The following is a 72,089-nucleotide window of genomic DNA, read 5'->3' as shown; positions in this document are numbered from 1 at the left end:
CCATGTGAGGGCAAATGTGAGTTTGATGACTCCCTTTGCATAACTTACAAGGAAACCTAACTTTACCCTTTTTCCCAGGAACCTGACTATCACTGGTTGATGGATCAATGGAAAGTTGATGAGATTTTTCTGACCATACTTCCAAGACCTTTGGAATACCAGGACAATTGACAAGGAAGTGGTCACCCTTACAAAGCCTGCAAGGGTATTTGGGTTTACGATGCATGTCGGAATTTTCCTCAACACAACTAACACTTACAGCCATGGTTGGTTGGTTGACTTCTTTCTTATCTTGCTTCTTCTTCTTCTTCTTCTTCTTCCCTTTCTTCTTCTTCTTAGCCTCCTGGTTACTAGCATCAAGGCTTTTACCAGGCGAAGAGGAAGAAATGGAGGAAGAAAAATTAGGCGAAGAAGGTAAAGGGTCAACAGAAGGTTGGTGATGTTGAGATGGTGAACTCTGTTGAGGTGAAGCATCCGGTTGAGATGGAACAATTGGAGTACTTTGGGCCAACGAAGTTGAAAATAACCATATCGGTAAACCTATTGTAAATCCAGGTAATGACAAAGTAGCCATATAAGGAGGACCAACATTTCCAAAGTAAGGAAAAGTACTAGGATTCTCATTAGGAGGGGTTCCTAGGTTGATAAATTCCGGAACATTTGCCATTATATTCAACTTCAGTGAATTTTATTAACAATTTAAAACTAAAATTAACAATTCACAATTCACACTTAACAACTAAAATTCACAATTCACACCTATGGTCTCTAAAAGTAAAAACAAACAAATTAACACGCGCTATCAAATCTAGGAGTCAAACCATACACAAACAGTAGCCTTCCGGACCGAAAACACTAGTTGGTGATGAAGCCCAACATCGCCGAATTCAGTACAGAAGTGGTGGGTGGAACAGTTACCCCGACAACCTGCTTAATGAATAGACTGGACCAAGTTCCTCCACTTTAACCGTCTCTAGTGGAGTGAACCCCCCAGAAAATCCAAGTGAGTATAGCCGACGTCTGCTCCAGGTACAGTGGGATCTTCCCTCCACCGTCACCTTGGGTAGAATCCTAAGATTACGGCCACTAAGGTTACCAACGGCCACAAGTACACCTGGGGGAACAGTCTAAACTCCGACAGCACGCAAGGGCAGAGTAACAAGCTCAATCCCCTTACCGGCTCCTTGACAATAATCCAAGGTTTACCGATAAGTGACCCCTGGCTCCTCGACAATGGTTAATCCGAGGTTTACCGTTTGTAATACGTACTGTCTGGCGTCGTTCCCAACGAGGGGGGAATGATCCCCTCACTGGTTCGGACACGAGCTCGTGCTTCTCCTTTAAGAGGAGCTTTCCCAGAGTGCAATTGAAACAATTGGATTTATTCTACTCAAGATAAACTATCTGTTTGGTTTTGTAGTCTTGGAGAGTTAAGTACTCACCTACTCCAAGACCCTAGCCTAAGCTATGTTGGTGTTTCAGAGCCCTAGAAATGTAAAAATTACTAGATGAATTTTAATTAAGCGCTGTGTTATTAAGGCTGTTATTACTCAAATGGGTAAATGGAGATGAAACCAATGATGTTATGACCCGACTCAACTGAATGCAATCGAATATGATAATGTAATCTTTTCAATTCGATGAATCCTAACTAAAGTAAGGAGAGAGTTTCCATTCACTTCCGACAATGCAAAAATTGATGCACTAATTTTATCAAGAAAAACTAATGCAAATCAATTCCAAACCATTTTTTTTATTTTTATTTTTTGTGTAAATTCAAATCAAAGAAAGCTGATCTAAATCTACAATAGATTTTTCAGAATGTAAACTAGGCAATTGTAATCTAAGCACAATTCACTCGAAAAGTATGCAAATGTAATCTATGCACATTTTTCAATAATATTCTGAAAATGAGAATTCTAATTGTGAAAATGTGATCTATGCAAAAGAATTCTCAAACACAAGACGATTCTAATGTGATCTAAGAACCAATCAAGTGCAAATTGAGAAAATTGGGTGAGAGTTCCAAAGATCAAAACATAAAAACACTCAAAGGCGATTAACACTCATACACAATTTTTTTTGCAAAAACAGAAGCAAAAAGATGCAAAATTGTGAAAAGACTGAGACAAACCTCCAAGTAATGATCAAAGGAAATCAAATCAAGAATTTCTCAAGAAAGAGACTCAAAACACCCAATTGATGAAAGCTAAGAGCAGGAACAAGCTTAGGTGAAAATTTTTGACAGGGTACTAAAGGATCTGGGCAGAAAACACTAAGAAAAACCAACATCTAAAAGCAATTAAAGCAAAAATGGAGTTTTCCTAAATTTTTACAGGAAGACGCAGGCAACCCGTTAGAACAGGCGCGGGCCCGCTCTGTGCAAACGGCAACAGCGCGTCCAAAGACGCACTGTGCAGTACTCAGAGGGTGCGTCCTTCTGGAAAAGTTAAGAAAAACCAAATCTAACTAAATCTAAAGCTAAGCCACCCAAATACTAATTCTCACAGTCAAAAACCAGAAAATAAAATTGATTTTCTCAGAGAAAAGTTCACACAAAGGAAAAGACTTTCACATTAATGGATTCCCCAGCGGAGTCGCCAATTTGTCACACGGAATCAGTCAAGGGTGCGGACACAACTGACCTTCCTAGAAGTCTAAGACATTCTAATGACAAACAAAACAAACTGGAGCTATCCTTCTCTAAACATACATTATGATATGAGAAATCAAGTGTTTCGTTCTTACCTTTGTCCAAACGCTGTTGTAGAAGTCCAAGCTTTGTTGATCTGGATGAGCTCCTCCTTTTCTCCAAACCCTGCAATCACCAACAGTCAAACAATTAAATAGCACCTGATTATAACATAAAACAAAGCATATTCAAAACATAGACCAAGGAGTACATGAAATAACCCATTAACACAAGCTATTGAGAAAAATAAACCAGTTTGTATTAATAACGAAACAAAGAAACTCTTACAACCTGGCCTTGGTGTTGTGCAAGTTCCCCCCAGGGTCCATCAAGGGTTTTCCTCTACTTTGACAAAGCTCACCCACTTCCAAGTAGAATCAAGCAAAGACAATCTCTCCTCACAAGGTTCTAAATGGGAGTCCTAATTCCTGCAGCATTTACCCAAAGAAAATGTATAGCTTCAACCTCTTCTCCCTCTGGCTCAATGTCTTTATTTATAGTGCTGTAAAGAGGTTATTCAGGTCCACCATCAATGGGATAACCCCCCTCTTTGGGTGGGATAGCTCCCTTATTGATGGGATAAGTTCCTCCTTAATAGGGATACATGAACCAACTGGAGGCGCATCCATTTCATCAAACCGACCTCTAGAAAGTTCTAGAAGTAACCACAAGTAACTTTTTTAAGATGAAACTCGCGCATTTTGCCTTTTACAGAAGGACGCACCTGTCCCTTAACATACAGAGCGTCCATGGACGCAACTTTTGTGAACATTGTGAGCGTCCCCACAGGTAAGGCTGAGAGAACCTGCGTCCCCAGAGATAAATACATTTATACAAGACTTTCTCTCTTTTTTGGAGTTTGACATGGAGAGTAGAGGCATAAGACTTGCCTAAGAGGGTAGCATGACTGTTGATTGAGCCATACTAACTGTAAATAGTCATGGTGACATTTTTTAGTGTAACAGCGCCCATGCCTGAGTCTTCATGGATGGCTGCAACCATACCTTATTATCGTCATGGTCTTCTTAGATGGGTGGCTGCGTCCATACCACAGACCTTCTTCGCATGTCTTTTGGATGGCTGCGCCCATGCCTAGACTGCATGTACTTGATTATCAGAGATATTCAGTCCTTCCTGGTGGTGTTCCAGTTCAGCGAGTTTTGTAAAGCATTTCACCCCTCCCACTCTCTCGGGTCTCACGCTTTAGGGGGCAATCTGTTACGCAGTAATTTGTCACTGTCTCCCTGTCAGTCTCTCTGCTGTGTCTGGGTTTCCAAATAATCAAGCCCATGCCCTCTGAATTGGCCAAATGACCCACTTTGCCAAAGTTTGTTTTACCAACGCGACTGTTAGTAAAATACCTGCACTGACCGGCGGCTTATAGTGTATTTGATGCGCTGCCAGCGCGGAAGCACACGGGATTCCCGCGCTGGTCGAATTTCATGAACAACGCACGCTCTGATTGTACTAAGCCGCGCTGACACGGACTTCCCTGTTATAGTCTTGCGACGTCAGCGCAAAAGTCCAGTTATGTACCCGCGCTGATCCTGTTTGGGCGAATTTGTTCTAACAGCCAACCTTCCAGATGTCTCCAGACCTGGTTGTTGGCCTTGTGAGTATCGCCCTCCCTTCTGTGGCATGTTTGTTCGTCATTTGCCCCATCTTCCTTGGAGTTGAGCTCATCCTCTTATCCTCTATGGAGGCTCCTTTTCTTATTTAAACCTCTACCTTTTCCATGAGCAGCTAGTTTGGATTGTGTGGAGTTTGTAGAGCTTGAACTGCTGCTAGTGTGCATTTTGATAGGTAGTTGGTGTGACAAGTGTGGATTGTTGTAAAGCTTGAGGAAGATTGTATAGTGTGACTTGTGTGAGAGAGAGTTTGTCTTGAGAATCCCTTCTCAAAAGGTGAATGCTTGAAGGACTTGCTGACTGAACCCTCCTGAGAAGGATTCGACGTCAGAACATTTGGTTGTACTCTTCTCTGTATTTATCATTAATAATAGATGACTACTATTATGGTTCCATTCTCATTTGTCTCATGATGGTCAATGTGAATTACATCCTTTCTGACTGATGTATAGTTGCTTTTATTAGATTTCACGCTTGTATTTGTATCTCTCTTCATGTGTGCAGGTATCCATTCACCAGGATCGTGAAGGATTGTGACCAGCCAAAGCGAAGGAGCGAGGACAAGGCTTCTTCATCAAACATAAGTGTTGGAATTCAAGTAGGTCTTCTTTGCCTCTCTTTTAATTGTAATTAGGAACCTGCGTGGTAGCATTGTGTGATTGTTACTAGACCCGCTGTGGGCTAGTAGGGATCGTCTCTGTCCGCAGAGAGGATTTACCTCCGTAACACCTCCTGTTCCAAAGATAATTTGGCTATCCCATGGATCATAACCCTCGTGTGGTGTCCATAATGGGAATGTCACTTTGTTACATCCTTATGAATATGGTAGGCTGGCTCGTAATGAGACTCCCTATCATCCATCTGCAAACAAAATTTTGTTGTTACTACACATTTTTATGATAAAAAGAGGGAGGCTTAGTACTCCTTAAGAGCAGGGATGGTGGAAGAAGTTGAACATGTCAATAGAAAACAATATATATATATATATATATATACCCATAATCTCATTTGTTATAGACAGAGAAGATTATAACCAGGAAGGGTGGAACCAGCATGGTATTAAGATGATCAACCAATATCATGTTCAACAAAAAACAATGCAGTAAAGTAGTATATAAATAATTGTGTCCCTTTTGAAAAGAATCTATCATCAAGGAGCTATCCTATTAAAGATCATAACGTGAATTATATTAACTCGCTTCAATAGAATCCATAATTATTGTTGTCATAAATTAGTGTACTTTATGCCATGGAAGGGAATTAGTAAAATGTGGTTGAGATGAACTAGGAATAATCCCACCAGAGGAAGGAAGGGTTGCTCTCAAAAATACTCCCAAAGTGTTGCTCCTTTGAAGGAACAACAAAAACACTCAAAAAAGTGTTGTTCCTTGTAGGGAATACCAAAGAAAATGCAAGCCAAAAAGCAAAAATGCATATGAAAAGTTATTGTTCCCTGTAGGGAACAGCAAAAAAAATGCATTTGAAAAAGAGTTGTTCCCTATAGGGAACAACGAAAAATACACCCAAAAGTGTTGTTCTTTGAAAGGAACAACAAGAAAATGCATGCAAAAAAGTTTTGTTCCTTAAGAGCAACAACAAAAATGCGAAAATGTTGTTCCTTTGAAAGGAACAACAAAAATGCGAAAATGATGTTCCTTCGGAAAGGAACAACAAAAATGCAGAAGTGTTGGTCATTCGGAAAGGAACAGTAAAAATGCAGAAGTGCAGAAATGTTATTCCGTCGGAAAGGAATAGCAAAAATGCAGAAGTGTTATTCCTTTAGAAAGGAACAACAAAAATGTAGAAGTATTGTTCCTTTGGAAATGAACAACAAAAATGCGAAAGTGCAGAAGTGTTGTTCCTTCAGAAAGGAACAACAAAAATGCGAAAATGTTGTTCCTTCGAAAAGGAACAACAAAAATGCAGAAGGGATATTCCTTCGGAAAGGAACAGTGAAAATGAAGAAGTGCAGAAGTACTATTCCTTTGGAAAAGAACAACAAAAATGTGAAAATGTTGTTCCTTTGGAAAGGAACAACAAAAATGCAGAAGTGTTGTTCCTTTGGAAATGAACAACAAAAATGTAGAAGTGCAAAAGTGTTGTTCCTTTGAAAAAGAACAACAAAAATGTGAAAGCGTTGTTCCTTCAGGAAGGAACAACAAAAATATGAAAGCGCAGAAGTGTTGTTCTTTTGGAAAGGAACAACAAAAATGTAAAAGTGTTGTTCCTTCGGAAAGGAATAGAAAAAATGCAGAAGTGAAAAAGTACTGTTCCTTCAGAAAGGAACAACAAAAATGTAGAATTGTTGTTCCTTCAAAAAGGAATAGCAAAAATGCAAAAGTGCAGAAGTGTTGTTCTTTCAGAAAAGAACAACAAAAATGCAGAAGTGTTATTCATTTCCGAAGGAACAGAAAAAATGCAGAAGTGCAGAACTGTTGTTCCTTCGGAAAGGAACAGCAAAAATACAGAAGTGATGTTCCTTTGGAAAGGAACAACAAAAATGCGAAAGTGTAGAAGTGTTGTTCCTTCGGAAAGGAACAGCAAAAATGCAGAAGTGTTGTTCATTCGGAAAAGAACAGCAAAAATGCACAATCATAAAATGCAAGCACGCAAAAGAATGAATTAGTTGTTCACTACATTGATGTTGAGAATGGGTCACAATTTGAAGGAAGCAACACCTAAAACACAAAAATATAAGAGAAATCAGAAAAGAAACAACATTTTATTTAAAAACAGTATGTAAATAAATAAATTAAGTTACAACAGCTATGATAATATGTAAAAAAATGATCTCTTTGAAAAATGTTTTGGCAACAGTGACAAGACATGAATCGTCAAATGGAAATAAATTCTTCATTTCTTCTATTATGAATCCATTGGGTAATGAGTTGGATGAAATTCCCTTTTTTCATTAAAATTTCTTTCAAGAATCACTCATCCATAAATTGACCTTCTTTTTCTCCTAGGACTTGCAAAAAAAACGAGTGTCTACCTGCAATAAAACATTAAATCATGGAGAAAGAGAGGTGATCGGGCTCCTCTAATCCAAGAATTATGAAAAAACAAGAAGTAGTTACTCTATATAACAAATCCATTGAGAAAATAACAAAGTAAAATTTATTTGTCACCTGCGGAAGAGTAGTGGTCGACCATACTAACGAGCAGTGTTTTAATCACAACTTCTTTGTTTTTCGTCCAAATTGAGTGATTCCAAAGCCATATGAGAGCTAATTCAAATATGTAACTCAAATAGAAACTGGTTTTAAAAATTCAATGATATGATATGTCAATTTTAGTTAGAACAACCTGCATAACAGAGTCATTTTCGATTACCCCACTTAGAACAACAGTGAATGTTTTAAGCGTAGATTCTTCGTTTGATGTCAGATTCGAATGATTAAAATTGGAAATGAAAGTAGATTCATTTACTCTAATAGAAACAGGTTTTGAAGACAATAAGAATTGATAGGTCAAATACTCTAAGAAACAACCGGAAATACAAAGTTTTAAGAGTGCTGATTTACGATAGACAGTCAGTATTTTGATCATAACTTCCACATACAATATCTAAAATGAGTGATTCAAATTGCCTTGTAAGCTAGATTCATAGGAGAATCTATTATGGAAGCATATTTTAAAAATATGGTCATTTAGGCCTCTAAAAACTAACTGTCCCAATTCTGTTCCTAAGATGCCCGCTAGACACCATGTCAATGTTTCGGTTCTAAATTTTTTGTTTCAAATCAAAATTGAGTAATTAAAATTGAATTGGAAAGTAAAAATCAAGGGCTACTTAGGATAGAAACAGGTTTTAAAAATTCAACCATTTATACCTCCAAAAACTGATTGTCCCATGTGTGTTCCTGAAATTTCATCAAGCCCACAAGCCAAAAAAAATATGATATTCAAGCATTTTTTTCAAATTGCTGATAAAAGTGAATATGAGTGTTTGGAGAACTATTATTTACATTATAATTCATCTACATACACAAATGAATTAAAATAAAAATTATCACTGATGTTTATTTCCACAACATGTTGCAACAAAAACAACTATTTTTACAATAAAAAATGTGTTTATTTTATTTCCATTTTTTATTTTATTTTCTACACTACCCTATTTTGATTTGAAAAATGAATATGACTACGTATAAGAGTACTTCCAATGGAGCCATTTTCGAAATAAGTCTTCAAGTATACACATACCCAAATTTGAAAATTGCATGTTAATAAATATTAGGGTATGAGAAGCCAACTTCCCTTGAAAAGATGGTGTCAAAAATTGTTGAAGTATGGAGTGATGCTGCAAACAAGTGATGGATTAAAACCAATCTTCAATATATCCTTTACATTCTTGATTTCCCATAGCCATCATTTCATGAAGTTCTTGAGATTTTAAAACGGCCTGTTGATGCAGACTAGAAGAAACCTCATTTTTTTCCATAACTTCTACAATTTTTGAATTTGAAACATTCTGAATATCAATATGATTTTTCTCCAACGGTGCATGTGAGATAGAATGGGTGGGATGGGTTGGTAAATTTTGTAGTTCAACACTGTAATCATGTTGTACTGGTTTATTATGGTGGGGGTGTGGAATGAGTTGAGTAAGAAATTGTGTACGGAATGGAGCATTTTGATAATATAGTTGATTGGGTTGAGTGGATGATTTTGATAAACAAGCAAGATGTTGTGGAAGAGTTGGTGGAGAATATGGAGAATGTATTTGTGCCACAAGATGAGGGAGAGTAGTCATGCAATCATAAGGTGAACCATGTCAAACTTGTAGATAAGATTGGTGGTGGTTATATTGAGATTAACATGGCTGCCCTAACACATTAGTATTCCATAATGGATTATGCAAATAAGAGAATGGAGAAGAAGTGTTTTGAACCATACCTGTAGGCCATGATTTCCATGCTTTTGATCTTGTTGCGGCTTCCTCATCTCTTTGATATAATACTTCCATCATAGATAAGGAAGAACAACTATCTATGGGATGCTCCTTCCAGTAATGAGGGAAAAACACTTCATCAAATTCTTGATTTTTCTGAACCTGCAAAACATCCAATTGTGAATTTAGAGAGCTAATAAGATCAATTTTAAAATGTTCAAATAAATCATTGATTTCATCTCTTATATCTCTTGTTCTTGTAGCAGATTTGGAAAAGAAAGAACAAACGTCTCTAGAATTCTTACCAGCCTTGGAGATTCCTCTTGAGTACCTTATGCACAATTCACAAACATCATCATATGATAACTGAAAAAGATCACCTTTTCCTATTATATTTAAGAGTTCTAAAAATTCATCTTTGATCGCTTTGAGTATGAGTGTTTTTAAGATCTCTTTTTCCAAATACTTATGCTTTGATTTTTGAAGGTTGTATTGAAATTGATCTACATAGTCCTCCAAGCTTTCATATCCCCCTTGTATCATATCGAAAATATCTTCATTGTACTTGCAATAGCCCTGGTACTTCTTCAAGAATATGTTCTTCATTTCCTCCCATGTTTGGATGCAGTTCCCACCTAGGCTCATGAACCATTGGAGAGCTGCTCCTTTTAGAGTAAGAGGAAACATTTTCAACCTTTGATCATTAGTACAATAATCATATCCTCTACAAAGTATTTCAAACTCAAATAAGAATGTATCTGGATATTCATTTGTTAATCCATGAAAATTTGGTAGAGAAGATGGGGGAATTATGTGCATTTGTGTCACTCCTCCTAGATCTCTGATAGGGAATTCAAAAGCATAAATGTGAGCCATTTCTTACCATAATAGAAGATGTTCTTCATGTGTTTCTTTGATGCTCCTTCTTCAAATGTTCCTATCAATTGGTTAGTGAAATGGGTGGTGCTTATATCACCGCTTGGGTGAAATCATGAGATTTGTTTTTCAAAATTTCTATTTTTTTTTAGTCATTCACACAGAAACTCAAACATTTATTTCTACCCTAAGTTCTTGAACAATTATGCTGGAAAGCGAGCGGGGGAGCAGGGATTTTACATGCTTCGTACGTAGGTTCTTACCTTCTATTTTTAATACCCAATTCTTTCCTAACATGCACTCATCAGATGCACCCTACTCCTTAGAAATGGCTACACTCTCCCCGGTGATGGCACCAAAATGTTGAGTGATAAAAGGTGTCTTTTTAACTCCTAATTATCTTCACATCAATTGTCAACCCAGGGGCGATTTTTTATTTCAAGATTGTACTTAGTCTGAGGCGGCTATTTACTCAAGAGTAATGTTTTGCAGTATAGTGCTTAAAATGCAAAAGTAAATGAATGCTTGAAATAAAATCTAATCAGAACAGTAAGAAACTGAAATGTTTTGAAATAAATCATTCACTCAAACAATCATCAGTCGAGGACTCAGTAATGATAACTCTCTCCCCTGTAAACTGATGCAAATGAAAATCAATCATAGACAAGATCTCCAATCTGAGAACTTAGACAACTATAGTCAATGTTCTTTACAGTTGTTGATCTTTCAATCCACACTAAAGCAATAAACTGGAAATGATAAATCAATAATGTTGCTAACAAAAATGGAATAAACACACTCACTAAAATAATACTTAAAATAAAAACCAAATACTTGCAGGAAAGAAATGAACAGCAAAGCTTAATTAGTAGGAATGAACAACAAAGCTATTTCAATAGAAATGAACCACAATATGTAGTAAACATCAAAGTCTGAATATGAACAGAACGACATTATATTTGAAATGAACAGCATAACAATATAAGTTGAAAAGGATAATAATCTCTGTTATTATGGAAAGGAACGACCACGTGATTCAATCACAGCTATGCAATAAAACAATTTCATAAAATATTAGAACAGCACGTTGTAAAAGCATGAAACTGTAAAGAAATGTGATTCAAGGATATAAGAATTAAATCAAACCATCACATGACTGGAATTGTAAAGTAATGATAAAAATATCCAGTGGATCCACTAGGGCTGAGCCCTTAGCCTCTAGGGATGCACTACTATGATTACTCTAGGAGATGCAAGGGACTGCAATTGTTTTTATATATTAATCATTGCATAAACATTACAATAGTTTTGTTATCTGCTTCAACAATGAGATTCAACAATAACAGTTAAAATTTCTCAATAGTAATTCTCCAATTCCTCCCATCCTACCCTATCTATCTCTAATCTAAAAATCCATCTAATTATCTTTCTAATCTTCCATCATGAATCATGAATCCCCTTCTCTGATCTCTGTTCTGATTTGAATGCATAGAGAAAAGAGAAGTTACAACCGTGATGATTACAAAATGATTCTCATTACAAAATTGGATTGTTCTCAACAAATTGATAAGCAAAATCATATATAGAATATCTTTCCATCAATCATTCAACAAGAACAGGTCGAATTTGGCATTGCAACTGGGATAATTTGGAAAATGGCCACACAACGAATCTGAGAAAAATATCTTCAGATAACCTTATGTTTCTCTCAATACAGATCAAATTTGGGAAAACAGCTTGTTGGAAGACTTATTTGGTCTGTTCTGGACAAAACCCATGTTTCGGATTTTCTAGATTCTTCTCCATTTGCCCAAAATGTTCAATACAAAATTATCACTTCTTATTCCAGCAAATTTTTGAGTTGGCACAATTAATGATCAAATCTTCAATCTAGAAAATATCTTGGAGGCTAAAAATGGTGAGTAATGTTACAACCAATTTATTAATAAACCATCATTGATAAAATCATGCATAATCATCAATTTAGTAAAAATAAAGGAGAAGAAATAATATTTGTCCATAAGAGCATAAATCATTATAAGATAGAATTATATGATAAATTATGATAAATGACATGATAAAGAAGAGTAGAAATGGGTGGAATAGGTGTTCAAAAGTGATAATAATAATGACATATTAACGGCCCAACAATGTTCCATAACTGAAATCATCCAAACATGCCTCTAAGAAGATCAGTGCAGGCAGGCCTTCATTAGGGTGCGCTGCAGTGCAGTTTAGTACACTGCTAGGGTGCTATGTAGTGCACTTGAGGCCCATTTGGCCTACGTTGAGTGAATTTGAGCGAAATTGCATTAGGATTTGGGAATATTCTTATCCATTAGATTCATCTAGAATTTTCCCAAGTTATCTACTCCTTTGAGCTCGAATTTGGATGAGGTAGGGAGTTAAGGAACATCAATCCATTTATCCCTTCCTCCATGGAACTAAATCCTAAGTTTGGGAGGCATTCATTGTCACCATTTATGGCATAACTTCCTTCATTCACCTATAAAAATACCACTCATCTAAGTGATCAGGGGTTATAAATCATTGAATTATAGGGAGATGCTGTTAGTATGATACTTGAGTTGATTTCAAGTATTGTAATGACGTCAAAATGTCTTTCTTGTTATGAGTAGAGGATGGGATTGAACTAGAGGAGTGATGCCGAATCAAGAAAATTGGGTTGTAACTCTTCCTTTGACTAATAAAGTGTTCAAATCTTTTTCCATATGTTTGTATTGTCCATTTATGCTTTCATATGTGTACTATGTACTTGATTCCATATTATGTTTAATCAATAGATCATTAATATATGCTTTGATCGGTTTTTTTCTTTTGTCTGTGTGCAGGTACTCTTCAAGTGAATTAAGTACAGAAAGGAGCGGAAGAATTGGTCAAGGGAAATAAGGAGTAAGCGAAAGATTCAGGTATGATTCCTTACCTCTTATTTAATCTATTGGTCATAGAAAAGGTAGAGAATGCTTTGTACTATTGTTCTAGACTTAGCTACTAGTCTAGGGGTTTAAGCATTTATCCGTAGACACTAAAAATTCCCAAAGAATGGTGATGAAATGGGTGCAGGGGAATGATCTGATGATGATTCATGAATTTTGGGATGAGATGGAGGAATGTATGTGGAAGGATGAGATGGTGAAGGCACATCTTGTGCATGTTGAATAGATGGATCAGTGAATATGTCATTAGCTATGAAAGTACTCCATGAAATGTTCAATTGTTTGAGGTGATGGAGGACAATGATTTTGATGAGGGAGTGGTGAAAAATACTTTTCATTTGATGCTCATATTCTCTCTTTTGGACAATATATGCCATCTTGTCAATGCTCTGGAAGAGAAAATAAGGTATGTTGAGCATCTTGACCCTTGTGAATTGCATGAGTAGCCGGATATGATAGGTATAAAGTCTAGAGAACATACCTTCACAAGTAAGTATTCCATGATGATTTTCATCATGGGAACATATCTCTCCAGGAGTTAAGAGAAAGGAAAAAACCTTTTTTTTTTCATTCTTTTATCTAGATTTGATGTATTTGTGGCGAACTCAAATTATAAGCGCGGACACGAATGAATTCCTCTAGCCCGATAATGGGTCTAGCCACAATAGTTACATTCTATGGTAGATTTCCTTAAGTTAGGACCAACCAAGAGGGACTACCTCTTGATCACTTAACCTGCTTGATGGTGTCCTAGCTTGCTCAACCCAGCAATCTCTCGCTTCCTTCTTCAAGCTCCTTAAACAAGTAAACAACAACAACACACAACATAATAATAGACAAATTGAAATCCAACCTACTTAATGAGTCAAGAAGAATCAAGACATGAATATGTAATATTACAATAACATGTAGGAAATCAATCGATACTTGCATATATTAATATCAAATAGATATTACAACAATTTGTCTTGACGTCATAGTCTTCCTTTAACAAGACCAGGTTCCTACACACTTCTGCTAGCACTTCATGATGGCTTCAAACAACAATAGTTTAAAGACTCTTCCCTTTAGGCTTCACTTCAAACCAAACACACTTCTCCCTCACACAAATAGATGGCTACAACTAGTAATGGCTTGCTTGTCAAAACAAAATAGTATACTCACACTCAGCCAACACCCTAACTATGTCCCTGCAACTAGTTTGTGCTTGGGAAGAAGAGAAGTTTATATAGGAAAGATGGATGGGAGATGGATCCTCTTCTCATGGGAGAAGGACTTATCTCTTGAGGTAGTTCCATCATGATAGGGGAAAGGAGCTCAAACTGTCATCCTTGACCCCATCTAGCCAAACCATTTACCAGACTTCCGATATAGAGCTTCTAGAGACGGAAGCTTCAAGTCTAATTTAAAAAGCTTTCCATAATAGGACTGGCGTGACTGAAACACAGCTCAGTCATACCGATCGGCACGGGGAATAGTGTTAATCTCTTCACATCAGCGTAGGGGATACAAAGGCCATTAGCGCTGCTCTTGAAAATTGGGTAAAACAGAAGTTTCAGGGGAAATGGTGCAAAAGGGAGATGATTTGCTCATGAAGAGGGACACAATGGGAGTTTCTCCATGAAGACAAAGCATGCGGGGTTCACTGTAGAGGTCCTCCAGGATCAACGAATGGGGATTACATGGACATTGGCAAAATTTTGTGTAACAGATGCCCCCTAAAGCATGAAGGCTGAACCAGAGTTAGAGATGAAATTCTTTATAAATCAATGTGGGGAACCAGTCTGCCATTGGAAACCTTGTAAGCAAGTACATATACATATACATAAACCGAGATCTCTATCAAATGATACATGAATCATGGCATGGATGCATCCATCCGAGAATGATCATGTAAATGGATCCAGGTATGGACACAGCCATCTGTCAAAGAGGATCATAACAAAACCAAGGTATGGTCGCAGCAATCCAATAATGAGAAGGATCACATATGATAACTCATGTTTTGGTCACAGCCAGCGATCTAGAAGAGACACGCATATCATCATAACCATGTCACACCACTTCGCAACCTGGACATTTTTGTAATCTGAATCCAGGGTCTTGTGCTCCAACATGACCAAATCAAAGTATAGATCCTAGCATGCGAATAGATGTGTTGACATTGAACAGGCTAGAAAGTTGCTTCATTACCAGTCAATGATGTAAATTGTTAACAAGCACGAGATAAACCACCAATAATGACAATGGCCCTCAGGGTACTATCAGCACAATTCACGGAATATGAATACAGGAACTAAAGTCGAACACTCGTGAAATCACTCGATCGAAAGCCAATGATGTGAACTTGTCGTCGAGTGTGAAGAACCTGCCATTAAGGCATGCAAGCTCTAAGGTACTGAAAGGGAGTCCCTCGATAAACTTCCCGGATAATGAGTTAGTGTCGACAGAAAGTGACTGTGTCGAAGGAGGGCCATAATGAATCCCACATCATCAACGCGAGATGAGAGGATGAAAAATGATTTTGGATAATATAGAGAATCAGAGATAAGTGTAACTGCAGAAGGACAACTCTTGAACATATCAACGACACAACTGGAAGTTTTGACAGCTTTTGGATCCATGGGATTGGTGGTCATGGTGACATAGTAGAGATTTGATGGAAGGAAAAATGAATGGCCCAAACCCAAGAAGGTCAAAAATGTAAAGGAGAATGTCCCAACCCGACACAAAACAAAGAGTGTCATGTTTAATAGTGAGTTGCCGACATGACTTAATAGATTTCCAAAATTTTCCCCCACCATTTCTGGCAAGTACCCCAATTATTTACTATCACAAGTTTGAATGGGATAGCATATTCTTGCACCGTAAGTTCATCCTTAGGATGAATCCAACCTAGTGATTTTAATGAGCCCTAGGAAGGAGAAGCTCGTGTTCATCATGATGACAAATTCGATGTCATTTAATAGTTTAACGAGTCCGACAAAGGTGTAACTCAATATCTTCTTCACATTTAGAGGGTTTGAAAAAGACACGTAAAAGAAACCTACACATGGTCCCTTTTTATACATTTGTGTCTCTCGAGCCCGAAAAGGTAGAAAACAATACTTGAGAGAACCACTTGACCATTTCAGTAAAGGAGTACCTTTTTCGTAAATAGTCCCTCCCACCCCGAAAAAGGGGTAAACTTATACTGGGTGCACAGCGTTTCGCATCCGTTAATGAGTTTGAAACGACAAGGGCTCGACCATCGTTCGTTTCTATTGGGTCAGAAAAGAGCTGAAAGTAGACCCCCCATTTTTATTCTCTTTAACGAGTCAAAAAGGGAAAATACTTGGCGATATTTTCATATGAGTTTAACAAGTCGAGAAAAGAGCTGAAACATGACTCATCACCATCATCGAACGTCCATCACCTGTCGCTGCACAAGCAAGGCAAAGTGTATTATCGAGTCCTTGAAACAAAATAAGTCAAAAATATTTACAAAACTTGATATTTTCATGAAGAAATGAATAAATAGGGGAAAACTAAATTTATTTTTACCTTTGTAGTGAAGGATTTTACCATCTTTTCCCCTAGTTTTTCCAAAGCAGATTATGGGAGATCCGGGAGGCCAATCGACGAGCCATTAGTTCTAGGTAACAGCTGAAGCCCTGAGCTCCATTTTCATGCTATTTATTTATGTTTTGAACCATTCTTTTGGATTTTTAGGGAGGTTTTTGAGAAAACATTTCGCCCTTGGTCAGCGCAATCTCCAGGCACGGGATTATGCCAGCCGAGGGTTATTTGTACGTCCATCCATGCTGACCGGTGTGACTGTTTCTAAAACAAACGCACTAATGCTGTGGATAGTCCAAAAACAAATTTTCTCAATAACTGACTGTTAAAATTTGATTTTTATGTACCAAAATTTATGATTGACTCAAATAAATGGCTTTTGCAGGAGAGAAATCACAAAAAATGGTGGATTGGAAGGAAAGAGAACATGAAGATGTGGACACCCAAGCAATGAATGATCCAAATTTCCTGGAGGATTTGAGGGCTTGCAGGCTCCTCAAATTTTTTCTTACACCAGGGATGCGGACTCAACCGGAATTGCTTCAGCATTTGATAAGCCTTTGGGACATCAACCATGAGACTTTTGTCATTGGGGACCAGGAGCTGGAGCTGACAACTTTAGACATGTACTTCATCATTGGGTTGTCACGTAGAGGTGAGCCAGTGAATTTGTATGGATCATGTCCAGTCAGGGCAAGCATATCTTCCCTGTTTGGCATGCATTGTCCTGAGGCGTTGAAATCCAAAAGTGGGAAGATTGAGATTTCTAGTGTACGATATTTGACACTGTGGATGCTTCTATTAACCATGAACAGAGTGGCAAGGTCCCAGGTGGAACATGAGACTAATAAGTCGAAGTTCCTTTATGCTATAGATTTCATAGCTCCCACGATCTTCAACTGAGCAGGGGCTATGAAGATGAATATCAAGTGCCAGTTGTCCAAGGTAAAGGCGGGAAATCTAAAGAAATTTGGCTTCGGATTAGTACTTTTTACCTTCTTCCTAGAATGAGTGCCACTGTTCCAGTATCAGTTGACTGAGGTTGATCCTCTTATGCCATGTGATCTGCAGATGGCCCACTGGAGTCATTCGATGCCTAGGATCACTAGGGGTCAGCAGATGTCCTACCGACCAACATTATTTTCATGGTTACGACGACATAAAATCATCGTAGAGGAATGGACATATAGAAGCACTGATTTCCATGGAGACCTAGATATTCCCTTTCCAGATGGGGAGGACTTCGATGACGAAGGTATAAAACCAAACCAAATTTTGATTTTGATGTTTTTTAATTGTTTTTAATATATGCATGCTTATAACATCTCTCTTGTGTATGCAGATGTTGGATGAGAGCAACTATCCTCATCTTATTGACGTTGTCACCCCTTATTAGGAAGGGAGCGATAAAGAGGAGGATATTGCGAGGAACCTCAAGGGGTTGAATCATGGTATCCCTGAGTATGCTCGGATAGGAGACATGCCTTGGTGGTACAAGAGGCACACAGTGGGAGTCTCAGATTGGATCCGCCGATTACTGTCACGTAGTATGAGCTGTTTCGTGCTATCATGACCACCATTCCAAGTAGCTCCTAGGTCCAGTACTTACAAATCATTTGAGGCCTGCATGCCACGGATGTACGAGGCCTATGAGCCACCAATGTTATTAGAGACATACATATTATTTTTTTGGGGTTTTGATGTATCAAACATTTTCACATATGTATATATGTTATATTTTCCTCTCTATTATTATACAAATGGTTTTTCTTATATTTTACATGTTTCATAAATGTCTATCCAACACGTAATTAACTAATGCATCTGTTAATGTATTCATGCATCTAGGAATATGATGATAGGTGATATAATCAAAAATTCTTTCCAACAAACAGATACAGAGATACATTCATAATATTTGAGGGTTCCTAGTAGAATATTGTCCGTTGAGTTGAAGGACGACAAGCTGTGAATCTAGGTTGACAACCAATTCTCTGATTCCCAGAGCGATGGCTTCTAATAACAGTGCAATGACCGCACTTTATTCAGCAATGTTGTTGTTTGTATGACCTAGCAAGATACCTTGAAGATAAATCAACTCATCGTTAGGGTTGTAGATAGCCCATGCCACAGATGATAGGTTCCAGGTACTTAAGCAAGAACCATCTGTGAAACCGACATGAGGAGCTGCAAACATCTACAAAGCACGAAAAGCATAGTAAACAAAAAAGTTTTTTGAAAACTTCCACACAAAACTACACTGTACAGAAATGAATCACACACTAATGTACATAAGTAACCATGCAAGATGACCTAAGCATAGTACTTTTTGAGGTAAAGCCTATTTCGAGGCTTACTAAGAGGATTCCCTTCATAATTAATAAGTTCATAGGCCCCTTTCTGCAAAACACGTTTTACAATATAGGGCCCATGCCACATAGGTTCAAAATTTCCTGTCCCTAGCTTATCATTAGCTTGGTCATATAGCAGGACCAAATCACCCTCAGAGAAAGCGTGAGGGAAGACCAACTGGTCGAAATGGGTTTTGACCTGTTTCTTTTGTGCTTCGATTACTAAGGCAGTGAGATGGCGAGTCTCATCTAGTCGCTCCAAATATAAGAGGCGTTCCTCTTGAGGTGATGTTTTAGGGAGAAGCTCAACAACTAACTTAAGTGAAGGAGTCTCACATTTGATCGAAAATGTTGCTTCCAGGCCATAGACCAACTGGAATGGTGTGAAACTAATGGCGTCTTTGGTTGAAGTTTGGTAGGCCCACAGAACTTAAAAAAGCATGAGATGCCATTTTGATTTGTGCATCCCAATAGTACGCTGATGCATGGTGACCAAAATTTTGTTCATGGCTTCAACTTGGCCGTTGACCTAAGGGTAATATGGGGTCGAGCCATCATGGCACAAACCCAATGCATATGTCAGTTCTGTCATCATGTAATCTCTGAAGTGGGAGCCATGATCTGTGACAATGGCTTGGGGTACGCCAAACTTGGAAATAACATGGTTAAAAAGGAATTGAGCTATCGTCTTACCATCTACCGAATATGTAGGCATCACTTCGGCCCATTTGGTGAATTAATCCACAGCAACGATAATGTAGCCATGCCCCCTAGCCAAATGAAGGTTACATTTCATATAATCGATGCCCCATTTGGAAAAGGGACCAATGGTAATGACGAGGTGTAGGTGAGCAGGTGGGGCACGCATCTTACGTTGGTAGATTTGGCATTTGTGGCACTTGTGGATAGAAAAAATGCAGTCTTTGAAGATGGACAACCAAAAATAACCAGCGCGAAGGATTTTCTGAGCTGTAGCATAACCAGACATATGAACATTGCATGCCCCGGAGTGGCAATCATTGAGAACTCTTTTAGCTTCCTCAATCATGAGGCATCGGCGAAGAACAGAATCGACACTGACTTGGTATAAAGTATCACCAATAATGCGGTAGGGTTGAGAATGATGTTGAATTCTTCGACGATCATCTTTGGTCAACGGGTACCAAAACGTGGAGGTTTGGAGATACACTATGATATCGCATGGTGGTTCCTCAAGAGACATGATTTCCATGATACCTTCATCAACGAGGAACGTCTTGGCTAAGGGATTGGATGATTCCAAAGTACCAAGCTAGGGGGATTAAGAATACATATCGAGAGAGGTCTACGAGATATGTGAATCCAAAAATGCAGAGTTCGCAGCCGAAAAAAAAATCACGTAATTGATTTCAGCGAGACTAAGTGGCATGACGTCACCCCAAGCATCAACTAGATCTGGCACAAGTATGACCCGGGGATCAGATTTGACCAAGATCACGTTGTTGGAGGCAACATTAGGAGGTGGGAGTGGAAAAATCCCCATTAAGGAAAAATCATTGAAAAGACCTGCCCCCACACTCTCAAAGGGAGCACTAGACTGCTTGACATAGGGAATGTTGCCATCAGATGAGGAAGAGGAAAAGAAAGACAGTTGATCAACGCTGACAATCCTCCCTTGATAAGGAAAACAAATCACATGAAACAAAGAGGAGGCCACAACATGCATGGCATGAGTCCAACTTCGGCCGAGTAGAAGATTATTATTGAGATTGGCGTCAACAATCTCTACTTTGACTTGTATTGTCTTGCCTTCCAAGGCAATGGCAAGGTTCGGTAAAACCCAAATGGTCAAGAATTGCGCCCATCGAAAGCTCCCAATGTGTTCGAAGACTGGTTCAGTGTAAGGGAACCAATAACCTTCCAGCACGCAGTTGACATGATGCAGGTAGAAGCACCTTCATCTATGATGGTGCGGTGGATGGTCTTTTCATTAATGATTACCTGAATAAGAAAGGCAATCTGATGAGGGAGTATCAAAACATGGTTCTCTAGATCGAAATAGATCAAATTAGAATCAGTGGGATCGATGCCCTCGATAACTGACATCAAAGATTTCCGCTATGATGGGCAGATATGGAATACCTCAAGAGCCAACATAGTTGATGGTGCCTGAGCCAAATCTTCAACAATATTGTAATGTTGAGCAGCTCGGGCGTTGGGTTATACAAGGATTTCCTTAGCACACCTCGAGAGGGTGGCCATGGAGTGGAATCAGGGTTAGGGTACTCGATTTCCGGAGGGCCAAAACTTGGGCTAGAAGAAGAGGAAGGAACTTATTTTTATTTCCCTGCTGTGGGAGCTGGAGTTTGATAACCCTTCAACCAAGTAGCCACATTAATGGGTGTGCTCACCATGAACACTTGAGATCTCGAGGAATCAGATCGTGGTTGGTCTACAATTTGAGTCTGCTGAGACAAAATGGGCTCTTTGAGGACAGTAGGCCCCTTGAGCAATCGACAAACTTTGGATCATCGTGGATAATCCTTAGTATAGTGATCCTCCTCACAAATGAGGCAAGGATACTTAGATTTCTATTGCGATGATTCGCTGACAGATAATTTGGGAGGACCTTGTTTCAGGGCATCGGATTTAGCCTTGCCTTTGCCTTTATTTTTTCCTTTTGAAGATCTATCCTCTGTGATAGACTGGACAACGTGGACCTCTAAGGTTCTACCAGGGCCTGGAGGGTTTTGAGATGCACTGTTGGGAGTAGTATTCGAGACCGACTTCTATTTGGAAGAAGTTTTAGTAGGGTCCTGTGATACTGAACCAATAACTCCATCAACGGGAGGGACAGCGGGTGACTTTAATGTCGCAGGATCGGATGATGGCAGCAGAGCATTGGGTAATAATTCATATAAGGTGCTAGACTAAGAGTAGACCAGGTTCAAGTACTGGGCATGAGCGATGGCTTACTCTTTAGTGATGCATCCACCCATGCCTATATCATGAGCAATTAGATCTATGAATGATTTGGTAAACCATTTGGTGAGAAACTGATCAATTATTTCGAACTTGAGCAATCGACGTCTTCGTCTCCATTCATGGATATGATTAGAGATGTGCATCGCAGTGTCTTGCTTAAGAGATGTGAGTAGATAGGTGCCTGTTTCATAATGAACAGGTAGTTGAAAATGCATGAGGAAGGTCATGGCTAACAAATTGAAGTCATGAAAAGTACTTCGAGGTAGCTCAATGTACCATTTTGTTGCAGCACCCGTAAGGGTTCGTTGGAAAAGACGAAGACGAATGGAATCATCCACATATGAATTCGACGAGCACTAGAGGTGATATGTCATCACGTGGGCCTGAGGATCTTCCTTAGCTTTCCCATCAAACTTGGGGCAATCACTTGGTATCTTCGATGGCACTGGAGGCTAGTACGGTGAATGAAGAATCGGGTCATTTGTGAGACGTGATACAATCGGCAACCCAAGTGTAGCCAAAAAGGGTAATTAAGTGTTAAAAGGAATGGGAGTTCGATAAGTGGGCCCATAAGGAGGAGCCCATCCCTGCTAGTAAGGATTTTGACCCCACAGTGGGGAATTTTGGCCATATGGCATCTAGGACTACCCCCATTGTGGGTTACCTTAACCAAAGGGAGGATTCAGACCAGGAATACCTTGAAGCTGTCCATGCACAGGTTGTTGATAGGCAACATATGGATTAAAAGGTTGATGAGCCTATTGACCTTGGACATGTGAGTATGGGACCTATTGTCCTGGAACATAGGGTTCTTGGGCTTGTTTTCCCTGAACAAGAGGGTTCTGGACCTAGATTCCTTGGTCATAAGGTTGATACTCTTGTTGCCCTTGGATGTAAGGGTTCTATACTTGGTGCCCTTGGCCGATAGGATTCTGCACCTGTTGGCCTTAGACAAGACGATTCTGCACCTATTGTTGTAGTATTTCACCTTGAACTTGTCCTTGCAAGGGTTTCCCTTGTTGATAGGTATATAAGGGTTGTTGCTACCCAGGTTGATTTTGTTGGCCTTGCGGCTGCAAAATTTGTCCCTGGATTTGTAAATATTGACCCTACGAGGATATGGGTTGAGAGGTATGCAGAGCATATTGCATCTGCTACTGCACGGTTTGCTACAACTATTGGAAGGACTGACCTTGCAGTTCTTGCAGGTGACCCTGCTACAGTATAGTCTGCCCTTTTTGTTGTGCAGAGAGCCCTTGTTGTAACAAAGGTTGCCTTTGTTGTTGCAAAACTTGTCCTTGTTGTTGCAAGGGTACTTGAACAGTGCCCAAGAAATTACCGAACTAAATCTGGCTATAGCTAGGTTGGATGTACTGCCCAGACATGATGGTGTAAGGTTGATTAACCAATCCTTGAAAATCGTATGGAACGTAAGGTTTTTGGTATTTGACATGAGCCCCATAAGGTTGTTAATCCTAAAAATTGATCGATCGAGACAGAATACCAGGATTCTGAACCTGTTGGTACTAAGTGTTATCGCTCTGATAATTATTTTGAAGTAAAAAGAAAGAAAAACCAAAGGTAACCACAAACCACTTTTGGAGACCATGAACTAGCCTTCCTAATGCTCAGAGAGGGCTCCCTCTTTAACATTTAACTTTGTTTTAGTTAAGATGTTTTTAGGCTAACTATGATTGTTCAATTTATTTTGCTTGAGATTGGGTGGTGGGATCTCTTAGACAGATGGATAAATTGATGTCTTTTAGACCATTGGGCTATGGAGTCAACTAATAAGGAAGAAAAACTGGATTAACTCACTAAAGGGGATGTTCCAAGGGCAAGATAGTAGAGTGTATTTCAGATGTTTGAGACAGAGGGGTGAAAAGGTTTCACTCGGGGTGAGAGAGCAGTTAAGGGTTCTCAAACCCAGATAATGAATGAGGAAGGAAAGGTAAATCAAGATCAAAGGGAAGTTAAGAATCCTTTAACCTGGATTATTATTGTTCAATCTAAACCAAAGAGAAATTAAGAATTATTTAATTTAAATATTAGAATAAAACATTGAAATGAATAACTGTTAAGACAGAGTGTAATTAAACAAGTTCTGAAATATTATTCCAGTTATAACATTTATATTGAGAAACACATATAAGATTATGAATAAATTTAAGAAAAATGACAACAATACATGAAACTACTTGTCTGAAATTCGCTACACATGAATCCTTGGAAAAATCTGATCTTTTTTTATCAATCCAACTTGTTGGCTCATTGACTAATACAATAACCTTTTGGGTCTTCTTGATCAAAAAGTCTATAGAAATGTCTAATAGAATCCACACTACATGCTTCAAATTGTGAAGTATTTATACAAAAATTTATTAAAAAACATCTCAAACTAATTTCATATTTATAGGAAATAATAATATATTCTTGCAAGAAGATAGAGACAGCTATTGAACTGTTTCATGTTGTCCCTTTTATTTTGGTACCGCTAGCTTTTATGCTTTGATTTTTAGCCCTTTATGTTGCTTTATTGTTTGATCTTTCACGTTGGAAGCTTCATTTACTTTAAGCTTTCATCTGATACACTTTGACTCTGATGATCTGTATTCATCCTTTTACCATGTTGTTTTACTTTCATTGTACATTAACCTTTTATTGCATATTTTTATAGTAAATCAATTAATTTCTCCCATGTTTCAGCATCAGGTAATTGCATTTTTGGCATCTTTCTATACACTTCATCTTCCTCGGTGTATCTGGAAAAAGTAGGCTTAGTGATAAACAAGTGTTTTACCTCATTCTCGAGGTAAAACAAGTTTTCAAATGCCTGGTTGAGTACTTTTCTTGTTGGCAATGCTTTTATTGATGATGCATTTACCTGATCTTTTGCTACCTCTCTGACTTTCTTATTGTAATACTCCTATGTTATGAGCTTGTCATTTATACTAAGGGATTGGGTAATCCATTTTCTCTCAAAATTTGGAACTTAGCCATAAATCTGTCAATGGCTATCTGCATATTCTCACACTTATCCTCTAAATTTTTCATTAAGTTTTTCTTGGAGAGGATGTTTCTGACCTCCAAAATTGTCTTTGTTTTGTCTTCTATTTCCAGTTCCTGAAGTTCATACTTATTCTTGCTATTAAGGAATTGGATAATTCTGGTAGCGTCTTTTGGTATTTGTCCTAATTCTTCTCTTACTTTCTGGATGGCCTATGTAGCCAGCTTTATAAAATCTATTTTCTCAAAAATTGCCTGAATAGATGGCCAAATATCATTGACAGAGTCAATGATATTGGCCCATAGTTTTTCCTTAGCCTTCCCAAGGGGTTCTTTCAGTGTCAAGTCCTTTTCCAAGGCTTTCAATATTTCACTCAACCTGGTAGCCTTTTGCACTTCTTCTTTGTGCATGATTTTGGCAATCTTGTAATAAGTTTCCAAGCTTGTCACCTTTTCTTTGAGCTTATTCATCTCTGTTGTCTATATGGACATTTCTTCCATAGTTTTAACCAACTTTGTTGCTTCATCCCCTGATGGTACACCTACTGCTGATGTTGATTCTATGGAAACTGCTTGTGCTATGGCCATTGGCGCTGTGGGAGCCAATGAGGCTGTCAATGTGGAAGGAATAGCAGTGGTGACTGTTGGGATGACATTCACTGAGGTAGTGCCAAGATCAATTTTCTTTGATTGAATTAAGTTATCCAATTCCTTTTCTGTCTTCCTCAACTGATCATTTAGTTTGAGGACGAAGTCCATCAACTCTTAATGCCTTGTTTGGTTTTCCAAGACTTCCTTTTTCTGGGTGTGTTGTAGCTGAGGTATCTTCAACTGCTTCTTAAGCGTTGTAATGCCATCATTCTTCTTTTCTATTAGTTGTTCAGTAGCCTTGATGGCTTTGGCCTGTGAGGATGCCTTTTCCAATTGATATTGGGTTGAGATGTTATTCAATGAATTCTGCAACTGATGGGCAGCTATGGCTTTTCCTGTAAGGGTGGAGTAAATCATTTCTAAAACCTATTTGTGAAATTCAATTTGGTCAATGGGATGAATATCCCTTGCCAATACCTCAAAATAAATCTTCTTGAAATCTACTGATATTCTTCGTTGTTGTACAGTTGGCTTTATGAAGGACATTTTCATCTTTCCTTCCTTGATGTCAAAAGCTGACATCAACCTAGTTTGATTAGTGGGTGTAAGTTTGAGAGGTTGTGCATAGGATTGTGCCTTTAATTTCTCATTTCTCATTTTGATTTCCTTGAACCTGACCTTAATGTCCCAATATTTATCAAGAGGCTTATTAAATGAGGAGACTTCTACAATAAGCTGCCTTTCTAACATTTGAGTTTGTGAAGTAGATGGCTCCAATGTTTCTCCAGATGGAGTTGTGCCCTTGCTCATGTCTAACTCAATATTAGTTATTTCTACTGATCCTTTCGTGTCTTCCTATTCTGAAATAGGATTGAGCCTAGGCCTTTTGCTCTGGCTCGCTTCATACTGCACATTGGAAGTGTACATACCTAAACTGGAGGCTCCCTCTCTATTCCTTTTGGGATTCTTTTCCTCATTCTGAGGAGTCTGCAAAATAGTAGGGGTACTCATGGTTCCTTCTTGCTCTGGTACTTGTAGGAATGAGCTTTCATCAATTTGTCTCTCTAAATCAAACAAGGTGTTTTCAACATCTACCTTTGTACTATCCATGTCTATGAGAGTGTTTTCCAACCACTTAGATTGATTAGCATATCTCTCTATTTCTAGTATGGGGTGATGAATGTAAGGTCCCAATTTGACCTTTCATCTTAGTTTGGTTATAAACCCTTGAGGGTCATACCTCCAGATGAAAATATTCTGAAACTTCATTTGTTGCAGAATTTGATCTGCTTCCTCCCCTACTTCCCTAGAATTGCAAATAAAAGGGCCTAATTGATTTTTGACCTTGAACTGAGTTCTTTTCTTTGCTGAGACAAAGTTGACATTATCAAAGTTCATTATCTACCTATAATACTCTAGAGAAAATAACCTCATGGGGAGGTATTTGGGCAGTTTGTATGGGACAAGCTGGCAACCATAGATTCTTATTTCAGTGTGATTTTGGTAAAGGTACCAATCTACCACCTTACTTTTCTTGGACAATTGGAGCACATTTTTGATTTCTTGGCTTATCCTGGGTGGAGGGCTTCCTACCAGCATGGTCATAACTGGATGGAAAAAAGAGTCAATGAAGTCTTTGTAGGTGTATTGTGATGAATACCTATGGAATAATGGTGTCCAAAATATGACAGACCTAGACTAGCCTCTAGTATCCAACTTCTGGATGGTGAAGGGAAATCTATCTGACTGATAATACAAAAACATGTGGTAAAGTACAAATGAGTACTTGAATACTCTCTCGTTGTGCATTATGGTAAATTGTGCATGCATCCTTTTAGCTATGAACTGGGCATAATTGTACAAAGTAGCAGGAGGCTTTCCTGGGTTGAAAATGGACATGAAGGCCAGGATGAGCTCATCAACAAATTCATCTATGGTATAGCCGAGAATACATGAGATCATGGTTACAATTTTCTTGCTCCTTTCAAAGAAAATGGTAGGAACATATGGAGGGGCACCTTTAGGAATGTGTTTCTCTTCTAAAATGAAAGTTTGGAATATTTAGGCCAGTCTATATGAACTTAATTTGGTGTACTAGTCTAACAAATCCCCAATGGAAAATGGGGTCAGGTTTGGACATGGTTGGACTTGCAAAATTTCATTGATTGATTCAGCTGTGATAGTAAACAAGACTTTTTTGTCAAGGGACATTATAGCTCTCTGGCTAGGAATGTAACAGGCATGGCACATATGGACAATCTCAGGAAAGATATGTACTTGTGGAAACTGGTATTTGGGAAAATTGGAGTCCCAAAGGCCAATGTCATCAGTATGGTTTAGATATCTGTCCTTACTCAAACAATGAATTTTGAGCAGGAGTGTATAGGCACTTGTGTCTTTGATTTGAAAATCCCTGTCCGCCAAGGGGAGGTGGTCAAGGTCCAAATGGGGGGATGTGACTAGTTTGACATTGATGGCGATTGGGGCAGACATAATTCAGTTCTTGCGCATTTGAATTTGACCTTACAGGTTTATATCAGAGGTTTGAAGGAAATTCGAAAGCTTTCAGAAGGGTTTGGGCACACACTTTAATTTTTAAAGTAATTCTAATTAATTTTACTTAATTAAAACACTTTAAAGACTGAACTTTTTTCAAATAGAAAGGGTGTTTGGTAATTTCTCTTCAAATACCTAGAATTTGGGTGAATTAACTTCAAATTTTGTGTTCCTGGCAAATGCAGAAGGTTGAATGGGCTCTAGTACAGACTGAGAGCTTGATTGGGGTCTCTGAAACTTCTTCAGGAGTGAAATTGAGGTCAATTGGTGATTTCAGCATTTGCAGGTGTTGTAATGGTTTGCAGAGGTTTACAAAGAAATTGAGTGAAAAAAGGCGAAATAGGGCTTCTCGACCTTTTTATTGAACAACAGTCACTTTTTGGTGGGTAAATTACAAATGAACAGTGGGTGGTTTTTCGAGTTGGGCAGGGAGGTGGTTTCCGAAACCATCGCATCGCTTTTATGGAGGAGGCGGTATTTTAGCGAGGCCAACCAATCTATCTTAGTGCTTGACACGTAGTAGATGGGGGCCTGGGAAAAACCACTTTATCAGGCAGATAAAGTTCAGACATCGGGTGAACCCGATATGGCTATGGACAGTTGGATTTGGGCGCTGACGATCGAATGTCAATCAGATGATAAGTGTGCACGGATGAAATGGGCAAAAGTTTCAAGGGGGGCTAGGGCTTCAATCCTTGGTGGTTTGGGAGTATTTAGGACTTAATCATGGGATTAATTCATCGGGTGGGGTTTAGTGAAGGGATTATCTTAAATTTATCGAGAAGTGGTGAGTTAAGAGGGTTTTGTTAGGGATATGGGATAAAAGTATAGTTTATAGCTAAACTAAGGATTGGGGTATTACATAAGGGATTTATTTATATATGAGAAAAGGTATATAGGGAGCTATTTTATTATGTTAAGAACTAATATGAAATGAAATAAGCGAAGTGAACATACCACTAAGCATAATGTAATATTTATGCGTTTTATTCACATACACTTTTATACTTAGGATAAAATCTTTTTATGGGTATTTTGAATGAAATGGAATTTTAACTTGGGGTTGTTTACTTTTCATAGGAAAATGGAGTTTAACCTTAGGAAAGGGGTTTTATTAAGGTAATGAAGGGAAATGACTTTTATGAAGGGAATTCTAACACTTGATGCCCATAAGTCATTAAGCCGAGGGTCTAGTCCCACCAAAAGTCAGAGAAATTCTCTCAGCCTTTATGACTTGAAGGATTTTTAAGACTAGAACTTACTTGTGAAGGGGTAAATTTTTAAGTAAAGAGATGAAATGAATGAGGGGGTGTTAATTAAATCAACTTGTAACCATTGTTTTTGCTTTCTTAACTACTCATTCACATTGAAACATATAATTAAGCATGATAAATGTGCTTTTGTCCAATCAACTTTATACTTTAGCAACCTTTCTTCTACTTACCCATTAGTTACCCTAACATTTTTTTCTTCACTTATTTGGGTGCATTTAGCCTAGTAGACCCTTATCATTTTCTTTTATTTTATAAAACAAACTATCTACTTCTAACCTTATATCATCTCAGGGCTCATATTAAACTGATGAGCTCCTTTTATTTTCTCTACCTATCTAATGATCTGCCAAGATTAAGCTATTTGGTTAGATTTTATTCTCTAACTATAAACATAAAATTCAAAGCATGAAATAGTCAAGATTAATCAGTTTGACTACCATGGGTTGTGGCATGTATGACAAGCTGCACACAACCGTTATTTAAGACAATGAAGTAGTAAATAGTTGTGGCGTTTAGACTTACACACTTACATGATCTGTTTTTGTTTTTGGGATTCATATATTTTCATTTTTTGATCTTTTCCTATTCTTTTTGTCCTTTGATATTTCTTTTAGGACATACTCTCTTTACATTTTTAAATCTTTAATATGTAAAACATTTGCATAAAGCAAAGGTATGTACAATACTACGAGGCTTAACCTTAGCCAACTCAAAATTATGAATCCTATCACTATAGGACTCTAACACTGGACATTGCTTGATCCAGTAGGGTTAGCAGGGTTGTAAATAATACTAGAAGAGGGTTGGTTTATACCAAGCACGTGAGCTTCTGAGCTGCTCACATTAGTGGAAAATGACACCATAGAGACATTCAGATTCTACCCCCTAGGCGGTGGCAGAATCTGTCCACTGACTAATGGGATAGAAGAACTGGCAGAGACAATCTTTGAAACTGTTGGTTGTGACTGATGCGTAAATGGGATTGATGGTACAATAGTGTTTGGGACGGTGGGTTTCACTAGGAAAAAAGTAACAATTGGTTGGTTGGTCGTGTTCGTGATGAACGGACCTGACATAGGTCTAACACCTAATGCCCAAACAGAGTTACGGTAGAGTGATGAGGTACTTGGCGTGCCCGAAACTAAGTGCCCTAAAGAAACGTAGCTAGGTGGGAAGCTAGTGGGAATACCTTCTGAATAAGGGAAACCCTTGGGATGGAACTGCAGCTGCAATTCTTCTCCCTTAATAGTGTGGGGAGTTGATACTTCAGACTCATCTCGAGAAGTGACTGGAGCATCACCTTAAGGCTCCATGTCTAGAAACAAACAATGACGAATAGTCGAATGTGTACTATGGGATAGTTCCAAAGGAACACCCGATTTATCATACAGACTGTAAGGGAGTTGTGGTGATATCTCAATAGCGTCAAACAGGGGGTTCGAAGGATAGACAACTAGTCCAATCTGACCGTCAGTGGTCGGTGAGTTCTCTGGAGTTCAAATAGGATTATCCAGAGATTCTAGGTCAAGACCAGTAGATGACCCTGAATCGAAAGTAGGTGGAGGATGATATGATAATGGTTGAATACTAAAAACAATTCTGAGTTCAACATTTTGGTCCTCAAATGGATCTAATAACTTAGGAAGTGGCTCCTCGGACAATCTTTTATATGGAGGAGAGGAAGAGGAAATGGGTGAACCAGATGGTTCAGCCATGATGACCTTGTCTTAGCTAATAGAAAAAATAACTTCAAGGCTTTAAAAATGTCCTTTTAGGGAACTCACAATTTGGTCAAAAAATCTAACCAGAATTTTTGGATCGTGGGAAATAAATTATTTAAGATGCATAAAAGCCTAATGTTCTTTCATTTTTAAAGAGTCGAGAAAGAGATAAAGATTACTCTATCACTTTCGATTGGTAACGAGCTCGAAAGGAGAAGTGCTCGAATGATATTTTAAGTTTAATGAGTCAAAAATATCAAATGACTACTCTGGATGATCTAGGTAAATAGGATTACCAGGAACCGTGAACTGCAAAATACCTCCAGGTGAACCAAGAAGTATGACCAGGCAATCTCTCTAAATGTTGTGTTCGGTGTATCATGTTCACAAGGCGGATGACTCGACTTCCTAAGGATAAACAGATTGCAACCTAGTGGGGTCTCCCGTTATATATGCGATGGTATGGGGAGCACAAATCCGTGCTAGTGCTATCTAATGCCGAAGCTAATGACATCTGCTAGGTTTACAGACGCTGGAACACGTCTCTAGCCTAGACCTTCTAGATGTGATCATTAATGTCAAATGTGCCTTAAGTAAATTGAATTCATTTTAGAGTTGATCTTGAGTTAAGTTTCAGTTTTTCAGGTGTTAGCGATGCAACTCAAAAAACCAAAAATGCAACTAAATGGGACAAGACCCTTTCAATTCGATGAAATGCTTACACTAGAGAGGGAAGAAACTACTCAATCAAATGCAAACAATCAAGAAACTGAAAAGGAAATGATTTTCCACTACTTCACTTTTTGAAAAAAATAAAATAATGAAAAATGCATTCCAATTCCTAAATTTCCTAACAAGCACTTATCTACTAGTCCTTTTGAAATGAAAAAAATTCTCTTCCTTTTCAAATGCTGATGAAATTCTAGTTTCTAGGAGATGTGAATTATAATGAAGCAACAAGCTAGAATTTCATATTTTCTCATAAAACAAAAAAACAAACTTTCGCATACAATCTTTCAATGAGAAAATTTTCGAGACTATGATCTCTTCAAGAAGATGAAAACATGAAAAGAGAATTTCATTTAGATCAATTAAGCACTGACTTTGCCAAACACAAGATTGACAATGTAATATATGTCGAAAAAAGGCATTCAAACTAGTAGATAAAACTTTTTCAAACTTGTGCAAAAGAGGTTAAAGTCGTACAAGGGACCAAAAAACAAATGCAAAGAGCAAACACACCCACAACCAAACTCGATGAGTCCACAAACTGTTGAATGGACGACTAGCTAGATGTCCTAGTGTCGTTGGCCACTCAATGACTCGATCAGTCAAATAGCAAGATGGAAAGCCTACAAGCAAGAAAATCCAAACGAAAAGTAGCTTTCTAATCAGGGAGAAAAATAATAAGAAAGCTCATAGGGTCAAAAACACAAGAGCAGAACACACTGGCCAAGATTGGGGTTTAGCCCTAATCTTCACTTACAGGAATTGGCACAACTGCCTAAATGACAACAAGTGCCAGAGGCAGGTCGGCGTGACTGTTCCTCTATAACTCACGCTGATCGACGTGACTGTCAGCTGATTAAATGCATTGTCTGTGGAAACTAAGAAAAAATAAAAAAAACTTTCAAAAGATGGACCAGATCTACTACTAGGATTTTTAGACTCTAAGCAAGATAAAAGCAACAGAACAAAAGGGAAAACATGAAACTAGCAAATTTCTCACGAAATCATGAAATCCAAAACAAAAAAAAAAAGATGGGATCTAACCAGTGGAGTCACCAATTTGTGGTAAAGTAAAATTATAAGCGTGGACATGAACGAATTCCTCTAGCCTGATAATGGGTCTAGCCACAACAGTTACATTATATGGAAGATTGCCTTAAGTTAGTGTTGGAAATACTGAGAGGGGGGGTGAATCAGTATTTCTTACAATTTTAATTTTTCTAGTGATTGCCAAAAGCATATATAGATATGTATATGTATACACAGAACACAGAAATCAACGGCTGGAATTAATGCTTTTATTGAAACTCAAGACGGTGCAATGAAATAAATACAATATAAGTATATATCTGATTGTGAATAGTTGCCAAGCTCCAACTTGGACTTCAGTGAGGCTAAAACCTCTAGAGCACCAACTCTGTTTTGCAGTGGTTCTGCACATAGGAGCACCTACCCCTAATGACTTTTGCCTTGTTCAATTCTGAGGCTCCAACCTCTTGGGCCCCAACCCAAACTGGTATAAACTGGTATGCTGCTACACTCTATTCAGCTGACGTTCTCTCACTCCTACTCTCCTGCCTCTGTTTCTTCTATAGCCTCTTCTGCTTCTGCTGCCTCTGCTGCTTCTGCTACCTCACACTTTGGTTCTTCACCATCACAACAACACCTACAGTTCTCTGTTTTTACTGTTTTATTCATATCCATACTTTTGTCCATTTGTTTCCGCTTACACCGCCACTTAGGATTCCTCCTCAGTTGTTGTGGCTTCCTCTGCACTGTGCAAGTTTTCTGACTTCCTAAGGACACGTAGATTCATTAGAGAGGTCCAAATAATCCATGGAGAACACATCTTCCTGGTTACAATTGTAACAGTGCTCCTTTGACAATGATTGCAGGCATACACATAGTTTTCCAGTTTAAGGGAGATGTTATGCTCCAATCACAAACTCCATCGCCCTGATACACCCCATGTAATTGACGCTCAGCCTTCTAATTCATCAGAACAGTTATCATGGGCCTTTCGGCCTAAAAACCCCGCGCAACCCAAAAAAAAATTGATTACACAGGAAATATGTGCGAAACAGTCAAAAAGACTGAAGGGGTAGACTTCAAGCAATATTACACCCGCATCTAAATTGTATCGGGTCCGCAACGTTCATTGCAATCGACGCTTGGGTGTGGCAAGGCTTCATAAAATATGCAATTGCGACAGATGCGATAATGCATTGAACCATGTTTTATATGCCTTTCGGGTCCGCAGCTCCACAACATTATCGCAATCGGCAATCACGGCTTCTGGAGGTCTTTTATAAGTCGAGCTCTTGACATTGCCGATGGCCGATGGCCGATTCACCACTGGACGCAATATTATATTAAGCCAAGTTGTGATGTCGCATCATGTCCGCAACGTTCATCGCTATCGGCAATCGCAAGGGGGTTGCTTACCACTGTATGACTTCCGCTCCAAATTCTCGATGTGATAATCGCTATTGGCAATCACAATGGTCCACTTGACATATTGTATGACTTCCCCCCCGAAGTCCTAATGCAATATTGTGTGCCAGACCCGATACAACTCAACACTCCAGTTCATAAGAATTCAAGTCCAGTTTCCGTCTCCGATAGTGTATTATCGGGGATGCATAGTTTGCCCGCCAATAGTGTTAAGGCCGCTCCCGATAGTGTAAAAGCATGCATATATATGATTTTGTCCGCTTGATGCATATGCTATGGTGTATTCTGCCTGCTATATATATATAAGTTCCTTTGGTTGATTTGTCTGCTCCTCTTGGCTCTGTCTATTCCTCTTGGCTCTGTCTGCTCCGATGGCTCTATGTGCTCCTCTTCTTTGGCTCTGTGTGCTCCTCTCATCTCCATCTGCTCCTCTGGTGGCTCTGTTCTACTTGCTTTGTTGCTCCGATGGCTGTTTGCATCCTCTGGTGGCTCTGTCTCCTCCTCTTGGCTTTGTCTACTCCTTGAATATTGCCATATTGACATCAATGACAATCTGTGTCCAACAATCTCCCCCTTTGTTATTGATGGCAATATTCTTCTGCTGTCTCCCCCTTTGACATAAATAGCAAAGGAATGCATACGGACTCCCCCTGTCAAACTGCTCCCCCTGTCCAGCTACATCTTTATGAATGAACTTGAGTGATGATAAAGAAATAACCCCCATCCTTTGACACAGATGTTCGAATGCTTCTCGAGGAAGAGGTTTTGTGAAAATATCAGCTATCTGCTCCTTAGTACTAATATATTCCAGGACGATGTTTTGTTCAGCTACTTGCTCATGGAAGAAATGATACTTGATTAGTATGTGTTTGGTTCTTGAGTGCATCACTGGATTTTTGCTGAGACTGATAGCACTTGTGTTGTCACAATAGACGGTAATTGGTTGATTTGTACATATGTCGAGATCTTTTAGAGCTTCCTTCATCCATAGTATCTAAGAACAACAGTCTGCTACAGCAATATACTCAGCTTCGACTGTGGATAATGATATGGATGACTATTTTTTGCTAAGCCAGGATACCAAACAGTCTCCTAGGAAGAATACATTTCCACTAGTACTTTTCCGATCATCTATAATTCTAGCCCAATCAGCAGCGGTTTATGCAGTTACAGTCAGTGTTGATTTCTTTGGGTACCAAAGACTGAAATCATAAGTTCCCTTTAGATATTTGAGAATTCTTTTTATAGCTAACAAATGGGATTGTTTGGGAGTAGATTGAAATCTTCCCGCCATTCCTACTGCTTGCATTATGTCTGGTCGTGTAGCTGTTAAATATAGAAGGGCTCCAATCATTGACTTTAATGAGTTGCATCTACTAGAGGGGAGTCATCATCTTTGCTCAGTTTTCAGTTTGTGGTCATAGGTGTGCTCATGGGTGCACAGTCCTCCATTCCATATTTTTTGAGCATGTCTTTTAGATATTTGGTTTGAGATATACACAATCCTACTCTGGTTTGAGATATTTGAAGTCCAAGGAAGTGGGACAACTCTCCTGTCATTGACATCTCAAACTCTTTTGACATGTTTTGAGAAAATTCATGGCTCATTTCATCATTATTACTAGCAAAAATCAGATCATCGACATAAACAAGAGCAACTAGTAACTTACCTTGATCTATCTTTATGTATAGATTGCTTCCAGCCACTCCCTTTTTGAAGCCTTGTTGTTGTAGATAGTGATCCAGTCTTGCATACCAAGCTCTAGGAGCTTGTTTCAACCCATATAAAGCCTTTTTCAACTTTTAAACTAAGTCTTTTCCTGTTGTTAGATCAAAACCTTTTGGGTGCTCTATGTAGACTTCCTCCTTGAGTTCCCATTTAGAAATGTTGATTTCATCTCCATTTGATAGATTTTGAATCCTTTTGAGCAAGCGAATGCCAAGAACATCCTGATAGCTTCCATATGGGCCACTAGTGCAAATGTCTCTTCAAAGTCAATTCCTTCAATTTGTGAATAGCCTTTGCAGACAAGTCTTGCCTTCTTTCTGATAACCTCTCCTTCCTCATTCATTTTATTTTTGAACACCCATTTGGTTCCTATTATGTTTTTGTCCTTTGCACGAGGTACCATCTCCCATGTCTTGTTCTTATCAATTTGGGACATTTCTTCTTCCATGGATTTTACCCAATGAGGATCCTTACTTGCTTCTACAAATGTTTCTGGTTCAATCATAGATAGGAGGGAAATGACCTTCCTCTAGGGTGTGATTGTTATCCTTCTACGGGTCTGCACACCTTCATCTTTATCGCCAATGATCTATTCTTCTGGATGATATCTTTGGACATACTTCATCTTTGAAGGAGTATTAGGTGGTTCTCTTTCCTCTTCTTCTTCTTCTTCCTCACCTATTTCCTCTTCTTTAGGTTCTTCTTCTTCAATGAGAGAGTCATCTTCATGTTCTTCAATTTCTTGTTCTGGAAGATCTTCATCAACCTTTACATCAATTCTTTCCACTATTTTCTTCAGTCGATAATTGTAGCACTTGTAATCCTTGCTTCATGTAGAGTATCCAAGAAATATCCCTTCATCAACCCGAGAATCAAACTTTCCAGGTGAGCCATCATTTATTTTTATGAAGCACTTGCTTCCAAGATCTTGAAGTACTTCACTGAAGCAGGTCTTCCTTTCCATAGCTCATAAGGAGTTTTTTCACAATGTGGTCTTAATTGAGTTCGATTCAGTGTATAGACAATTGTCCCTACTGCTTCTCTCTAGAATTTAGGTTGTAAGTCTGCTGCTAATAGCATAGTTCTTTCCATTTCTTGGACTGTTCGGTTTCTTCTTTCAACTACCCCATTTTGCTGAGGTGTTCTGGCAGCCGAGAATTCCCTTTTAATTCCATGAATATTATAGAACTCACTAAACTCGTTTGATGTGAATTCTCCTCCTCTGTCTGTTCTGAGGCACTTAATTTTTGAATCTTTTTCATTTTCTACAAGGGCTTTTAGATTCTTAAAACACTCAAAAGTTTCAGATTTATACTTTATGAAATATATCCACATCATTCTAGTGTAATCATCAACAAATAACACAAAGTACCTTTCTCCTTGGAGTGCTTGATTTCTAGTTGGCCCACACACATCAGCATGGATGATCTCCAAGGGCTTCGATGTACATTGTTCCTTTGTTTTGTGGCTAGTTCTAGTCTGCTTTCCATGTTGACATGGACCACATACTCCTTGATTTGGTTTGAACAACCTTGGGATGTCTCGTATAGCTTTGCTCTTGCTGATATTGATTAGATTTTCGAAGCTTGTATGTCCAAGTCACTTGTGCCACAGCCAACTCTCATCTGTCTGACTCAAGTAGCATTTATTTTCTTGAATCTTGTTCAGAATGTAAATGTTGTCTGATGTTCTCACCCCATTTGCCACAAGTTCCCTTGAGGAAGAGTTCCTTATTTCACAGTCTTTGGTGCTGAAAACAACATTATGTCCTGGATCACAGATTTGGCTGACACTCAGGAGGTTTTGTTTGAGTCCGTCAACTAGCAGAGCATCTTGAGCTTTTCCTTTTCCATTGATTAGAGTAACTGTTCCTTTTCCTGCAATTTTTCCAGATCTGCTTCCAAAGGACACATTCCCTTCCTTTTTGCTCAGTGAGACAAACTTCCTTCTATCTCCTGTCATGTGTCTAGAGCACCCACAATCCACAAACCAATGGTTTCCATTATTTTGAGCATATAGAGCCAGGCCGCATTTATCCATGCTGGAGTTCTTGCTACTTGTCTTTCTTCCTTTGAGTGGGTAGTCTTGTTCATAGTTTCCATTATTATAGCGGAAAGAGCAAATCAGATCAAATTTGGTCAAGGGATCAAACGAATTGAAGGTTTTGATTTGTCCCTGCCTTTTGGGGGCATATGAGTTGATTATTCGGTCCTTTAGCTTTGTCTTTTCACTTCTGCGAGCCATACAATGTTTGGCTTGATGACTGAAGTTTTTACAGTGAAAGCAGTGTCCAAGAAAGATGGTTTTGTACTTGTTGAAGCAACCACGGTTTGAGTCGATTTCCTTCCTGGGAATTACTCCTCCCTCATTCTTTGGATTTGCAATGGGCCCTTGGTGGAGTATAGGTTTGTATTTGCTATAGTGTCCATGATTTGACTCCACATTCTTCTTTGGAGTAATTCTCTCTTCATTCTTGGGATCTGGGATACACTTTTGATAACATACTTTTTCATATTTTGGATTGCAGGAAAGTGCATCGGCATAGCTTTTCACACTATTCTTAGTGCTTGATGATTCTCCTTTGAAACCTATTCCAGACTTGTCATGTTGAGGTTTTTTATTTTTCAGAATAGTCTCAAGTATTTGAGAGCTTTTACAGCCCTTTTTAATTTTCTCCAACTCCTTTCTCAGAGACACTATTTCGGCCTTGCGTTCTTCACAAGTCTCTTCTTTTTCTTTAAGCTTTGATTCCAAGAGATCTTCTCTCCTTATTTCCTCGTTTTCCACTTTGAGAGAAATGATTTTGTTCCGTAGTTTCTCATTTTCTTCAATGGCGCTTATTAACAGTTCATCTACATTTCCTTCTAGCCCTGAGTCATCATCATCTGCGAGTGCCATGAATAATGCTTATTGGCTTTCATCATGATCACTTTCCTCATCTGATTTCTTTTTTATGACCATAAACTCATCCTCATCAGACTCATCTTTCTTGGAGAAGAAGTTTTGCATATTGAACCCTTTCTTTTTGTGTGCCATTCTTTTTGAGTTTCCTTCATCATCACTGTCATGTTTATGAGGACATTTTGCTGCATAATGACCTATTTCACCACATTTAAAATAGATAAGAGGATACTTGCATTTAAGCTTAGATCCTCTCTTTAGCTTTCATACAAATTGAGCCAATTCGGATTCCACATCTGACTCATCACTACAGTCATTCCTTTCTTTCCCCTTCTTTGACTCTGAGGTCTTGAATGCTGCATCTTTAGAGCTTGGGCCACCTTTCCTCATTTCATAGGCAGTGAGAATTCCATGGAGTTCATCCATTTTGAGGGTATCTAGATCCTTTTCTTCTTCTATAGTGCTTATTTTGGATTCAAATCTGTCTGGAAGAGACCTTAATACCTTTTGAACAATGGTACTTTCTTCAATTTTTTCGTCCAATCGTTTCAGGGAATTTACCACTTCAGCTACTCGGAGGAGGTATGCCGCAATATCTTCTTCATCTTCCATCCTCAAACTTTCAAATTGTCTTCTGTGAGTTTGAAGCTTTGCCTTTTTTAATTTTGAGTCTCCATCATACAAGCCAACTAGCTTCTCCCACATTTCTTTGGCAAACGTACAGTGCATGATTTTTGTAAACTCGGAATTAGTGATTCCACTAGTGATGGAGTTCATGGCCTTTTCATTTGCAATGTAGGCTTTCATCTCATCTGGGTCTGTTGGAAGATTGTAAGTCGTTTTGTATTCATTTTGAACAAAATGCCAGACTTCAAGTCCAAGGGACATTAAGTAGTAGGTCATTCTTTTCTTCTAGAAACCAAAGTTAGTGCCATCGAACAAAGGAGGTCTTCCTGATGCTTCGTGATTTCTCATCATGGCTGCATATCCTTCTTCAAGCTTTGTCTACTCCTCTTGGCTCCATTTACTCCTCTTGGCTCCGTTTGCTCTGATGGCTCTGTGTGCTCCTCTTCTTTGGCTCTGTCTACTCCTCTCGTCTCCATCTACTCCTCTGGTGACTCTGTCTCCTCCTCTTAGCTCTGTCTACTCCTTGAATATTTCAATATTCACATCAATGACAATATGTGTCCAACAGGTAGGACCAATCAATAGGGCCTACCTCTTGGTTGCTTATCCTGCTTGATGATGTTCTCGCTTGCTCGTCCCAACAATATCTCGCTTCCTTCTTCAAGCTCCTGAACAAGTAAACAACAATCACACACAAACATAATAATAGAAAAATTTCAATCCAACCTACTTAATGAGTCAAGAAGCATCAATACATGAATATGTAATATTACAAAACATGTAGGAAATAAATTGATAGTTGCATGTATTAATATCAAAGAGAGATTACAACCATTCATCTTGACATCGCAATCTTCCTCTGAAAAGACCAAGTTCCCACACACTTTTGCTATCACTTCATGATGGCTTCAAACAACAATAGTTTAAAGACTCTTCCCTTTAGGCTTCACTCCAAACCAAACACACTTCTCCCTCACACAACTAGATGGCTACAACTAGTAATGGCTTACTTGTTAAAACAAAATAGTATACTCACAAACAAAATAGTATACTCACACTCAGCCGACACTCTAACTATGTTCTTGCAACTAGTTTTTTCTTGGGAAGAATAGAGGTTTATATATGAAAGATGGATGGGAGATGGATCCTCTTCTCATGGGGGAAGGACTTATCCCTTGAGGTAGTTCCATCATTATAGGGAAAAGGAGCCCAGACTGTCATCCTCGACCCCATTCGGCCAAACCATTTACCAAACTTCTGTTACGAAGCTTCTAGAGATGGAAGATTGAGCTCTAATTTAAAAAACTTTCCATAACAGGATCGGCTTGACTAGAACATAGCTCAGTCACACCGATCGGCGCGGGTAGTGCTAATCTTTGCACATCAGCGTGAGAGATACAAAGGCCATTAGCGTTGGTTTTGTAAATTGGGAAAAACAAAAGTTTTAGGGGAAATGGTGCAAAAAGGAAATGATCTGGTCATGAAGAGGGACATAATGGGAATTTCTCAATGAAGACAAAGCATGCGGGGTTCACTGTAGAGGTCCTCCAGGATCAAGGAACAGGGAGTACAAGGTTAGTGGCAAAATTCTGTGTAACAGTATGGCTCATAGTAATGCTCCTCCAATTCTTTTTTCTTGAACCATTTTTCCCCAACATCTAGGATTCCAGTAGTAGCTGATATGATGATAGTGGACACAGTGAAAGTGACACCAACAAGGGTTATCTGGTTATCATGGAGATTGAAGATGAATAGTCTACTCAACATAGGATGATGTTGGAGCTTTTGTATTTTCTCACAGAATTAAAAACAGCCTAGATGCTTAAAACATGTCAAAACCATGGTGGATGCCATGAGTTCCTTGGTATGTCTTGGCTCAAGTCTAAGGATTCTCCCTCCTTTGTTTGGCTTCCTCTTCTTTATTTCTTCCTCCTCACGGGAATTTACGTTTTCTTCTTTTGACATAGTGTCTTGGTGTCTAAAACCCTAGGGAGATGAAATAATAGTGGAATATAGGTATAGAGAGATAGGAATGGTATGAGGAAATTCAAAGAGATGAGGAAAGGGGTTTATGGTTTAAGGGAAGTGACAGGGAGTTGGAATGTGATGGGATTTAGGATAAGGAATTTTACTACAGGTATGGTAGTATGGCTGCCTATGAATTCGCTTCCTAGGACTATATGGTTTAAGGCAGAATAAATTTTGGATAGGGATTTAGCAATACAGGGGTAGGGATAAGTTTTACTGTGATATGGGAAGGATAGTAGGGTCTTTGGAACATATTCGGAGGTGTGGGAATGAAACTATGGTTTGCAGGTTTTGAAAACTCCAAATTTCACACAAGGAACTTAATAGCATGAATTTATGACTTGTGAAATGTAAGGAGGGTATATTTTAGTGCTACTTACTTCTTGGAGAATGAAGACAACCAATCTTGAAGCTTTTGAAGCAATGTCACCTTGTTTGGAGGCTGGTGAGTGATTTCAGGGAAACGCACAGTGCATAACATAGGCACACCCTCCACAACACAAGCACGCAGTGTAACACACAACCACATAGCGTAACACATAGGTGCACCCTCCACAACACAAGCGTGCAACATAACATTGAAACGCGTAGTACACAACACAGGTGCGCAACATAACACTAAAACGTGCCCTTCACAACACAGGCGCGTAGCGTAGCCTCTATTTTTCCAATTTCACCTTCCAAACTTGAAATTTTTTCCTTTGTTGAGGTTGCTCAACAATGACAAGAGAAAATGAGGATTGAATTAATGCCTTGAGGGTTTAAATACTTTGAGGAATTTGATTTTGTTGATTTAAAACCTATTTTGCTGACGTTTTAAATCACTTTTCAAACATTGCACTAATACCCTTTACCTTGTCCTTTTTGACATTTGTTGTTCAATTGGCATATGGAACTAAGTTAGCAGCTTGGAAAATAGATACTTATTACATATAATTGATGTAAAATTACATAAATAAATAAAAAAATTACATCTCTATTTTTTGGAATGAAACTCATACTTGAAATCAAAATTACAACTTTGGCAAGCATCTTCACATGTTTGCAAATCCTCTTTAAATAAAAATGGATATTATTTTGTTTCACTCTCATAATTTTTTGGCCTTATGCATTGAAATGGTGCTTTATTGGACCTTGGAAAAATGAAACCTAGAGACCTAATGAAAACCATGAGTGAGAAGACTTCATGGTGACCTAACTAACATAGAGACATGATGAAATAATCTTTCATAATTGATTTATTCTCAATAAGACATGAAGGTGGTCCAACAAGTATAGATTTTTGAGGGAGAGTGAGGTTTTTAACTAGGGCTACCATCAATGAGTAAATTTTTGAATGAGGACCTAGGTGGAATGACAAAAATTTATGAGCGAGACCCTAATATGAATATGAAAAGAGGAGTTTTTATCACTAATGGTAGCATTCAAATACTAACACTAACACATTGCAAGAATATAACATTGAAATTAGACCAGCTAAAATTGTTAAAGGTCAAGGTTTTTGCAAAACATTAGCAGGAGCATCCAACTTTCCAGCACCAAAATATTTGGGCGAAGATATACAAATATGTGAGGTAAGCCTCAATGATACTGAATCTAAATATACTGATATAATATTTAATTTGAAAATGGATATGCCCCTATGCAGCTTAGCTACAAAAGAAAAAGAGCTTTGAGATTAAAAGCTAAGCAATATGAAATCTTCAATGATGTTTTGTCCAAGAAGAATTATGATTATGTTTTACTTAGGTTCCTTGAAACATTTGAGGCATAAAATGTTTTGCAAGAACTCCATGATGGACTAGCTGGTGGACATTTTGGAGGAGACACAACAACACATAAAATCCTGCATGTTGGCTATTATTAGCCAACCTTATTCAAATATGCACACGAATATGTAAGGAAGTGGAAAATTTGTCAAACAACTCCTGGAAGACAAAGGAAAACTGCATTTCCATTACAGTCAGTTTACATTGAACAACCATTTGAGCAATGGGGACTAGACATAATAGATGAGATCGTTCCTCACTCTTCAAAGCAACATAGATATATCCTTACAGCAAATAATTACTTCACCAAGTGGGTGGAAGCAATTCCACTAAAAGTAACCAATTCTAAAAACATTATTGGATTTATTGGTCAAATTATTATCACCAGATTTGGTCTACCAACTGCCCTCATTTTTGACAATTCATCTTATTTCATAGGCAACGGGCTTTAAACCTAAATATTTTGCCAAATATTATCCTCAGGGAAATGGTTTATATAAATGAACAAATAAAAATATTATAAGGATCATCAAACGAATTATTAATCAGAGTCAAAGAAACTGGCATAAATATTTAAGATTTGCTCTATGGGCAGATCGAATAACACAGAAGGCCTCAATAGTCATTTCTCCTTTTAATATGGTCTATGGGAAAGAAGTTGTCCTTCCTATAAATGTAACTATTCCCTCTCTGGCCCAACTTCAAATTATTTAAGAAACTCCTTCTTCTTCTATGCAATTAAGGCAATCACAAATCCTCAAACTCGAAGAAGAAAGAGAGAAAGAAAAAATCATACATGCACATCATCAACAATTAGTTAAATCTTCCTTTGAAGAAAATTATGTAAGTCCTAAATCATTTCAACTTTGAGAACTTGTATTGAAGTGGGATAAAGCACAAGAGGAAAAAGGCAAGCATACCAAATTCCAAAGAATGTGGCTTGGCCCATTTCATATTGTAGAACAAATTGGCCCATCAACATTTCTATTGCAAGATTTATTAGGCAAGAGAGATTCTCTGCCTATGAATGGACAGAGTTTGAAGAAATAATTTTCAAAGAAGATAACCTCTTCTATCCCTTATACACTATCACCTTTACTTTTCCTAGGAAAATAAAAGTTAAATAATATTTACTTTTGGCCTTACAATAAAAAATCTCTTTAAATATTTTGATTTTTCTCTTGTATAAGTAGATATTGTTAAGGAAATAATTATAACATTTGAAAATAAGCTAGGTTCTATCTCTCAGAAATCTTCTTTTTTCCACGAAAATTATTTATTCCTTGTGAAACCCCAACTTTATAAAGTTACCTTTGTTATATTATCAGTCAAGAAAAGTATCTTTAACAAAGTAAAGACTCTTTGCAGATAAGCACCTTTAACTCTATAATTGTCATCCAGAAACTATGAAGGAGGCAATGATTCTCCCCATCCAAAAAAGGTTTCTCTTTTTAGAGTGTAATTCTAAAATATACTAAAACTTAAAAGATAAGAAGTCTCATTAAGAGCTGGCTTACCATGTTCATAGGGAAATAACAGGCTAACATTACCAATACTGCATATCAAAACAGGGTAATGGCTTGAGATTATTTTAATCAAAAGACAAGGGGTCTCATCAAAAGCCAGCTTGTTCAGTTGAATTACAACCAGTGAATGACATTGTCACTATTTGGCCACCAAACCAAGACAATGAATTTTATGTAAAAAAATAAAATAGAAGAAAAATAAAGTGTTTGAAAAAGAATGAGAAGAGAATAAGTATATGAGTCTGAATCTATCTCTAAAGACTGCACACTTATCTAGATGGGATACTGAATCATTGATGATTAAAAGGTAACCCTGTTGAGGCTATGGATGCATGTTGGTAGCAGATGCTCTACCCGTGACAAATGAGTTCATCTAAAAGCTAATCTGCAAGAGCCCCCTAATTTATCATTAAACCAAGTAAAGATTGATATAGACAAAGATATTTTCATTTTGAAGAGGATATTAAGTGAATGATAAATTACGTGCATTTGTTTTCTTATTCAGAGAAACGTTATTTATCCTAAATTTTATGTGATTCATGTTTTCTGAAATATCTTCATTTTGGAAGTTTTAGAAGTTTCAAAATAATCAGTGATAACTGGTTCTCCCAGTGAATCTCCAATTGTTTTACTCTTCAACAACCCCCCCCCCCACATTTATTAATTTAATAGTTAATATTGTATTAATAAATGGGGACCCTTTTAAAAATTCTCCAAAAAACATAGCGAATAAGAGCTTTCCTTTTGTAAAAGAATTTCGAATAAAACTTTGGATAAACTAAGATATTAAACCAAGTCATTTCTTGATAACACATTCCTGCTTTATCACAAATCGTAAGATTTGATAATAACAAGGGTTAGTCACAAGGCAGAATCCGCAAGATGCGATAAGAGAAATCCCCGAAAAAGACCCAGAGATAGAACTTAGATTCTATAATACCTAAGACTTAAACTATTCTTCAAAAGTCTTTATCACAATCACATCACGGTTCTTAAAAGAGAGAAAACATACAAACTACAATAAAATGTGAAATGTGATGTAATCCAAACCCAATGGAATATTAAAAGTATTATAAAACTATATGGGGTCCAACATATCATAATACCACTCATCGCATATCGCAAAATATTAAAGCAACTTTGAATCGTTCTATTCATAATCTCTGATATTGCGATTTGTGATCTTCCTAAGATTTTCATTTTGTGATTTGCGAGATTTTTGCTTTGCAATTTGCAATATTCTAATTCATCACAATTGCGAAAAATTCCTATTACACGAACATTCAAACCAAACGGAAATATCTGTTTGAAACATGTGATGCGACATTTTGAAAAGACATCAAGAAAATCTTGTGTAAGCCTTAATGCGTATTTAATGTGCTTATCGTATTTTCACTTGCATTTACCACTCTATGTTTTCATCCTGTTCTCTCCATTTGCCTAAATTTCAGTAAATTTTTGAAGAACGCTGCACTCACAGAAGTGGTCAAGAAAGGAAAAAAGACCATAGAGGATACTGTGACTGAGTAGTTAGAAATGCTACCACTATTCTCTGATACCACTTGTAACAAATATGGCAGGACTAAAACTTGGGGGGCGATATACAATTTACTAGAGGGAGAAAACCCAAGGCCCCTGGAAGTTAAGGCAACAACACATGCCACGACTTCATCTGATGCTTCCTACTTTGAAGCAGCATGCTCTTTTCTACACAAGATTGCCACAAGACTGAAAATATTACCATATATAGATATGGTAAGATGGATTATTGATGAAGTAGATCTTTTGGACATAACTTTTAGAAGCTCCAAGCAAGATGTTATGGGATCATTCAAGTCAGAAAATTTGAGCCAAATCTACCATCTGCCTCAGCCACAGAAGATCTATGACAAAGAGTTTATCAAGAATTTCACAAAGAGGAATGAAGATCCAATGGATGTTATTCAAAATTCGAGGTTTGGCTCCAACAAGTTTAGACGGAAGTAAACTAGTATGTACCCCATCGCACCTTTGTTAGCCCCATACAATTTTGCAACTACAATGTTGTGTAGGCTATTCGGAAAAGCTGATACCACCAAATTTTCCATTGAATGGGCTCCCTTGATTGATGCAATTGTAAATGCTACCTTTTTGAACTGGAGTACTATTTTGTCGAATAATTTAGCCATGGCCATTAGAGAACACAAGCAGAATAGAACTGTTTCCACTCGGGTTATCCCTCCCTTTTTCATGAGTTCCTACACCATGGACGCTATATGTTTTTGCTCATATTTTCCAAGCACGGGCTAGAAATGGAATTTTTCCTACACACATCCATGTTTATCATAAAATACCATGGGAATCATAGTTGAGCTCTAATTTTTATAAGATTTTTCATGGAGTCATGTTGCCTATTTATCAGACCATTTTTAATAAGAAAGCCCCCAGGCTTTAGGAGGAAGAAAAGATAGACGTCTTGCTGGTGGAAAGATGGTTTGCTGAGTAATGTTTCGATTATATCAGAGTTTTTAGGAGTATTATTGCTCCCCATGTTCTCCCATACTATGTTCTGGATAAACAGCTAGCTTGAGAGATTTCTTATCAGACAGTGGGTGATGGGATAACCAAAACCCTTAAGGAGTAGAAGAAGGCCATCTGGCCAACCTTCCCATTACAGTGTGGGGCTTTCACATTCCATAATCTTAGGCATGCATCTAAAGAAATATAGAACGTCACAACTCTAAACATAGCTACCATGCCAGTAGACAGTATGGCCCCCAACCAGATTGCTAAGAATTTCACCGGCATGGTCAAAATCAGGCAATTCACTCATGAAGAAGATTTGTCTGATGATCTCTTTGAGCAAGCTGAGAAATTTTCACAAGTTTTCATTTAGTGTCACTAAATCTAGACCTAGAGATCCTCAAAGAATTCTACATATACAAAAATAAAAGGCTTGAGAAGGTCCCTTTGGACCTGTTACAAGTTGAAGAAGTAAGAGAACCTACTCCCAGCGTAAGCCTGGAGGAGAGTTCTAAGCACAATTTTGATGAAGAATCAGAGGATAAGTCATCTCAAGTTTCAGAAGACTCTGAACATGAATCTAAGAATAAAGAAGGAAGCCCTGAGGTAGACCCTGAAAAGGATGCTGAAGAAAATCTTGAAGAAATGATCGAGAAGGTCTCAACTGAACAAGACATGGAGACTAGTCCCTTGCAAATTGAAACAGAAAAGACCCCAGTCATTAATCTAGAATAGGAGTGGGAGAAATTTAATAAAAATCTCCAAATAGAGACTGTTCTTGAAGGAAATTCTAGATTCCAGACTCCACAACACATTCAACAAGTTGTAAATCCAGAAGCAATAATATAAGAAGTTGTAACTACCCAAGACATTGAAGTCATCTCGGGATACCCAACTTGTGAAATCATTTTGAAGGTTGAAGAAATACCACAATTGGACATATTCTACAGTCCTACACATAATGTTGTAGTAAAAAGGCAAAGAAATAAAATAAAATTGGATGTATCAACAACAACAATTCTTGAAACTGAGCCAATGAAGATAGTATGTAGAGACACCCCCATTGATCCATCAAACAACCTTACAAAGTTATTGCAATTTGCAGGAGCTGTGAGCCTCAAACCTGCACCTTCCTATACACCCTCTCAGCCTTCTTTTTCCACTTACTTCATCTACCCAGCTGTTAAATCATTGCATTATAGTATAAAAAGAGCTTTTTACATGGTTTTCTGACTATGCTTATGACTATTGTTTGGTTTAGTTTTTTGTTCATGCAGCTGCGGAAACTTGTCAGTTTCCGCAGCCAGCATAGGTTTCCGCAGCTAGCACAGGATTCCGCAGCTATTTTGTTAAAAGCTGTGCTACAGGTGTCCCATGAAGAAACGAGCCACATGGGCAAGCTCCAGGTGACGGATACATGGAACGTGTCCCTTCAAATCAGCCAAATCATCCATGGAAGGTCACGGTCAACGAGGGTCAAAGGTAAAGCCAACGAAGGAGTCCAGCGGTGGCACATCTCTGTTTTGAGCACGTGAACGTTACGTGGCACAGTCCTCAACTCACGAAGACACTGGCACACCTGGAGATCATTCCCGTAGCCTGAATCCAACAGCTACCACTCCGAAGATTTAATAAACATGATGACAGTTACGCTAGATCTTGGCTGAAGGGATCTACGTGTCTTTGGCAACACAGTCAATAGCGTAGGAGTTAGTTAGTTAGTTTCAGCATTTTGTCATTATAAATAACGCGTCGATGGACGCTGTACAGGAGCTTTTGGATATGTAATTTCCGAACTGTTGTTGTTATCACCCCACTGTTTTATATATGTTGCTGCTTTAATACATGAAAAGACTTTTCTAAGTTCATTCGTGTGATTACTCGTTGACTGGCTGAAGTGGCAGAGGGCCCCTGCGCGCTGAAGCCTTGTAAAGTTTTCATTTGGTTTTATTATGTTTTTGCTTTCATAATCTTTAGCTTGTACATAACACGCTGTTTGATGTTTCTTAACTCACTGCTGTTTATATTTTCACCTCTGTTTTCTTATAGATGTCAACTGATCAGTGCTTTTCTGTAGGTTTTCTTAGACAGCCCGGGCAAATTTTCATCTTTTTGATAACTATTGACATATGATATCATCTTGTCCTTCCTGCTAACTTTCATTTTCTGAAGTTTAATTCTAGCACTGTCTTTTTAAGTTGTGATTTGCTTATTTATTTTTCTGTTATTTGGATATCATACTACTCATCAGTTTATGGTTTATTTCTATAGTCAAGTGACTCTATTAGAAAGAAATCAGAATATGACTAAATGTAGTGTGATTTAGTTATCATGTTACTTAAACTTATTCATGATTGCTTCCCACAAGGTAGATTGAGCTGAAGGGTAAAGGATCAGAAGAGTTGAAGTAGTGTGATTAGTTTCCTTTCTGCAATTTAATTTCTTGCAATTTAGTTATCATATTTCTTAAACTTATTCATGGTTGCTTCCCACAAGGTAGATTGAGCTGAAGGGTAAAGGACCAGAAGAGTTAAAGTAGTGTGACTAGTTTCTTTTATGCAATTTAATTTCTTGCCATTTAGATCTCATATTGCTTGACTTGTTCATGATTGCTTCCCACAAGGTAGATTGAGCTGAAGGGTAAAGGATCTGAAGATTTTAAGTAGTGTGAATTAGTTTCTTTGCTTTGAGTTGTTTTAAGTTCATTTTTTACTTTCTTTTCATTTCAGTAGCAAGGATACTGGGCCATTGTCATTAGTTCACTGTTTGATGCATTTACTTCCTCTTAAAAATTGATTTTAGTTTAGTTGTTTTAAAGCTTTCTTCTTGAGCACTTTCAAGTTTGAGAAATCACTGTAGAAACCACCATCATCACTCATACTCCATACTTCACTTTCATTTTCGCCATCATACATTAGGGAAAGATAAATCCAAAAACAAACTAAAAAAAAAAACTCAAAAACGACAAAAGATTAAGGAAATGGTTATCTAGTACATATAGTACACTTCGCTTCGTCAGTTTACGAATCCCGGATTGACATTCTAAATAGCAATTTAGATCACACTAAATTGACCAAACATTTTGGCGCCATTGCCGGGGAAGTGAAATTAGGTAGCCAATTTCTAAAAAAAAACAAGAAAATTTCAAGGAAGGAAAATTGATAACCTCTCAAAGTATGCTCTCCTCTTGCACTTAGTGTGATCTGGAGGATCAGAAAATAGAAAGTTATTGGTTTAATAGTTTCTTGATTATGCTCTCTTCTTGCACCTAGAGTGACCTGGAAGATCAGAAAGAGAATTATTAGCCCGACTTGAAGAAAAATAAAAAATGACATGCATAGAGCAAGAGATTCTAGGGGAAGGTTTTTAGCTAGAGCCAAGAGTTCAATTTTTACAACTCCATTTACTTCAAGGAATAGACAAGAGACACCTCCATCATCTCCAACTTACACTCCTAGCCCTAGGATTCCTGGAATTCAAGAGGCAGTAGTTGACTCTCCCACACCATCCATTGAATCTGAATTAGGAAGAGATCCTTTCCTTCCTTCTACAGAGAGACAAATTGTAATTGAAGAAGTAGAATCACCTGAAGAAGAAGAGGGAGAAATTCCTTCTCGTTCGCCCTTAATAGAGGAACCAGAGGACTTTGAAGTCTCCGGGGAAACTACCATGACAGAGGAAGGAACAACCGGATTCGGTAGAGGTAGAGGTAGAGGAGGAGGAGGAGGAAATAATGGAGGAGGTAGAGGTAACATTGGGGGAAATAAGGATGGAGATAACTCATTCGGGTTTCCTATAGTCGATGAGGACTCTCGAGCCACAATGAAGAACATATCACCACCTGTTCTCCCAAACTTTCATGGGTTAAGAAATGAGGACCCTGAAACATTTCTATTTGAGTTTGAGGTTGTGTGTCAAACTTATAATTATCTGGAAGACTCTCAAAAACTCAAACTGTTTCCTTCGACATTGAAAGGAGCAGCTTTGAAATGGTTCATGGGATTACTCACTCAATCCATTAGGACTTGGAATGATATGAAACAAACATTTTTGGATAGGTACCTGGACTATTGTATGCCCACCAATCACAAGGATGAGGTATTCAAAATGGTGCAAAGAGAAGATGAAAACTTGGAGGATTTCTTGAAATATTTCAATACAACCTGAAAAGAGCAAAAATGAGTAACTTAGATGAGGAGACCTTGAAAGCCCTTCTATTAAAAGCCATTAGAGATGAATGGATAGATATTTTGAACATGATGGGAAAAGGAGACATATCTCAACTTCCACTTCATGATATAGCAGAGCTATGTGTCCATCTCTCAAGGGGGAAATCTAAAACTCAAAAAGGGCCTAGAGATCCTTCTCTCATCAGAGCAAACAAATCTGCAACTGGATCAGTAAGTAGGGTTGAGATTGGCAACATGCTTGATGAATTCAAAACTGACATCTTAGGGAGTCTTAGTGAGCAACTAGACACTCTTAAGATCCACAATAAACAGAAAGCAGAAGCTGAAGCTTTAGCCATTTTTTGCCCAAAGTGTAGAAAGAAACATGCTCTAAGGGAATGTCCCTTGGATGTAAAAGTTGTAGAAATATGTGTAATTTGTTCAGAGAACCATGAGACCAAGGATTGTCCTTCAATTCCTGGGCTCAAAGCTGTCTTTCAAGAAGATCCAAATACAATCGAGTCTCTCTGTTTTGTTGCAGGGAGACCTTGGCAGGGGCAGTAAAATCAAGGGTTTAACAACTCTATGAACTTTCAACTCCCACCGAATTGGAATCCTTGGCAACAACCTTGGTCCCAACCTCAAAATCCTTTTCAATCATGGGTACAAGGTATGCAAAATCCTTATGGGAGATTTGCTCAATTTTATCAATATCCTCCATCTTTTCAAAACCAACAAGCACCACAACTTCCAAATCAAAACCCACAACTATCATTGCCATTTCCACAACAACAACAACCTTCTCAACAGAATCCAAATTCTCAACTCTTGCTTCCATTCCAACAAAAGTCAAATCAACTTCCTTCTCAGCCATTGCCAAACCCCAATAATAAAAACCCTCAAAATGCTTATATGATGGAAGGTCAACAATTTCCTGCCTATATGATTGTTCCTCTCAATGATGTACAACTCAGATCAGGTAGAGTCCTAGATAAGCCTTCTATAGATGCTCAAAAGCAAAGCATTTCTGAGGAAGATTCTCTTGAAGCCAATAAGGGTTCTGAAGCATCTCTTCAAAACCCAAGCACTCAAAAAGGAAAAGAAAAAGAGTTAACCCCCACAACTCCTATAGTTGAGCAACCTGCATCTTCATCCACACCTCCTTTTCCTGAAAGATTACAAATTGACAAAGGAGTGGAAAAACAAATCTTGTTGCCTGACTATGATTTTCTAGATGAATTGAAGAATGTCTGTATCAAGATTCCCTTGTTACAAGCCATTAAAGAGATTCCTATTCTAGCGAAAACAATAAAGGAGTTGAGTCTTAAAAGACCAGGAAGGAAACCAAGAGATACAAGAAGAATCCACCTGGTAGGAAAAATTGCAGATATCATGATGGGAAAAATTACTATGCAGAAGTATGTAGATCCCGGTAGTCCAATTGTCAAAACACATATCAATGGGGTAGAAATTCCAAATACTTTGATTGATTTGGGGGCTGCTATCAACATCATGAGTAGACAGACTATGGAACAGCTAAAACTTCCTAATCTTCTTTTTACACCTACTTTATTGCAACTTGCAGATCGATCAATTATCAAACCAGATGGTGTATTAGAAGACATTTCAGTCTCCCTAGACTCTTGGGAATATCCAGTAGATTTCATGATTTTAACTCCCAAGAGTAATTTAGGAGGACATCCTCTCATTTTAGGAAGACCTTGGCTAGCCACAGCTGATGCTTTTATCAGTTGTAGGTCTGGGGATATGTATATTTCTGATGGTAATTCGACAAAGAAATTCAATCTGTATCCTCCAGCAAAAGCAATTACAGAAATAGGAGATAATGAGTGGGTTGATGATGAAGATACTATACAACCTGTCTTTACCATTTCTAAGATCAGTGAAGATAGTCAAATTCTGAACACATTAGAAAACTTTGAAACATCTTCAGAATATGACCACACACAATTTCAGTTGGATTCTGACATTGAGTATCTATCATCTAGACAAATGTCTCTTTTCTCTATGGAAGAGTTTGGTAGTTCCGCCATTGAGATCTTTCCAGGAAAAACATTGAATATCAACAAAAACTTGGAAAAATCACAACAGGAAGAGCTAACCAAAATCTTGCAAAAACATTCTACTGCATTTGCATGGGAGTATACCGATATGAAAGGTATTGACCCTAAGACTTGCATTCATCACATCTACATTGAGGAAAACAGTAGACCAATCAGACAACCTCAAAGAAGGATGAATCCAAACCTTAGGGAGATAGTGAAAGAAGAGCTCCAAAAGTTACTTAATGTGAACTTCATTTATCCCATATCAGATAGCCGATGGGTTTCTCCTTTGGTTATAGTACCTAAAAAGAATGGTAAATGGAGGGTTTGCATTGATTACAGGGAATTGAACAAAGCAACTTTGAAGGATCACTTTCCTTTACCCTTTATTGATCAGGTATTAGATACTTTAGCAGGCAAAAAGTATTTCTCATTTTTGGATGGTTTTAGTGGTTACAATCAGATTCAGGTAGCACCTGAAGATCAGGACAAGACCACATTTACCTGTCCATGGGGAACTTTTGCTTACCGAGTACTTCCTTTTGGATTATGTAATGCACCTGCAACATTTCAAAGGGCAGTACTAGGAATTTTTTCTGATCTAATTCATGATTGTGTAGAGTTTTATATGGATGATTTCATAGTTTATGGTAATTCATTTGAAGAGGCATTAGAGAATTTGGAAAAAGTCCTTATAAGATGTAAAGAAACAAACCTTTCATTAAGTCATGAGAAATGCTTTATGATGTTTACTGAAGGGATTGTTTTAGGACATCATATTTCAGGGGATGGGATTAAAGTTGATAGATCAAAAGTTGAAGTCATCTCCAAGTTGCCTATTCCAAATTGGCAAAAAGATGTTAGAAGTTTTCTTGGATTTACTGGATATTATAGAAGATTTATTGAAAACTTCACCAAAATAGCATCTCCACTCTTCAAATTACTTACAAAAGACTGTGAATTCAAATGGGATCCTGATTTTCAATCTGCATTTGAAACTTTGAAAACAAGAATATCTGAAGCACCCATTTTGAGAGGGCCAAATTGGAAACTTCCTTTCCATATTTCTACAGATGCTTCATATACAGCTCTAGGAGCTGTGTTGGGTCAAAAGGATTTAGTTCCTTATGCCATTTACTACACCAGTAAAAATTTGACTCCCACTGAGTTAAACTATACTATGACTGAGAAAGAGTTCTTAGCTGTTGTTCATGCAATCAACAAGTTTAGACATTATATAACAGGCTATGAAACTTTTGTCCATACTGATCATTCTGCAATTAGATATCTCATGAACAAACCTGTTACTAATGGCAGAGTTACAAGATGGATTTTACTTTTACAAGAATTCAATATTATTGTGTTAGATAGACCAGGGAAACAAAATACAGTAGTTGATTTCTTGTCTAGAATCCAAAATACTAACGAAGATTCTCCTGTAGAGGATAAGTTTCCAGATGAATATTTGTTTGCAGTAACTACTAAGACTCCTTGGTATGCAGATATTGCTAACTATTTGGTTACAGGGAAGCTACCTCCACACTTATTTCCTAATGAGAAAAGGAAAATTATTTAGGAGAGTTCAAATTATTCATGGATTTCTAATGAATTGTTTAAGAGAGGGCTAGATTGTGTGATCAGAAGATGTGTTCGGGAAGATGAAATGCCTGACATCCTCAAGGCATGTCATGATGAACCATGCGGTGGCCACTTTGCTGACAAGAGGACGGCCTATAAAATCCTTTCTTTAGGATATTATTGGCCTTCTCTCTTCAAAGATGCAAAACAATATGTCAGGAGGTGTGACAGCTGCCAAAGAGTTGGGAGACCGACTCTTTCAAATGAAATGCCATTACAACCATAGGTACTCATCGAACCCTTTGAAAAATGGGCTTTAGATTTCATTGGACCCATTAATCCACCATCTAGACAAAAGAAGTATATATTGGTTTGCACTGATTATGTCACTAAATGGGTAGAAGCCAAAGCTTTGCCTTCTACCACTAAAAATTCAGTTATTGAATTTCTTTTTGAGGATATTTTTACTCGTTTTGGTGTCCCAAGAGAAATTGTGACAAATCAGGGAAGTCAATTTACATCTAACTTGATGGAGAAGTTGATGGAAGAATACAAAATCAAGCACAGAAAATCTACTCCTTACCATCCGCAAGCAAATGGCCAAGTGGAATCTACAAACAAAGTTCTTGAGAGCATCATCACCAAAAATGTTCATCTCCACAGAAGAGATTGGGCAGAAAGGCTTCCTGAAGCCTTATGGGCCTACAGAACTACATGGAGGAACACAACAGGACATTCTCCCTATGAACTTGTTTATGGGAAAGAAGTCCTGCTCCCCATTGAGTTTCAAGTCAAAACTTTCAATATGGCAGTTCAGCTGGGGATGAATCTATCAGAAGCCCAAAAGCACAGAATGGAGCAGCTGAATGAGCTAGATGAGATCAGACAAGATGCAATTTTAAGGACTGATCTAGTTCAACATCAAAAAGCTAAGTGGCATGACAGATATATCAAAGAGAGAAAGTTTCAAGAGGGAGATTGGGCTTTACTGTTTGATTCCAAGTTTAAAGACTTCAAAGGAAAATTTCAGACTCATTGGCTTGGGCCATATGAGATTGACAAAGTCTTTAACAATGGAGCAGTAAGAATCAAGATCATTGATGAATTTCAGACTCCTCTTATTGTGAATGGCCACCGATTGAAAATTTATCATAAGCCACTTTCAAAAGAGGAGTTTGTCAAAATGTTCCAAGAGAATTCTGCAATAAGGCTGGTGGAGAAGAATCCTTCTCCCCCATCAGCCTAATCTTTGTTTCCTTCAGTTTTTGAAAAAAAAAAAAATGTGTATAAGCCTGAAAACCAATCACAGATTGGCGGTCTTATGCAGAAAATGTAGAGTGAAAATCAGGGACACCTGACACTCTATATTTTACAAAAAAAATCTCCTCTCCCTCTCTTTCCATCTTCACTTCATCTCACCTGTCATTTTACTTCACCTCCATCTCATTTTCATCTCCATTTCACTCCATTCCACTTCACTTCCACTTCATTCCACTCATTCCATTTCATTTCATCAATAAAAGTCCCTTTCAGGACTATTCTCATTCAGTTAGTTCTTCTCTAACTATCTTTGTGCAGTTAAAGGGGTGTTGTCTTAGTTTCCGCAGCTGGGAACCGTTTCCGCAGCCAGACGCAGTTTCCGCAGCCAGAAACGATTTCCGTAGCCAGCATCACTCTGTTTTCAAAAATACAGTCAACTGTAAGTGCCATAATCATGAAATGCATGTGTAATTGAGCTAAATACATGGGGCATTTCCAAGATATCAAAGAAGAGCAACTGGTTAGAAGCCTTGAGCAAGAATTGACAAAGTTTCCAAAGGTATGATCAAAAACCTTTATCAAATAACAATTCAAGTCATAATTACGTATAGTTATTAAACCATAACGGGTTCTCCTATGTGAAATGATTTGATACGTTAACCCCACTATCACTCTTATTCCACGATATCACTCCATACACCTCGCATTCATTTCCCTAACGGTCTCATGATTACTCCGAGTTGAAACTCAAGTATAACTGCACTTCCATTTATTACCCGTACTCTTGAGACGTGACCTATTGTGTTATGGCTCTTCCTAGCCGTAATTTCGGCAGCCGTCTGTTGAGACGTGTAAAATCTCATACACAGTCATCCGACTTGAAAGAATCCTGCCGTTACTCCACTCACACTCCACTTATACCATACTCCTCGCATGCATCCACATTTCATTTCATGAACTCGTTTATCGCTGCTCACCCACTGTTCCTCCTATAATTCGGGTATTTCCATTCACTGTTCTCCATTTCCGACTGCAGTCACTACAGTTTGCTCTAAACCCTGATTGCAGTCACTACAGTCAGCCTAAACCCTGACTGCAGTCATTACAGTCTATCCTAAACCCTGTGGCAGAATTATTTTTCCTTAACCCTCACACGCAGAAGAACTTTCAGTGGAATTTAAAACAGAGGATGGTAAAATTGCTGAGAGCTGAGCCAGAAGGACCGAAATACTTGGAGGGTTATCCTCAAGTTAAGGAATTGCTGAAGAAATCCAGATGGCTAAGATTCATCCAGAAGTTTAAAGTCCATAACAAGGAGGTGACCAAAGCGTTTGCGAGGTCTTTTAACGGACAAACAGTGGAGGTTGGAGACTTGAAATTCACAGTGACCGAGGCCACAGTAGCAGCTGCCACGGGCCTACCTCAAGAAGGTGAAAGGTGGTTTAAAAATAGAAGTGTGGACGATCAAATCTGGAGAACCATGCTACAAAATCAAGGTATGGATACCACTGTATTTACAAGAGGCATCCCTGTTCATGTACTAAAAGAGGAATGGTCTAGTCTACTGTTAGTCATCCAGAAATTTATCACGTGTGAAGGTCGTTTTGGCTCTATGTATATGTATCATGTCAAACTGATGATGAATTTCATAGACGGTCACACTCTTAATTTGCCTCATTTTCTGCTATCAAGTTTGAAAAAGATGAGTTCTACAGTTCAAAAACATGTAGGCAATATTGAACCTCATCTCTACCATCATGGGCTCATAAAAATTCTTATTGAGGACCAGTTAAAGAAAAATAAAGATACTTGGGAGCAATTTTTGACAAGAAACTACTTCCAAGAGCCGTCTGAGGCCTCTGGAAGCAGTCCATCAAAGATTCCAAAGAAAAGTAGGAGGAAACAAAAGAACATTACAGTCCAAGACTCCCTTACAATAGAAACTCAAGAAACTGTCCAAAAGGAAGAAGAAGATAGAGCTAAAAGTAAGAAACAGAAGAAGGAAAAAGGCAAAAGAACCATCCAAGAAGTCTATCCATCCCCTGAGCAATCCATAGAAGAGGATTATCAGCCTCTGTCAGAAAGATTAATAGATCTTCAAGCTGCTGCCATAACCAAGAAAAAGCAAAAAGGAAAACAGAGTGCACAAGAGAAGAGTACTAGTTCATACTTAAGAAGGAGCACTAGGCTAAAAGGGAAGGGGAATAAAACCAAAGAAAAACAGTCTCACTTTATTGATTTAGGTGAAGAGACGCTTGAGAAATCCCTAGCTCAGCCAAGCATTGAATGAAGTCCTCCACGTGAGGAAAGCCCTTTTCGGCCGGAAAGAGAGAACAGTCCTCCTCCACCAGATTTTGAGTTTAGGCCGAGAAAGACACCTGAGGTAGATTCTAACCAGCAAGAGGTATACAACTACCTGGAAACCTTAGAACAATCAGCTGCAGGACCGAGTACCTCTCTGCCACTTGATGCACAAGTTCAGTCTTTGAAACAGGAAGTGTTTGAGTTAGAAGTCCTAAATAGGCATATCATACAGGAAAATGAAGCACTCAAAGAGCAGAGTAAAGTAGACAAGATTTTCCATGATAATACTATGCTCCATTTAGGACTGTGGCAAAAGAAAAACAGAAAATTGAAGAAGAAGTGCAAAAAGTTAAGCAGAGCATTGATTAACCTCAAGTTCAAATGTCTAGTCAGGAAGCCAAGGATGATGTTAGCATCAAAGAAGAAGAAAAGAGGGCTAGATGTCCTTGCAGAAGCATCAGAACATATGGATTAGAGGGAAATAACTCAATTTTGGTTGCATGAGGACATGCAACACCTTCACAGTGGGGGTATGTTGAGCTTCAAACCTGTACCTTCCTATACACCCTCTCAGCCTTCTTTTTCCACTTACTTCATCTACCCAGCTGTTAAATCATTGCATTATAGTCTAAAAAGAGCTTTTTACATGGTTTTCTGACTATGCTTATGACTGTTGTTTGGTTTAGTTTTTTTTTCATGCAGTTGCGGAAACTTGTCAGTTTCCGCAGCCAGCACAGCTTTCCGCAGCTAGCACAGGATTCTGCAGCTATTTTGTTAAAAGCTGTGCTACAGGTGTCCCATGAAGAAACGAGCCACATGGGCAAGCTCCAGGTGACGGATACATGGAACGTGTCCCTTCAAATCAGCCAAATCATCCATGGAAGGTCACGGTCAACGAGGGTCAAAGGTAAAGCCAACCAAGGAGTTCAGCGGTGGCACGTCTCTGTTTTGAGCACGTGAACGTTACGTGGCACAGTCCTCAGCTCACGAAGACACCGGCACACCTGGAGATCATTCCCGTAACCTGAATCCAACAGCTACCACTCCGGAGATTTAATAAACATGATGACAGTTACGCTAGATCTCGGCTGAAGGGATCTACGTGTCTTTGGCAACACAGTCAATAGCGTAGGAGTTAGTTAGTTAGTTTCAGCATTTTGTCATTATAAATAACGCGTCGATGGACGTTGTACAGGAGCTTTTTGATATGTAATTTCCGAACTGTTGTTGTTATCACCCCACTGTTTTATATATGTTGCTGCTTTAATACATGAGAAGACTTTTCTGAGTTCATTCGTGTGATTACTCGTTGACTGGCTGAAGTGGCAGAGGGCCCCTGCGCGCTGAAGCCTTGTAAAGTTTTCATTTGGTTTTATTATGTTTTTGCTTTCATAATCTTTAGCTTGTACATAACACGCTGTTTGATGTTTCTTAACTCACTGCTGTTTATATTTTCACCTCTGTTTTCTTATAGCTGTCAACTGATCAGTTCTTTTCTGCAGGTTTTCTCAGACAGCCCGGGCAAATTTTCATCTTTTTGATAATTATTGACATATGAGATCATCTTGTCCTTCCTGCTAACTTTCATTTTCTGAAGTTTAATTCCAGCACTATCTTTTTAAGTTGTGATTTGCTTATTTATTTTTCTGTTATTTGGATATCATACTGCTCATCAGTTTATGGTTTCTTTCTATAGTCAAGTGACTCTATTAGCAAGAAATCAGAATATGACTAACTGTAGTGTGATTTAGTTATCATGTTACTTAAACTTATTCATGATTGCTTCCCACAAGGTAGATTGAGCTGAAGGGTAAAGGATCAGAAGAGTTGAAGTAGTGTGATTAGTTTCCTTTCTGCAATTTAATTTCTTGCAATTTAGTTATCATATTGCTTAAACTTATTCATGGTTGCTTCCCACAAGGTAGATTGAGCTGAAGGGTAAAGGACCAGAAGAGTTAAAGTAGTGTGACTAGTTTCTTTTATGCAATTTAATTTCTTGCCATTTAGATATCATATTGCTTGACTTGTTCATGATTGCTTCCCACAAGGTAGATTGAGCTGAAGGGTAAAGGATCTGAAGAGTTTAAGTAGTGTGAATTAGTTGCTTTGCTTTGAGTTGTTTTAAGTTCAGTTTTTACTTTCTTTTCATTTCAGCAGCAAGGATACTGGGCCATTGTCATTAGTTCACTGTTTGATGCATTTACTTCCTCTTAAGAATTGATTTCAGTTTAGTTGTTTTAAATCTTTCTTCTTGAGCACTTTCAAGTTTGAGAAATCACTGTAGAAACCACCATCATCACTCATACTCCATACCTCACTTTCATTTTCGCCATCATACATTAGGGAAAGATAAATCCAAAAACAAACTAAAAAAAAAACTCAAAAACGACAAAAGATTAAGGAAATGGTTATCTAGTACATATAGTACACTTCGCTTCGTCAGTTTACGAATCCCGGATTGACATTCTAAATAGCAATTTAGATCACACTAAATTGACCAAACAGGAGCTTATGCAACTACAACAATAGATAATGCAGCAAAGGTTCGACTATTACTGAAGGAAAAATAGGAAAGAGTTCAAATTCTTGAACAACAACTCAAGAAGAAAGAAAAAGCACTAATAAGCAAGCGGAAATACAAATGGCACAACTTCAACAAAATTTTGAGCAAATGGCAGTACAACATCAGACAGACATGGTAGTAAAGAACACATAGATTCACCAAATTCAAGCTATATTGGACAAATTCTAAGACAGTCCTCAAACATATGAATTTATGGAAGAGGAACTTGAATTAAATTATCCTTTGGTATAGTAGCAAGAGATATTCTGTCAAATAGTTTCATTAATCAAACCTTTTTTTTGAATCAAGTGACAAATTAAACAATCAAGTGATTGATCAAAGATTAGAATATGAAGAGCTAAACAAAAGAATAACAAAATTCATTTCTTGGAAAGAATATGAAGAAGGCGGGAAGTCCGATCTACCAAAGATTGAATATTCTCATAAAGACCTATTATTTATAGATTGGGACATGCAGTTAAAACAAACAGAGAGATCAGTAGCAAGAGCAGTGAGCACAGAAAACAAAAGCATTGAGGTTTTCAATGAAAACCTCCACACTGCTAATCTTATCAGAGAATGCAGTCCAGAAGCTCTGCCAGACATTAAAAAGTTGGAAGAGCGGTGGAAAGAAACTACCCAAACAAATGCAGAAGCAATCAAGCAACTCTCTAAGCTTGATTGGGAAACATACTAGTGGTTTCTAGTGAAACCATACAGTTGTTGGATGACTCTACTTTGTTTAACCAATTCTGCTCAAAAGATGGTGCCACCTCTCACTGACTTTTTTTTCATGGGGCAATTGAGATGTAGATTGGCCAACCTTCCCAGTTTAAGCCAATGATAAACATTTGCAAGCTCAAGGAACAAATGGCTAAATAGGACCATTCAATTTGGAGAAGCCTGTCATCATTTATTTTTATTTTTAGTTTTTATTCTCACTTATTTTGAGCAAGGTTGCTTGAAACCTCCTCATATTTTTATGTAATAATCTAATTTTGAAATCTATGTATAATATTTAAACCAGCACAACAAACAACATCATTGAGGTTGTCAATGAAAACCTCCACACTGCCAATCTTATCAAAGAATGTAGTCTAGAAGCTCTCCCAGACATTAAACAATTGGAAGAATGATGGAAAGAAACCGGCCAAACAAATTCAAAAGAAATCAAGCAACTGTCTAAGCTCGATTGGGAAACATACTGGTGGTTTCTGGTGAAATTGCACAGTCATTGGATGGCTCTACATTGTTTAACTAATTCTTCTCAAAAGATGGTGCCACCTCTCACTAATGTTGTGCTCACGGGGAAATTGAGATCCAGAATTGGCCAACCTCCCCAGGTTAAGCCAATGATAGACATTTGTGAGCTCAAGGAACAAATGGATAAATAAGATCATTCAATTTGGAGAAGTATGTCATCATTTATTTTTATTTTTAGTTTTTATTTTCACTTATTCCGAGGAAGGTTGTTTTAAATCTCCTCATCTTTTTATGTAATAATGTATTTTTGAAACATATTTATAGTATTTAAACCCCTCTCATGCATTTAGAGAAGGGTCTAGGATTTTATCAAAAACACTTTGCAAGACATTACACTTCTATATTTTTGTGAAGGTTTTGATTAAATAATTGGAATAAGATCTATTTTTCTTGAATATCGAAGCATACTCTACTGAAATTACACTTCTATACTCTTAAAGTGTATTTTATTGGATGAAAATGGATCAATATTGTTGATCTCATGAGCAACACTTTTCATATATGGTACTTTTATCTTATGATTATGTTTCATTTATGAATTAGCAGTAGTCTTTCTCTAATTGTCCTATGTATGAAAATTTGAGTTATAGTTTTACATTATTGCACTTTTGTATGATGTTTCATCTTTGATTTCTCATTGAATACATGAATAATTACCATATGCGATAAAGTTTTCTCAATTGTTTTTCCTAATTATTTATCCAAAACAATTATCATTCACAATTTCATTTCCTTTAGAATAAGATAGATGGATTTATTTGTTCTTTAGATCAGATCATTTTTAGTTAAATCATTCTTCGTTATATCTTATATCATTTCAACATCATTATCAAATCAATCCTTTTTGGGAAACTAGTCCCATTATCCCCAGTCAGAGCCACTACACCAAATGGAAAAGGAGCTTCTTTAAAGGTTCGGACTAGGTGATTATCCCCCATGTTGTAACAGTGAATTTGAGGCTTCAACAGAGTATAAAAGTAAACTCCATAATCTGATAATTCAATACATCTATAGACATATGCTGTAGTTGTCAATCTTAAGCATAATATTGAAACTTCATTGTGTAGACATTCAAAAATATTTAGAGTTACATAAGAGTACATCCTGGACATATGCAAATCATGGCACATCACAGGTCATGGATCAAATACATGAATGAAATAGACTTATCTTAGTATTTTAAGATTGTTGGCTACTAAAAGAGGGAATTCCACTCTCCACCCAACCATAGGCTAGCTAAACCACATCTTTCTTATAGTTGACAATCCCTGAATTAGATCTAAAGTATAAAGGGTTTCTTGTTTAAGGATTTCACATTGAAGGCTTAGCTAGATTCCCATGGGATGGAGTTCACTGTCTTGGTGGTTTAACAATTTCCTCTGGTAGTAAGAACCACAGTTACTCACCTATTTTTCTAAAATCAAACATCGGGATTCACCCAAAACCCAAATGGATTATTTCTCAATCTAATAGATTGAATCCATTTTCCAGGTGTTTTAAAACCTATATTTTCTTACCAAACACCAAAAAAATTTGTAGTCCACTTTCTAGGTGGTTTAAAGACTCTCCAAAAAGAACCACGGTGAATAAGATCTCCCTATCCAAGTACTTTAACAACTATATAACAAGCACCACAGTGATTCACTTACCTCTCTCAGCTTTGCCACAATACCTCACCCAAGGTTTGGATGGGGTGTTTATCAATCCAAGAAATTAAATCCATTGTTTAGGTTTTTCAACAACTATTTTTTCATACCAATCACGACATGGGTTTATAGGTGGTTTAGTAGCTCTCCAACAAACACTAAAGTGGCTTATATTTCATTGTCTAAGCGGTTTAACAACTAGAAAACAAGCACCACAATGATTTGGTCATCCACTAAGCCTCCCACTAATCAATTAGGCTTAGGCACATACACTAGTAGCCTTAAGAATAAAACTATATGGGATAATAAACCAAATTTCTGAGCACAGGGCTCAATCACAAACTTCATCTCTACTCTATACTCTTCATGCCCACCCTCAAGGTAATTCTCTCTTGCTACAATTTTTTTTTGCTTCTACTCAACCTTCTTCAATTAATCCCTTCCTTCATAGCTTGCCCCAATGACTCTTGTCTTTCTTCTTGAGGCATCATTTCATTGACCTTGATCAATGAGGGATAAATGGGGATGGCAATTGGCCCGTGCCTACATTTCTCAATCCCATATCATTAATTATGTATTAGTGTAGGTGGTTGGCAAGCTGGTAAGTGGTGTCTAGAATTTAATGTAGTATGTTATGGCCTTAAGAGATCAATGTAGCCTGGTATGGTTCAATCACGGCATATAAATTCCCTCCCATCAAACTATGGATATGTGTTTCCCTCCATACAAGCTAGTAATTAAATTTTTTTTATGTATTACACAATATTGTCTTAGCTAGTCATGGCTCCCATGTTGGCATTATAGTCACAATTCAATATTACAAATACATGGGTAAAGAAAGGGATGTTACAAACCCCTCTCCCTTAAAGGAACATCATCCTTGTTATCACACAAAAGATTATCTCCTTGCCAGAATTAATTAGGTGGATTCAAATGTGCCATATAATATGAATTTTTATACATTAAAACCCACTTTCACCTTAGGAAATACCATAAGGAACCACTTTTCCTAAGTTATTTATGTTAGTTAATTTACCCATATGAGAATAATCCATAAATTCATTAATTTTATGTTATTACATATTTACCTATCAAAGTGAAAATAATTTAAAATATTTTTTGTCACATTTTTCATTTCCATCGCAAATATTTAATAAACCATTTATTTATTGATTATTCCTTAAAATCGTTTAAACATTCTCATAGAAATAATTCATTAAATCATTATTTATAAATTATTTCTAACTTATTTTACCATTTCACCTAGATGTATTTTAATAAACCCACTTGTTTGTAATTTAATCTAACCTAGCCATTTATTATAAATAAAGAGGTTTTCCTTCCTCATTACACATGACCAATATCATCATCAAACCTTTGATCCTGTGACATTTTAGCGTTCTCCGGTAGAACTTGATCATATTCTTTTTATTTTTCTTTTGTCTATGAACCATTAAGCCTGTGTTAGAGAGAGGAAGAAACCAAAAATGCAGATAAATGATATCAAAGAACCCCCCCAAGGAGGAGGGCACCTTCATCCATTCAAATAGGTAGCTTCTTCATAAATGTTATTATTTGAATAAAATATTTTATCTTTGGGCAATGAATTCTTGTAATTATTATGTTTTTTAGATCTATTATTTACTTCCTAGTTTTTGTTATTTTTGTTATTTTATGTAAATCTTCTTATAACACATGAATTTTTACTACTTTTAGGGTTGAACACTCATATTTGTTCTTAGACTACTAGCCATCATAGGAAAAGTTTTCTTTGCTAACCCTTGTGCAAGGAGGAAGTGACATAGTGATGTGATGGTGACATGGAAATGACATTGTAACTTTGGATGACATCAGAAACCACATGATCATGACACAAAATAGGGGCCTTATTAACCTCATTTTGTGCCACGTTGCATGGTAGTAAATTGTATAGGAAAAAAAAATCAAAAGTATGCCCCATGATTTAATAAAAATCAATGGTGGAAAAGTCATTTACACCGTTTTTTTTTCCTTTGTGCAATTAAATATCCCTCGGTTTTTTTAAAGCATGCCCCGTGATCTGGTCAAAATTAATGGTGGAAAATTCACTTCCACCATTTTCTAAATGTCCAACAGAACTTTAAAACTAAGTGGACCTAGATCTAGATATGTTAAAATGTCTTAAAGGGCACAATTATATTGAAAGGTTATGTGGATACAAATACAAGCCCCTGAGGAGCCAAGGGAGTATGAAAAATAATCCAAATTATATGTCGGTGCTACCATGAATTAACAATCTGGTCAAGTATAAATGAGCCAGAAAGAACAATGTGAAGGTGTGTAGAAATGTAGAATTGTGAAAATTGTGTGTCATGGTAGATGTATCTCTATGGTGGATTTACGGTGAAAAAATAAGGAATGCAGTTCCAAAAAAGTAGTGGGAAGAGTGTAGAGGAGCACACAAGTAGTGTATAAAGATTTCATGCAGTGTAGTGAGTACAAAATAAAAGTATAAGAAATATGAAAGGAAATCGACCCAAGTTTGTAAATTCATGAAAAAGGGATTTTGCAGGTTTCTTCCTATAGTGCAGAGGGGATATGTGTTTCCTATATATTGGTTCCTTGAAAGCAGTATAGGGGAAGTGTGTCTCTTGTATGTTGGTGCCTACATTGTGGACTAGTGTCTCATATAGTTTAGTTCCTACAAACTGATGTGACAATATTTTGGTGCAAACAAACAGATGTAACAGTAGGTTGGTGCCTAGAAACAATTGTATCAATATGTTTTTGTGTATAAAATCAATTGATAATAAAATAATATTATTCATATAACTTGTGTATTTTTTATTGTGATTGACATTGTATAAGTGTTGTAATTCATTGATTGGTTCAATTGGTCACTAAACTTACTAACCCCACTTCTCAATATATGTGTTTCCTATAGGTTGTTTCCTACAAAGTAGCAAAGGGGAATTGTGTCTCCTGTAGGTTGGTGCCTACAGTAGTAGAGGGGACTGCTGTCTACTGTAGGTTATTTCCTACAAACAGATGTACCAATTGGTGCATACAAATAGATGTAACAATAGGTTGGTGCATATTGATGCAGGAGCATCCAACGCCCTTAGTCAAAGGGAGGAATCCAAAGCGGAGAGAAGAGGAAGACGTGGACCAGGGGAGAAAAACGGGGAAAAATCTGTTTTAAAATAGATTTAAAGATGGAATGGATAAGTCTTGAAGACTTGTTATCAATGTAATCTGCCATGCGTTATATGCTTGTATGCATATGAGAGCTTTAGGGCTTTTACTAGAGGATTGATCAGATCCTTTCGTGATTCGATCCAACAATGCTTCCATGTGTGTGTGTGTGTGTGTGTCATGAACCTGCGTGTTCAAGAAGAGGAGAGACTGAGTGATATAGATAGAAATTGTGAAAACTGAGTGTTGAAATGTAGTCGAGAGGAGACTCAGTTCTAAGGCTGAAATGACTTAGCTATAATCGTGCTACTTATATTATACTAAATATGTGTTTTGTGTTTCCAGTAGATCTATGTATTAAGTCTTTTCAACTTTGTTTCGTATATATGTGCCGAGGGTTTAAATCCTGATTTTGAGTGTGTTAATCGACCATCAAGCGTGATGGCGACCAATTGATTTTTTATGCATGCTTTGGTAGACTGTGGTAGAATTGTGTTTTAACACAGAATTCCTTCAAATGGCGGATAAAAACAAGTTAAAGAGGATACGGACAAGAATACACAGGAGTCGTTTGATCTTATGGATCAACGGTCTAGACCCTTTATCGCATCAGCAGTAGAACCTTTATCGCATCGGCAGAACTCTTTATGAGTTATCAGAACCGGCCAAAGTTCAATTGCGAATGAAAAGTTGCGATTAAGTGATAGCCATTGGATCTGGCATCATATCGATGGCCTAGATGCGATCGGTGATCACAAATTGGAGAATCCAAATAACGGTGGGCAGTGAAGCGCTAAGCGCCAATAGTGATAAAGCCAATCGACAATCGGAGAATGGGTCTATCGGGAATCGGGGGCTTCGAAGATAATAGAAGCAAGAAGGGTCAAGGAAAGTGGACCCACCGACTTTATAGACGTAGCCTAATTTCTTTGAAGTCCGATGCACGTGTCCAAAGCGGGATTTTCTTTGTTATCTCGTATAGTCCCGATATATGTGTTGGCTGGGGTTTAAGGCTTGAATGCCATGTATAATAACTGCGAATGCGAAGTTACGATTAAGCGACAACCATTGGATCTAGCATCAGATCAACAGCCCAGATGCGATTGGTGATTGCAAATCGGAGAATCCAAATGACAGTGGGTAGGGGAGTGTTGAACGCCAATAGCGATAAAGCCAATCAACAATCGGAGATCAAGTCTATCAGAAGTCGGGCGATCGAAGCATTGTTGTGGATCAACGAAAGGTGTGGACCCGACGGAGATATAGGTGCAACTTAATGTTTTTGAAGTCCGACTGTTTATGTTCCGGCAGGGGGTTTCGTGTGCATTCCCTTATCCTCGTGTATTTCAATATTTGGTGTCCCCAGAAGTTTTGGTAAAGGGGAAGTGGAAGATTAACACTTCCGATAGTGTGGTGGCTCTGATTATTATGTGGTCCATGATTTTAAAGGGTTAAGGCCTAAGGAACGCTTCCAATAGGCTTTGTGGGCCATAACCCACAAGCCTTAGGATCGATTTTTTAAGGGAAAGGGATTTTGGTTAAACCCCAATTTCTCTTCCACCATTTTGTATCAGATCAGAAGAAGATTCTACGTGCAAAGGGAGATTAAATAAATTCCTAAGAGAAGGATTCCAGAGAGAAATCAGAGGAGCAAGAGGTATAGTTGATAAAGTATGGAAAGTTATGGTCTTACTGTCGCACAGAGAACGACAATGAAGGTGAGAAGATTTGCAATAGCCTAAGATTGAGGAGTGCTCAAGAGAAGTTGAGAACAAATTCCAACTACAGTTGGGTAGAAGTTGTTGAGGCAACTCCACAATTGTGATTGTGGGTAGAGTTGTCTTAGAGATAACAATTCCAGCAAAATAAGTGTTGGGTAGAACTGTTAGTCAGCAAGAGGTTTGAGGAGAAAACCATAGAGCTTGCCAAAATACCAAGTCCAAAGGAGAGCTTGGTGAGGTAAGTGGCAGCAAGAAGGACTTGTTGTTGCAGAGGCTTGGTTGCAGCTCACAGAAGACCATGAAGGCAGTTCCACCTAGGAAGTGTAATTTCAGTGGGTAGAATTGCTAAGGACAAGGAGAAGCATATGACTAGGAGATCATAAATTTTTGTGCCTTGGGAGTCTGATGCAGGAGCATCCAACACCCTTAGTCAAAGGGAGGAATCCAAAGCGGAGCGAAGAGGAAGATGTGGACCAGGGGAGCAAAACAGGGAAAAATCTGTTTTAAAACAAATTTAAAGATGGAATGGATAAGTCTCGAAGACTTGTTATCTATGTAATCTGCCATGTGTTATATGCATGTATGCATATGAGAGCTTTAGGGATTTTACTATGGGATTGATCGGATCCTTTCATGATCTGATCCAACAATGCTTCCATATGTGTGTGTGTATGTGTGTGTGTCATAAACCTGCGTGTTCAAGAAGAGGAGAGGCAGAGTGATATAGATAGAAATTGTGAAAATAGAGTGTTGAAATGTAGTTGAGAGGAGACTCTGTTCTAAGGATGAAATGCCTTAGCTATAATCGTACTGCCTATATTATAATAAATATGTGTTTTCTATTTCCAGCATATCTGTGTATTAAGTCTTTTCAAATTTGTTTCATATATATGTGCTAAGGGTTTAAATCCCAATTTTGAGCGTGTTGATTGACCTCAGGCGTGATGGCGACCCATTGATTTGTTATGTGTGCTTTGGCATACTGTGGCGGAATTTTGTTTTAACACAGAATTCCTTCAAATGGTAGATAAAATCAATCAAAGGAGGATACAGATAAGAATACACAGGAGCTGTTTGATCTTTATGGATCAACGGTCCAGACCCTTTATCACATCAGCAGCAGAGCCTTTATCGTATTGACAGAACTCTTTATGAGTTATTAGAACCGGCCAAAGTTCGACTTCGAATGCGAAGTTGCGATTAAGCAACAGCCGTTGGATATGGCGTCAGATCGATGGCCCAGATGCGATCGACGATCGCAAATCGGAGAATCCAAATGACAGTGGGCAGTGGAGCATTGAACACCGATAGTGATAAAGCCAATCGACAATCCAAGATCGGGTCTATCTGAAGTCGGGTGATCGGAGCAATTTTGTGGATCAACCAAAGGTGTGGACCCGATGGAGATATAGGTTCAGCTTAATGTTTTTGAAGTCTGACTATTTGTGTTCCAACGGGGGGTTCCATGTGCATTCCCTTATCCTCGTGTATTTCAATATTTGGTGTCCCCAGAAGTTTTGGTAAAGGGGAAGCGAAAGATTAACACTTCCAATAGTGTGGTGGCTCCGATTCTTATGTGGTCCATGATTTTAAAGGCTTAAGTCCTAAGAAACGCCTCCGATGTGCTTTGTGGGCCATAACCCACAGGCCTCAGGATCGATTTTTTGAGGGAAAGGGATTTTGGTTAAACCCCAATTTCTCTTCCCATCACATACAAACAATTGTATCAATATTTTGGTACCTATTGATAACAAGTGTAATATGCAGTGTTGCTACTTAGTACCTGCCTCTTATGCAAAAGTAATGGATAACAAAAGAATATTGTGTTATTTCAAAAAATATTTAATCTATAAATTGAAGAAAATAATGTTGTTATTCTTTAAACTTATTGGTGCCATAAAGATATTGGATGCCTCGAGGAAAATTTGAAATTATGGTTAGTTTGTCGATTACTTGTGGTTTAAGGATACTAGTTGTCAATTCCTCCAGTTCACACATAAAATAATGTTTAATGAGATTAAATTCAGTTGATAGAGTTTTTAAAAAGGTAAAGAATTATTTGGTTTTATTTAAAATTTTATTTATATATTTGAAACTTTTTTAATAAATACATTCATAAATTATTATGATTTTCTATGAACTTAAAAGTTAAGAAATTGATATTATAACCCATACTTTTAAATAATTTAATGTATATGGGCACATCTATAATAAGTAAATTCAATGTATTATTCAATAACCATTAAAGGTTGCAAAACATTTTGAGAGTATCTATGACCTTAACAAGAATAATCAATAACATTTGGAAAAATATCAATAGCATAATTCTATATGATATCTCCAATCCAATTACTCAATATGTAAATATAATCAAACTATAAGCCATTTATAGTTCTTAATTCCTCATGGTAGAAGCTATTAGTATCTTTTAGATTTTTATTCGACATATACGAATATTATATATATTTAATTCTTAAAACTAAGTAAATTACTATTAGTTTTTGGATTTATTTTCTCTATATATATTGAATACTTTAAAATATTCAATATAATAAAACTATATATGATAATAATATCAATATTTGATTTTTTCAAACTAAATAATTTAAATATTTTTTATAGAATGGAATTATGTATAATAATGATTATTTTTTGAGCCAAAATTTATAATTAAGAGCTCCTATTATAGTGTTTCAGGGAATCATTTTAGTGGAAAGGGAATGGTGGGGAACATAAGATTTCTTGGATAAGAAATTGTTTTGAAATTCATATTTGACAATAAATTCGTTTTTTTTAATATAAATTAAATATAAGTTTTTAATGATGTGTTTTGCCATATCATTTTTGGATGTAATGATGTAATTATCAAAAGGAAAATAACAAAATGTAATGTGTGGAAGTTTAAGAGTCACATGTGTAATATGAAAAGTCAGATCTGGATAAATGAATCAAATAGAAGTACAAAGAACACATTAGGAGTCCAAGAGTCATGAGGGTAGCTCAAGAGTCATA

Source organism: Pinus tabuliformis, chromosome 4_1 (genome assembly GCF_031772625.1).
Source record: "Pinus tabuliformis cultivar Carrire ecotype Pingquan chromosome 4_1, CPIR1, whole genome shotgun sequence".
Lineage (NCBI taxonomy): Eukaryota > Viridiplantae > Streptophyta > Pinopsida > Pinales > Pinaceae > Pinus > Pinus tabuliformis.
Note: the sequence above shows the minus strand (reverse complement) of the source record.